Below are 71,756 nucleotides of genomic sequence, written 5' to 3'. Positions count from 1 at the left end.
AACTACTGCTTGTAATGCTTGTAGTATTATGGTCTGTTCCTTTCTGAACAATTTAGTAAGAAATTGAGGCTATTTCACAGTCTCGATGCATGGTAATTGAGTGAATGTTTTGGTACTAAGTTTTAAAAGCAGATTAAAATAAAATAGGAAAGGGGCACCTGGGTGGCTCAGTCGGTTAAGTGTCCGACTTTGGCTCAGGTCATGATCTCATGGTTTGTGAGTTCGAGCCCCGTGTCGGGCTCTGTGCAGGCCTGGAGCCTGCTTTGGATTCTGTCTGTCTGTCTCTCTGTCTCTCTCTCTCTCTGCCCCTCTTCTGCTCATGCTCTGTCTCTTGTCCCTCTTTGTCTCTCAAAAACAAATAAATGGTAAAAAAAAAAAAAAAAAAGAAAGGAAAAAAGAAAAAAAAATTAATAAAATAAACCAGGAAAGTTCCAGAAGCAGAATTCTCCTTCCTGGAAGCAGCAAGGCTTGCTGAGGGAATTACTTCTCATAGAGTTGAAGCATCATATTCTTCCCTTTTCCTGCCTTTCATATGCAGATAGAAAACACCAGGCATATTGCATAATTAAGAAGGAAGCTCTTCTCATGAGTCTTTGAAGTCCTAACCTCTGATGTGCCAGAGGAACTGTTTCTAGAAAAGCATCTGTGCAGATGATTTGGAAGCAAACCAGCATTTAGAACGTCAGCTCCAAGAGGGCAGAGTTTTGTTTGTTTTGTTTGCCGTGGTGTCCCCAGCGCGGAGAAGAACACGGGGCACACTGTGGGTACTCGTTACATCGAATGAGCTAACTTTGCCACCTGCTAGCTTTCTTTTTGGTACTTCATGGATATTTTCCTTTTCATAATTCTGTGAATTGGATCCTATTTCTCCCCTTTGGCCGAAAGGAAGTACGTAAGTACAGGCAGATGCTGTTCTCAAACCCATATCTGTCTGTCTCCAAAATTGCTTTCTCCAGTACCACAAATTCCATCAACGTAAGGCAGTGATGGAAATTTAGACAGTTTTTTTCTGGAAATACCGGTGTTCTTTCTCCTCATTAATTGCACGCTGTAAGGACGTGGGTTGTGGGGCATCCTGTCCGGGAACTTGGAAGATGAAATTGAAAAACGTTTTCCTTACAAAAGTCACTCTTCATTCGGTTCTTCGAGTTCCCTGAGCAAGCAGTCAGAAACAGATTTGAACATACTGTCTTTGTCCTCTCCCCTCAATCCTTCAGTTTCCCCCAAATGACTGCACCAAACGGATATGATACTTAAGCCAATGAACTCTTCAGTTATTGAAAAAAGAAGAAATGGTAGGGCTGACCAGGGGATCTTAAAAGAGCTTTTCCGACACTCTGAATCACTTCACAATGTGACAATATGGGGCGCCTGAGTGGCTCGACCAGTTAAGTGTCCAACTCTTGATTTCGGCCGAGGTCATGATCTCATGGTTCCTGAAATGGAGCCTGCACTTGGGATTCTCTCTCTGCCCCTCCCCAGCTCGCATGCATGGGCGTACTCTCTCTTTCTCTCTGTCTTAAAAATTGATAAACTTGGGGCACCTGGGTGGCTCAGTTGGCTGAACATCCAACTTTGGATCAGGTCATTATCTCGCAGTTTGTGAGTCTGAGCCCTGCATTGGGCTCTGTGCTGACGGCTCACAGTCCGCTTTGGATCCTCTGTCCCCCTCCCTCTCTCTGCTCCTTCCCTGCTCATTCATTCTCTCTCTCTCTCTCTCTCTCTCTCCCTCCCCCCCTCCCTCTCTCTCTCTCAAAGATAACCATTTAAATAAATAAATAATCTAACTTAAAAAACTGTGAAAACAGATTATTTTTTTCCAACATTTGCCATTCTCCCCTTCCTTAAATTACAATTTTTTAAGAGATGTTGGGGCACCTGGGTGGCTCAGTGGATTGAGCATCTGACTTTGGCTCAGTTCATGATCTCGCAGTTAGTGAGTTTGAGCCCCACATCAGGCTCTTAGCTGTCAGCACAGAGCCTGCTTCAGATCCTCTCTGTCCCTCTGATCTGTGCCCCTACTTCGTTCATGAGCGTGTGTGCACACTCACACACACACACACACACACACACACACACAGGCTTTCTCTCAAAAATAAACATTAAAAAAAATTTTATGAGATGTCCAGTTGATGCAAAAGAATTCTATGAAATATGTGCAGGGCTTAAGAGAACAACACCCATGTACCCACCGTCTCGTACGAGAAACAACGTGGTCTTGGAAGCCCAGAGGTGTCCCTCCCACATTCTGCTCCTAGATTCCTGTGCAGGAGCAGCTCCTGCCCTGAGTCCCATGTTTATTCTCATGTATTTTGCTTTTGTTATTATTATTATTATTATTATTATTATTAATCTTAGAGCAAGAGAGGGAGAGAGAATCTTAAGCAGGCTTCATGCTCAGTGCAGAGCCCGACTCGGGGCTAAATCCCATAACCCTGGGATCATGATCAAAATCAAGAGTCACATGTCCAACTGACTGAGCCACCCAGGCACCCCCTCATGTATTTTAAAATCTTTTTATCACAAAGACTTGTAGCTTTAAGCAGTTAGTTGGGTTTTTTCATTTTTTGCTTCACCGAATCATACCTCTTCTCTTTTTCTTGCTGTCTTGTGCACATTTAACACTCCTGAGTGTTATTCCTGGTGTATGTAGTTGTACTTAATTCATTTTCATCGCTGTACGATTGTCCACTCTGTCGCTGACTTACCCTGACTGCTGCTAGTGGGCATTCGGGTTCCTGCAGAGAACTTCCTCAGCCCGGGCTTCTGGTCCATACGTGTAAGAGGTCAGTGCTGCCTTGGCGTTTCTAGATGGTGCTCGTAGCTTCTGAGGGTGCTTGTACGCCACGGTTCATAATGACCTGCCACATTTAAATTTTTTCTGTAATATATTTTTCCATTTATTTTGTATGTATTTTTTACTATAAAAAAATGATATGCTCATTATAGAAGTTGTTAGAAAATGAAAAAAGGAGAGAAGAAACATCGTCCCGGGTCCCACCACCCAAGACAGCTTTTGTTAATATATTTATGTTTTCTTGCAGGGTTTTTTTCTATCATTGGTTGGTGGTTTACTGTTTTATTGTTCATGTTTTCAACTAGTGGTTGTCATACATTTCACTTGTATTTGGAATGTGTTTTTATTTACTTAACATTACCGAATTCTTTTTTTCCCACATTATCTCATCATAGAACACATAATTTTTAATGCCTTGGATGATCTACCAGAAATATAACATAATTAATTTACCTTTTGCCCACTCGTGAATTTGCGGGGAGTAGGGGGGTCAAATTTTTCCATAGTTAGTTGTCTGTGTTCCAGGAATATTTCTTTGGCTCTATTCCAAAGTCAAATTGTAATTATTTAATTCTTTGTCCTCAGTTGCTCTCCTCACTTACAACCAAGACTTTTTGTTTGTGTTTCTCTGTTCATGTGTCAAACTGTTTAAGGAGTCTTTCTCCTTTTTTCTTTTTTCTTTTTTGGTCCTTCAAATTAAATCATTAAACAGTAAGAAAGTGATTTTTACAGATTTTTATTTGTATGCTTTTTCAGTTTGCTTGTATTTGATCATTTAAGATTCCCAGTCCTTACTTTTTGTACATTGTTGGGAGGAATACAATATGGCAGAAGCTTATGGAGGAGCATTTGGTCATACCTAGCAAAATTACATGTACATTTATTTTGACTCCACGGTCCTGCCTCTGTGACCTATGGAATGACGTGTGTGCAAGGCTATTATTCATTGAAGCCCGTTTGCAATTTCAAATGGAGGAAACAACTCAAATGTCCATCAGTAGGTTACTGAGTGATGTAGTCTGTGTGCTTACCATGGAATACTGTACAGCCACTAAAAGGACTGAAAGGTCTTTATTCTTGGAAGCTACCTCTTTTTTTGACTTGTCTGATAGAGGAGCGCCTGGGTGGCTCAGTCAGTTGGGCGTCCAGCTTCGGCTCAGGTCATGATCTCACGGTTCGTGGGTTTGAGCCCCGCATCGGGCTCTGTGCTGACAGCTCGGAGCCTGGAGCCTCCTTCGGATTCTGTGTGTGTGTGTGTGTCTCTCTCTCTGTCCCTCCCCCACTCACGCTCTGTGTCTCTCTCAAAGATAAACAAACATTAAAAACATTGAAAAAAAATTGCCTAATATATATCAAGTTAAGGAGTCACAAAACCGCGTGGGGAAGAATTATTTCAAATCACTCTGAGCCTGGTATTTTCAATGTACAGCCTCAGGACAAAAACCCACAAAGATGTGTCATTGTATTCAGTGGGTTTGTGTTGATGAAAATATTGGTATGGTATGATAAAATAAGTAAGTATAGTTGGGAACAAATTTTAAGAATAAAAAGAAATAAGTCCAAAGAAGCAGAGTTATAAACTGTAATCTTGGGGCACCTGGTGGCTCAGTCAGTTAAGCGTTCAACTTGATTTGGCTCAGGTCATGATCTCACAGTTTGTGAGTTTGAGCCCCGTGTCAGGCTCTGTGCTGACAGCGCAGATCCTGCTTGGGATTCTCTCTCCCTCTTTCTCGGCCCCTCCCCCACTAGTTCGTGTTTTCTCTCTCTCTCTCTCTCTCAAAATAAATAAACATTAAAAATAAACTATAATCTTTACTTTGGAATTAACAGTATGAACTCAGGATGTTGTTTTTTTTCCCCTAAAAATACTTATTTCCAAGCCAATTGAAAAGGCCTAGGAGCAGTGATAACCCAATAGTAATGAACTCCTAGTGCCCAGATTGTGATCTGAAAATTAACATTTCCCATGAAAAAGTGCCAGGACTCCTTGGGGAAATGACTGATTTCAACTCTGGGAAAGGAAATGCAGAAGATAAGCTCGGGACCTCCTGTGCCTGAAAGTAATGGAGCCCTCAACAGCTAATGGGGTCCTGTCACTGCACCAGAACTGGAAGAGCTGACCCCACCAGTCAGACTGGAAAGGGGGCAGTTTGAATATCAAAAGGAAGAGTGACGGAAGTCAGCTGAAGCATATCAAGCGTCTAAAAACCAAGGAAATCATAATGAGAGTTGAAACTTCTTGTCCACCTTTGGAAGTTGCTAGAGCACCAACCATGCATTATGAAAATAAAGGATTCAGTCACACATTTTACCTTTCTTATACGGGTGGTATTTGGGGAAATCCAAATAAATTGTTTTTTAAATTCTTTAGAAGAGTCACTTCTAATAAATGCTGGAAGAATGAATCACACATTTGCCATTTTTGCTGCCGCCCTTGATTTAACGAACCTCAGCAAACATCAGTGGCTGCTAAAAACCATTAGGTGAAAGGTTCGTGGGGAGGTGATAAACGCCCCCCACCCCCCCATCAGAGAAACTGAACTTGAATCTCATCATGCCTTGGACCTGGCTACCGATATGGTAGAACCTGTCATCATCAGGGAAGACGGCCAAATCCAGAATGCAGGAACTTCCACAGAAAAAGTGACTCTGTCTCCACAACAAACAAATGGCAAGGGGGAGAAAAAGAGGAAACTCTTAAATATTAAGAGGTTTAGGAGAAATCTGTTAACGTGCAATATTGTGTTGGAATGATAATGGTATTGTAGTTAAATTTTTTAAAACCTTTTATTTATGTTTTTAAAAAATTGTTAACATTTATTTTTTTGGGAGGGAGAGAGGGAGCATGAGTAGGCGAAGGGCAGAGCAAGGCCTGAGAGGATCCCAAGCAGGCTCCACGCTATCAGCACAGAGCCCAGTGCAGGGCTTAATCCCACAAACTGAGATTGTGACTTGAGCAGAAATCGGGAGTCAGAAATGTGTAACCTACTGAGCCAGCCAGGGAACCCCCTTTTTTTTTAATCTTTTAGAATTACATACTGAAATGTTTACAGGTGAGGTAATATGACTGGGGTTTGCTTTAAAGTTACCCACCCCACCCATATCCCCCAACGAGTAGGCAGGAATAGGTAAGACCCCAGCAGAAAGGTGGTAGTGGTTGAAGCTGGGTTTTGTTGGCTGCACAGGAAGGAGTTCATCGTGATTCATTGAAATTCCCATAGTAAAATTCGCAACAGTAATTCCCTATGCAGGGACAAAATGGTGATCAGTAAAAATGGAACCCTGATTACTGACTGGGGTTCACTGTGTCCTCTGAGCTCATCCAAGATGGCACTGGGAAGAGCTGCTAAACTGCACGTCTTTGCTTATGTTAAATGTCATTGGCTGCCTGCTGCCCTGCCCTGCCCAGGCGTGTTAATAGAATGGATGTCTAGTTGCTTAACCACCGTGATGGACTAGAAACTCTCTCCACCTCTGTTGTTGCGAATGCGCTTAGGTAAAAGAGATCTTTGTCTAAAAAGAAAATGTACCAAAAAACACATTCACTCCAGAGTACTCCTGTAAACATGGAGTGTATTTCATGTCATGAGAAGCATTTAACTTTTAAAAATTAGACCTTCAGTTACTCCCCCCCAAATGAACTACTTCAGTATGAATCTAACAAAGGACGTGCACGCTGTGTATGAGGAAAACTATAAAACTGATGACAGAAGTCAAAGAAGATACAAAGAAATGGAGAAGTGTTCCAGGTACAGAGATAGAAAGACTCTATCATCAAGGTGTCAGGCCTTCCCAACTTGATGTGTGAATGGAACTCAGCGCAATGCAGTCCCATTCGTAATCCTAGCCAGTTATTTTGTGGATATTGACAAACCGATTCTGAGTTTGGATGGAAGAGCAGAAGACCCCTGGGACAGCCGACACATTGCTGAAGGGGAGCATTTGGAGGACTGACACCACCCAGCTTCAAGACGGTGTAGTTACAGTGGTCACCGCAGTGTGATGCCGGTAATGGTGGACGAGGACATCAGTGGGACAGAAGGCAGAGGCCAGAAATGGGCCCAAACGTATATCGTTTGATCTTTGACAAAGGAGAAGGGACAATTCAGTGGAGAAAGGATCATCTTTTCAACAGAACGTACTGGAACGGCTGGACATTTACAGGCAGGAAGTGAACCTAGACACAGATCTTTTTATAAAAGTCAACTCAGTCAGTTGAGCATCCAACTCTTGATTCCGGCTCAGGTCATGATCTCACGGTTTGTGGGATCGAGCCCCTCATGAGGTTTTGTGTTGACAGCGTGGAGCCTGCTTGGGATTCTCTCTCCTCTGCTCTTCCTCTGCTCATGCTCCCTCTCCCTCTCAAAATAAATAAACATTTTTAGAATATAAAATGAGCTATCCAGCCATAAAAGGCATGGTGGAAACTCAAAAGCATATTTCTGAGTGAGAAGACCATCTGAAAAGACCAGATACTCTTACGATTCCAAATCTAGCATTCTGGAAAAGGCAAAACTGTGGAGACGGTAAAAAGAGCAGTGGTTGTCAGGAGCTGGGGGGAGGGGTGGGATGAACAGGTGGAGCACAGGATTTTTAGGGCAGTGAAACTACTCTGTGTGATACTGATGATGGATACATGTCAGACATGGGTGAACACATCCACTACAACATCAAGAGTGAGCCCCAAGGTGAATGAACTTCAGTTCATAATAATGTGTCAGTAACAGCTCATCACGTGTATCAAATGTATCACCAATGCCAGATGTTAATAAGAGAAGGGGGGCAGGGAGTATATAGGAAACTCCAGTACTTTCTGCTCACTTTTCTCCAAACCTATAAGTACTTTGAAACTTTTTTTTTTTTAATTCAAAAATTAACCTTAGTTTAGGCAACGCACTTACAGTGAGAATGCCTTGAATTTAGGTCCATCTTAAGTCTTGTTGACTTGAGGATGGTGTAGGCTGTTTTGCCTTTTGTTGAGCTAGCCATTCTTTGTTTGTTCACTGGAGAATTACTGCGGACTGAAGCTGCTGATAGTTCTAAATGGTTCAAGTAGGATAAGAAATCACCTCTCAGGGGCCCCCGGGGGCTCAGTCGGTTAAGTGTCCGACTTTGGCTCAGGTCATGATCTCCCAGTCTGTGAGGTCGAGCCCTATGTCAGGCTCTGTGCTGACTGCTCAGAGCCTGGAGCCTGCTACGGATTCTCCATCTCCCTCCCTTTCAAAAATAAACAAGCATTTTTTTAAAAAATGGGTGTTTTTGACAGATTACTTTTTCATTATCCCAGTATGTCATTGCCCTGACGAATTAGGAATTTTGAGATCAAAGTTTGTTTAAAATTTTGAGATGAGGTGGGTTTTTTTCTCCTCAGTCTTCATTTATTTCACCAGGTAATAAATGGGTCCTCTGTCCTCTCTTAGCTGCAGGTCTCATGCACACGTTCAATGCCCACGCTGCCACTGACATCACGGGCTTTGGAATTTTGGGCCACGCGCAGAACCTGGCCAAGCAGCAGAGGAATGAGGTGTCCTTTGTGATTCACAACCTTCCCGTCCTGGCCAAGATGGCTGCCGTGAGCAAGGCCTGTGGAAACATGTTCGGCCTCATGCATGGGACCTGCCCGGAGACATCAGGTACAAGGATCCTGGGCCCAGATCTGAGGACTAAGCTAGTGAGGCTAATGGAAATTTCTCTGACAAGGAAGCAGCCAGGTACTTGAGCATGACCCCAAACTGTGTGAGGTCAGTGCTGGTAGATAACCTTGGCCTTCTTAGCACGAATGTTCTCAGGCCCCACGGGTGCCCTGCCATTCTGTGTGTGATAGAGAGCAGTGTTAAATTTCAGTGTTTCTGTTTGGTGACAGGATGGAAGGAAGGGAGAATATGGGGAAAAGGAGTCATTACTCAGCTTTCATTGGAAACTTAGCATTTGAATTAACTGTGATACCTATAGGTTACAGTGAACAGGTTATGTTTTTTCCTTGAAGAAAAAGTCTAAAATTGCAATTTCGGGAATGAGATAGTATATTGTGTGTCCATAGTGCCCCTTAACTTGACTCTTGGTTTCATCCCCATATAGCCTCTGTCTTTTTTCGGCTTTTGTTATTTCTGTTTTCTTGCTAACTCAGGAGTTACTCTGACAACAGGGTCAGATCATCTGGGGATTTTAAAATACCCATGTGTACGGGTCCCGGGGGTGTTCAGTTAAGCATCTGACTCAGTTTTGGCTCAGGTCGTGATCATACAATTCATGGGTTTGAGCCCCACATCAGCCTCTGCACTGACAGTGTGGAGCCTGCTTGAGATTCTCTCTCTCTCTCTCTCTCTCTCTCTCTCTCTCTCTCTCCCTCTCCCTCTCCCTCTCCCTCTCCCTCTCTCTCTCTCCCTCTCTCTCTCCCTCTCTCTCTCCCTCTCTCTCTCCCTCTCCCCCTCTCCCCCCACCCCTTTCCCTCTGTTTGCTCCTCTCTCTCTTTCTCAAAATAAATAAACAAAAACTTAAAAAACAAAAAAATACCAGTGGTTAGACCTGACCCCCAGGAAGCCTGATTAGCCCAGAGGATTCTGGGGTGCGGCCAGAGGCAAGGACCCCAAAGCCCTGCCCCAAGTCCGCTCTGTAAGAGGGCTTGCAATTCGCTGGTAGGCCTCCCACAGCCTCTGTAGAGGACCCTTCAATTTCCTGTCCTTAAAAAAACAACAAAAAACTTAAATCCGCTTTCTAGAAAAAAATTCCAAGAGGACAACTAAACTGTTGGTTCAATGTCTGCCCAGAATGGTGCCTGCCACCCAGTGGGCCACTGATGCCACCTGGTGGGCCTGGAGTAAGTGTTGAGTGAATTAATGAATATTACCGGCAAATTCCGTTTGTTTCCTTCATTCAAAATTGAGAAGTTTTTACTTTTTTGCAAAAGTATAGATACATATTTTTTCCTGGTTGTGTTAGTTCCACTTACAAATACATAAAATTTTCTATCTGAGCTACTGACCTATATTTGATGAAGCTTTTTGTAACATATTTTATGTTTTTTCTGTTTTGAAGAGGACAGAGCCAGATACTCTGAGGCCTACACCTCTTCCTGATCTTAAGTTTTAAGTTAAAAAGAAAAGTATATAAAAAAACCCTTTTTATAAAATGAGGAATCCACGTAGATAAGTCAAAAAGGAAAAGTCTTTCGGTTTTAAGTATTTCTTTCAGCGAAGCAAGAAAAAAGTAGCTCCCACGTATGTTATTGAGGCCTTAGACACCTTACTCCTGTTAAATGAGTCACACCTAGCTCATTTTCACTGTTTAAATAAAGTTCGTTGTGTGCTTTTTTTTTTTTAACGTTTTTATTTATTTTTGAGACAGAGACAGAGCATGAATGGGGGAGGGGCAGAGAGAGAGGGAGACACAGAATCGGAAGCAGGCTCCAGGCTTTGAGCCATCAGCCCAGAGCCCAACGAGGGGCTCGAACTCACAGACTGTGAGATCGTGACCTGAGCCGAAGTCGGACGCTTAACCGACTGAGCCATCCAGGCACCCCGGTTGTGTGTTTTTTAACATAGTAGCTTACCAAGAAGTCACTAATTGCTCTGCAGTTTAATCTGTGGGATTCTCAATTGACTGGAAAGGGCAGCTCTTGTAGAAACAGAAAAGAGTTGTTGGCCGAACCGCCCTCTGGGCGGAAGCGAGGTGGAAAGACTGTAGCAGAGAAACTGCTCACCAGGAATCCCAGCTGATGATAATTTTCTTTTTTTCCCTTTGCCAGGAGGCCTCCTAATCTGTTTACCGAGAGAGCAAGCTGCTCGATTCTGTGCGGAAATAAAGTCTCCCAAATACGGGGAAGGTCACCAAGCATGGATTATTGGGATCGTAGAGAAGGGCAACCGCACAGCCAGAATCATAGACAAGCCCCGGATCATCGAAGTCGCACCACAGGTGGCCACTCAGAACGTGAACCCCACCCCGGGGGCCACCTCTTAATCTAGACCCAACTAGCTATTTGGTTTTGTTTTTAAATAGATCTATTTCCTTTTTCATCATTTCAATTAAAGACTATAAACAACAACAAAAATCTCATTGTGTCTACACATCTGGTGACCTTAGGTCGATTTGTGAGTGGATGCAATTAATAAAATAAAATCCATTGCCTTTTTTTCCTGTTACATTAACTGAAGATGCACCTAATCTTGAGGCAGCTTCTGAGTTGAGAATTATATTGTTATCCAATACTGTTGATTCATTTTGAATCTTTAGACACTTATCTCTTGCCGCATAGGCTCTTTTTAAAGGTGCTTTCACGTAGCACAGACATTACCAGTCGTGGGGTCAGATAGCAGTTGGTGTCTTTTCATTTTGTGTGTATTTATCGTTCCCGGTCTGGTCTTTTTTTAAAGTGTCTTGAATGGGATTCTGGAAAGATGGAATTGGTAAGTGACACAATGGTAGCCCGGTAGTGAGAGGGTCGCGTGATTCCTTCCAGTCTTTCCTTTGTAAAGCCCGGTGTCCTCATTCGAGAACATCTCTTTGACCCAGGACATTTTCCCAATAGCGCATTCAGTTAAACGAGGCAAGTGCTGAACTCTGCATGGAAAGCACTTTGAAGACAAGAAAGAAATCTAATTTCTTTTTTTGTAGCCTTCCTAATATTTGCAGTAATACCATTAACTGTTTTCTTTTATCGACAGCAAAAAAAGATACTTTTTGCGATGTAACTAGATGTTCTATAGTGCAACAAGGAATTGCCCTCCGAAAGGGGGTTCGTGTATAATACTCATTTACAATTCAATATATAAGTAACTACACAAATAATTTTTAAATATAATCCATAATAAAGACTGTTCTGTGGATGGTAGTGTTTAATACATTTTATATTTTGTATAGTGATTCAGGCCTCTTGTTTTCTTAAAATCAGCAGTTATTTAGCCTAATTCTCAGCATTATTTTGTCCTTGGTGCCAGTCCATTTTTGTGCACGCTTTTTGTGATCTGTGTTAAAAATCTGCATTGCCAACATCGCAGCTCGAACTTAAAACTTGTTATTCAAATAAATATTTAATTTTTTTTTTAATGCTCTTGTATAATCAGATGCCCCCTTTAGTATTATTTTAGAAGCGTTGGGAGGGTTTTGGCTAAAAGTACAATTTATCGGGGAAAACTAGATTTTAGTTTTATAAAACTTTTAAGTCTTTCACGGGACCTATATTTTCTTGAATTAAATTTTGTAGTTCTAGAACAAATAGGCGATCCAAAAAGGTGTTTCTCTGTGTTACTTAAAAACAGAGGCTTCCTTCTGTCTTAACCCACCAAACAGTAAGGAGGGGATCGCTGTCATTAAGCACACGAGTGCTCCGGTGGCTCAAGTGTCTGCCTAAGAGAATAAAGCACCCCCGTCCCTGCGAGTTTCTGAATGCCTCCTGCTTGCAGGCACCAAAGCCGTGAGAACAGACCCTCCTCTTGCCAAAGGAAACCGACCCTCGGGAGAGGACGCCCCGGGAAGAGGCCTCACCGCGGATGCGCCCTCCACCAGGAGCCAGAGGGCCGCTGCTGCGCGGGCGTGACTGGAACTCAAGCCATACGTGCGGGTGTGCGGGACCCCAGGGGCCGCTCCGGAACTGACATTGATGGGACGTTTTGTAGGCATTTATACAGATGTTGGTCCCCAAAAGCTACAAACCAGTGGTCTGCAAAATAAAATGTGTTGGAAACCTCTGAGTAAGGTGAACATGCTGTTGAGCTTTTTTTTTTTTTTTTTTTTTTTGACAACACCAGTGATGACTAAATCTGAATTCTTTTTAATGTTGATCATGCCTTGAATGCTGATGATTTCCTTGGTGGCGGGCCTACTGAGAGGAAGTGAGCTAAGCGGATTATGCACCTGAGGAGATCTTCGTGAAGATTCATGTTTAGAAAAAGTGCTGGGGACAAGGAGGTCCGTGTAATTCACGTGATCTCGAGGAGGAAGGACTGGTAAAAGGTGGGGTTTCCCAGAGAACATTCCAGATGACCTGCTTTAAGATCACTTGGGGATGCTTGTCACACGCCCTGCCCCTGACCGGCAGAATCCGGATTCTGGTGGACTAGGGAATCTGTAACAGGCACCCCAAGCGGCCGAATGCAGGGAGGTTAGATGTAAAGGGGTGTCGCAGAGGGCTGGGAGAGGACAAGGAAGGAAGGAAGGAGCTGCTTTCACAATATGCTTTTAAAGGAATTTTTCTCCCAAATTATGCTCACTCTGATTATTGCCATCTGGGGCCAGCAAAACCCAAACCAACCCAAGTGTTTTGAAATTTCCTTGAAGGATCAAGTGATTGAATATTTGGCTTAGTAAAATCTGTGTAAATACCTTCAAATTTGGTGAATAGTTAACACGCAGACAATAATTTGGCTTCCTGGTGGCACTTTAACACTTCACACTGATCTTGGTGCAGTGATTTATTTTCTTTAAATCCTACGGCGCAGTTGCATCCAAAAATACAGCTTGTGAAAATACACAGAATTTTTTCATACAGCCTGGAGAGGCTGGGCCCTGGTGAGGTCAGTTACTCCTCGAGGCGACAGGCGTCACTTGCCAAGGAATATCAAAGCCTCGCTTGTTGTTTGCACAGGCTGTGTTGAAACGTTTACTGTAATTCTGTCCAGGAGGAGAAACTGAAATATTGTGTAAGCAATATGTACTTTTTGGCTAAATGTTTTTTAAATCACTTAGTATATTGTAGTCTCCAAGTTCTGCATGCCTTATGATGAATAAACGCGAGTGTTTTAAGTTGTTCTGATTTTAGATGTATGAGACTGCAGTTTCCGTCTGAATTTAGTGTTGCCTTTAAAAGAGTTCTATCGGAATTCTAAGTTTTACAGTCTTTCTCTGTAAAGAGAGACCAGAGTAGCTATATGATACTATACTTTTTTTTTTTTTTCAGAAGTAATAAAGCAAGCATAGATAATGATGCTTCAGATACTTAAATGTCTTGTGTGTGCGTGTGTGTGTGTGTAGACAGAGAGAGATTGATCTACCGCCTTGAGTTTTTCATTTCCCACACTCAGCACCCTTTTTCTCTAGATGAAGTCGTGGTTACATAGACAATATAACTTAGTTTCAACAGTAATTTGTAGCTTTTCTCATTAAATGCCTGCATATGAGTGATGCGATTTGAAAAAATTTTTTAGTGTTTGTTTTTGAGAGAGAGAGAGTGAGCAGGGAAGGGGCAGAGAGAGACGGAGACAGAATCCGAAGCAGGCTCCAGCCTCTGAGCTGTCAGCACACAGCCTGACGTGGGGCTTGAACTCCCAAGCCGTGGGGATCATGATTTGGGCCAATATCAGACGCTCAACTGAGAGAGCCACCCACGTGCCCCATAAGCAATGCAATTTTTAAACATCCCGGGGTCCACATGGAAAACCAACAGATTGAAAAAACTCTCAAAAATGGAGCATGGGAATATCACTTTGCCTCTGGTTGGTTCAGTCTCCTTGTCTTAAACCTAAACATGGTTCAACGAAGTGAACTGTGGTTTCGCTTGGCCTTCATCGAGTGAAACCATCGTAGGACAGGGTGCTCGTGGGTGTCTAGATGTGCTCAAGAGTTGCTAGAATCCAAGCTGGCCAGTGGCTTTCAGCAGGTCAGTAAACATTGGGTGCGTAGATCTTGGACCTTTTCTCTGCAGGGTTTCCTGTATTTCCTCTATTTAAGTTCTTAAATATTTGATCTCCAACTCTGGATTCACAGTTTATGTTTTCGGTGGTTTCGGATGGTCCTGCCCAGCACTGTTTGTTGCCTGTGGAGGGGGCTTCGTGCGTGGGAGGACTGCATCTAATCGAGCCCATCGCAACTTTGTGGAAGGAACTAGAAAATTCACTCCACCAGTGATCTGGTTGCTGAAGAGTTTCAGGAATGCAAGCACATGCACATAGAAGTTGATGGAGAGCTAGGAAACCGTAAGTGAATTATCAAGTCTTATATTTGGCCTAGTTCTTAAAGGAGAATTGTATAAAACTGATGTCTAGAACATGGCCCTGCTTTGGTCCATTTTGACAAGTAAGACAATTCTAGTAGTCGAACCCCACTGTACTGCTCACGCTACACTCACCACATCTGTCACCACACAACACTTACAACACCACTGACTGTATTCCATGTGCTGTACGTTTCACCCCTGTGTCCAACCCTTTCCGTAACTGGAAGCTTGTACCTCCCAACCCTCTTCCCCCCACCCCTCTCTCGTCTGGCAACTGTCAGTTCTCTGTATTTATGGGTCTGCTGCTGTTCTTTGTTTTAGATTCCACATAGAAATGAAATCATATGGTATGTCTTTCTCTGACTTCACTTAGCATAATACCCTCCAGGTCCATCCATGTGCCCTCCTGTTTTTACTTTTTAAACAAAAGGCTAGAGGGGCACCTGGGTGGCTCAGTCAGTTGAGCATCCGACTTTGGCTCAGGTCATGATCTCTCGGTTCATGGGTTAGAGCTGTCAGCTCAGAGCCTGGAGTCTGCTTCAGATTCTGTGTCTCCCTCTCTCTCAGTCGTGAGTTCAAGCCCTGCATCGAGCTCCACACTGGTAGTGCAGAGCCTGCTTGGGATTCTCTGTCTCCCTCTCTCTTTGCCCCTCCTCTGCTTGTGCCCTTCCCCCCAAAATAAAGAAACATTAAGGGGCACCTGGGTGGCTTAGTCAGTTAAGTGTCCATCTTCAGATCAGGTCACGATCTCTTGTTTCGTGGGTTCAATCCCTGCATCAGGCTCTGTGCTGACAGCTCAGAGCCTGGAGCCTGCTTCAGATTCTGTGTCTCCCTCTCTCTCTGCCCCTTCCCCACTCACACTCTTTCTCTCTCTCTCAAAAATAAATAAACATTAAAAAATAATAATAATACAAAGGACTCAGATATACATCTATAAAGGACTTCTCAAAGAATAGAATAAGACCACTAACCTTAGAATAAAATTAAGTAGAATAAAACCGTTCAGATTAGAACAAAATTAAGTAGCCACCATCCACCTTCGCCAGTCAAATCCATCTGGTAAATCCACTTACATTAAGTCATGGGGTGCTTAAAATCCAGGTGACATTTGTTTCTGTTCCCTAACTTTTTATTTTGGAACCTTTTAAACAGAAAAGTTAAAGAACTAGTACAATGGATACTTCTAGAAATATTAAGTTGTTGATATTGAGTTGCTTTCTCTCCATTTATGACCTATGCACACATCCATACGTGTGTATATCACATATACACGAATATGCATTTGTTGTTTTGGTGGAACTGCTCAGAAATAAATAGCAGCCATTGTGACACTATCAAGTGGCAGGTGGGGACATCCACAGATGATCACAGTGATCAGAGTGCTTTGCATGTAGCCATGCATTCTCATGGCAGGTTTTTTGTTTTTTTTTTTTAAATGTTTATTTATTTATTTTGAAAGAGAGGGAGAGCATGAGCAGGGGAGGGGCAGAGAGAGAGGAAGAGAGAGAGAGAATCCCAAGCACGCTCCACCATGTCAGTGCAGAGCCCGATGCGGGGCTCGATCTCCTGAACCGTGAGACCATGACCTGAGCCAAACTCAAGAGTCCAATGCCTAACCAACTGAGCCACCCATGGCAGTTTTTATAGTGTGAAAGAACTTCCAGAGTATACAAATAACAGAGGTGAGCAAAACTAAAGAGAAATGCCAAATGAGAGGTGGAGCTTTTAAAAAATATATTTATTTATATTTGTTTTTAATAATAAATATAATTTATTGTTAAAAACAAATATGTATATATACACACACACTTATGCAATGTGTTTTTTCTTAATATGTCTTGGACAAAATTTCCTATCATATATCACAGAAATATCCCATTCATCTTAACTCTGATATAGTTTTCCATTGTACGGCTGTCACTGAACTATAGATAAATATCAGAGATAATTCTTTTTTTTTTTTTTTAACATTTATTTATTTTTGAGAGAGAGAGAGAGACTGAACACAAGCGGGGGAAGGGCAGAGAGGGAGACACAGAATCCGAAGCAGGCTTCAGGCTCTGAGCTATCAGCACAGAGCCCAATGAGGGGCTCAAACCCATGAACTGGGAAATCGTGACCTGAGCCAAAGTCAGACACTTAACCGACTGAACCACCCAGGTGCCCCGAAGGTATTTCTAATTGTCTCCAGTCCCTTCACCTTGAGTTTTGTTGAATGCTAATCTTTGGAATGTTGAAAACCTAGATGTTGTACATCCATACTCTAGCTAAGATTTGAAGATTTTTTTTAAGTATTTTGTTAATGTTTATTTATTTTTGACAGAGAGAGACAGAGTGCAAGCAGGGCACCGGAAGAGGGAGACACAGAATCAGAAGCACACTCCCGGCTCTGAGCTGTCAGCACAGAGCCAAATGCAGGGCTTGAACTCACGAACCTCAGGATCATGACCTAGCCGAAGTCGGACACTTAACCATCCGAGCCACCCAGGCACCCTTCAGACACAGTACTTTTCAAATCTATTAACAAGAACTGCTGGGGTGCCTGGGTGGCTCAGTCTGGGAAGCGTCCGACTCTTGGTTTTGGCTCAGGTCATGGTCCCACGGTTCGTGAAGTTAGAGCCCCGCATCGGGCTTTGTGCTGACAGTGCAGAGGCGGCTTGGGATTCTCTCTCTCTTCCCTTTCCCCGCTCTCTCTTGGTCTCAAAATAAATAAGTAAAAACTTAAAAAAAAAAAAAAATTGCTACGTGGGTCTGCCAAGTGGGGCCAGCAGGGAGGAAGATGTACAGTCACCGGTTGCCAAGCCCTGTATCCCGGGCCTCCAGGACGACTGTGGCATAATTTGCTTGCCAGTAGTACAAGGAAAGCTAGCAGATTTCAGGCAGTAATTTTAGAGAAACATCCAATCCCCACGTATCTGAATCGTAAAACAGCAGGGAAATTCTGGACATGACCCAACCCTCAGGGATCCTTCCTTCCCTGGGGTTATGGTAGTTCCCTTTGGCCCACAAGCTTCCAGAGTCACTGTTTTACCCTTCAACTTGACTCCTGGTTCTCAGAGTGGAATTGGCACCAGTCTCTCCAATTGTCTGGGGCCACCGTCATGGTCACTTGCCTCTCACTGGTGCCTCAAGGGGGCAGGTTTTGGGTGGAAGCCACAGAGCAGATGTGGGGACCCCTGAGTGGCTGTGCAAACGAGAGTTGCTGACTCACATTAATGGTGACGTGATTGAGAAACAAACTCTATCTTGTTGCACCACTAAGATTTCGGGATTTACTTGTTCCTACAGTTTAGCTTAACCTACCCCAATACAGAAATCTATGGGCGAATCACAGAAATGTTAATACCAGTGTATATATAAAAACAATATGAAGACAATATGAAGTTAAGACAATATGAAGTTGGGTTTGTTTTTTTTTTAACTTACATAATTGGCAAGAATTTAAAAATGGGTAGAGTCCAGGGCTTTCTTATCAGTGCTCATGATTACTGCTAAATGGTTGAAAAACACAATAAAAATTTTGAGAATTATCAGTAATAACTCCAGAGAGTAGAATGGTGGTTGCCAGGGGCTAGAAGTAAGGGAAATTGGCGGATATTGGTCAAAGGGTACCAACTTTTTTTTTTTTTAATTTTTTTCTTAGCTTTTATTTATTTATTTTTTTAATTTTTTTTTTAACGTTTATTTATTTTTGAGACAGAGAGAGACAGAGCATGAACAGGGGAGGGGCAGAGAGAGAGGGAGACACAGAATCTGAAACAGGCTCCAGGCTCCGAGCCGTCAGCACAGAGCCCGACGCGGGGCTCGAACTCACGGACCGTGAGATCGTGACCTGAGCCGAAGTCGGACGCTTAACTGACCGAGCCACCCTGGCGCCCCTTAGCTTTTATTTTTGAGAGACAGACAAGACAGAGAGCACAAGCCGGGGAGGGGCAGAGACAGAGGGAGACACAGAATCCAGGCTCTGAGCTGACAGCACAGAGCCCGACGTGGGGCTCGAACTCACAAACCGTGACATCATGACCTGAGCCACCCAGGTCAATCGTCTGAGCCACCCGGGTGCCCCAAAGGGTACCGACTTCTGTTTGGAAGATAAATAGGTTCCGGGTATTTAACACATAGCATAGTGACTATATTAATAAAAATGTATACTTGAAATTTGTTGAGAGAGTCGACGTGTCACCACACACACATACATACAAAGATAACCACGTGAGGGTGCCCGGCTGGCTCAGTTGGTAGAGCAGACGACTCTTGATCTTGGGGTCATGAGTTTGAGCCTCACGATAGATGTAGAGATTAATTAAAAATGAAATCTTGGGGCACCTGGGTGGCTCAGTTGGTTGAGTGTCCGACTTTGACTCAGGTCATGATCTCCTGGTTCGTGAATTCGAGCCCTACGTTGGGTTCTGTGCTGACAGCTCAGAGCCGGGAGCCTGCTTTGGATTCTTTGTCTCCCTCTCTCTCTGCCCCTCCCTCCCTGAAACTTTTTCTCTCTATTCTCAAAATGAACATTAGGAAAAAAAATGTTTTTATGAAATCTCTAAAAAGAAAGATAACTATGTGAGGTGATGCTATGTTAACTCGAGCGTGGCCATCATTTCACAACGTATATGTATATCAAATCATCCCATTGTACACTTTACATATATATAATTTTATTTGTCAATTATACCTCAATAAAATGGGGAGAAAAAATAATCTGTAACTCTACATCCCAGGAAATCATGTTTTTGGAGAATATTTATCGATGGCAAAATGCTTACACTATCATAGAAGATGAAAAAGATACTGATTTTGTGGAATATATACATATGCATATATGCCAACTATATGTGAATGGAGAAAAATACATGGAATTTTAACACAAGTTTTCTCCTGGAAAGCAGGAGTAGGGACCAATTTTATTTATTTGATTATTAATTATTTTTTAAAGTTTATTAATTAATTTATTATTTTTTGAAGTTTATTTCTTTATTCTGAGAGAGAGACAGAGAATCCCAAGTAGGCTTCCTGCTGTCAGAGTAGAGTCTGATGTGGGGCTCAATCTCACAAACCAGGAGTCAGACGCTCAACGGACTGAGCACCCAGGTGCCCCATGTGAGAGAGAGAATTTTAGTTTCTAAAAATGCCTTCTCTATTTTCAATTTTTCTACAATACATATGGACTCTGTTCGATCACAAAACATTAGACCATGTCTGCATATAGGTACTTATTGATTATATATACTTACCTAAATATGTATATGAACATGATTAAATGCCAAGATGGTACATACACAAAGCACCATCGACGGCCAAGATTTTCCAGTAGGCCTGACAGGCCCCTTTCTTTCTTCATTCCGGGGCAATTTGGCATCACAAGAGAAACTCTGTTTCCCCCCTGCGGGGTCTGCTTCCTGCCTCTCTCCTCCTCCAGCTGCGGCTGCACACATTCCCCGTGGAGAAATCCCTGTGCAGATTGGTGAGCCCTTGCTAGGTACTTCCTGTCTTCCTCTCCACTGGACTGTGAACCCTTTGCTAACAGGAAACGTTGCTGTACGCTCTCTATTTTCCTCTGTACTTTGTAGACAGCCCTGCACAGACGAGGTGCTCAAGAAGTGTGCAAAGCTTTGTTGGCTGATTTATCCTTATTTCCTGCTAGATAATTTACCCCCACCCCCTGCCGTCCTCTTGACATTCCTCAATCCACACAATCCCGTAAGTGATAATTTTGTTCTTTCCTCTTCTGCTGGATTTATTTATGCGTACATATCTTGGAGATTCTAGTTCGTGCTGAAAGATCACAAATCTCTGACCGCACACTGTGGCTGATCTTCAGACTTGTTTTTAATTATGGCTGACATCAGAAACGGGCTTGGAGAAAATGTGCTTCTCTCCGTGTGCAAGTGATTTATAGAAAGTTTGACTTACAACTACAGCAACAGTTTATTTATATTTGTGCTCTTAGAAATACCTTTATCTTAAAAAATATTTTTATCCTGTTTTTCTTCAATTATTTTCATAAGAGAAGACCGAGATCTTTATGGGACAGATTCTGAAATTGCAATTCAGGTCTAAAGGAATGGAAATGAGTAAGGGGTGTGTGTGTGTGTGTGTGTGTGTGTGTGTGTAATTTGTTTCTTGTTTCCTTCCTCTCTAGCCTGCCTTCACCACAAAATACCAGAGATTAGTGCTTCTCAACAGGATAGAAGCAGGGGTACTGAGATGCTCAGTCACCTGGAAAGATCTTTCCCTGGGTTTAGGGCTCACTCAAATAATCCAAGATGAATTCATCCCGAGTTCCTTAATCATATCTGGAAAGACCCTTTTTCCAAACAAGATCACAGGTACCCTTTCCAGGGATTAGGATATAGACATATATTTTTTATTTTGGTGGGGGGGGCATGATTTGGGAGGGGTGGTAGGTCAGGAATTCTGTCTTGAAATGTCTGTTAGAAATTCTGGTGATGGGGCGCCTGAGTGGCTTGGTGGGTTAAGCTACCAACTCTTGATTTCAGCTCAGGTCATGATGTCACAATTTGTGAGTTTGAGCCTCGTGTCGGGGTCTGCACTGACAGCGCAGAACCTTTTGGGATTCTCTCTCTCTCTCTGCCTCTCCTCCACTCACATGTTCTCTCTCTCAAAAGGAATAAATAAACATGGAAGGAAGGAAGGAAGGAAGGAAGGAAGGAAGGAAGGAAGAAATCGTGGTGATGATGTGAAAGCAGGCAGTTGGATACAAAGTCTGGAATTTGCTAAAGGGTCCAGGCCAGAGATATAAATCTGTGGATTGTCAGTTTACAGAAGGAGCTTACAGTCAGGAGACTGGAGATTACTGAGGAAACCCATGTGTATAGAAGAGAGATGCCAAAAGGAGCCTGGGTATGAGAGTGAGCCAGCAAAGGAGGCTGAGAAGGAGCAGGGAGTGAAGTCGTGTCAGTGTCTCACTGGGTCCAATGATGCTTGGGGGTCTAAGAAGCTTCCAGATAAGGATCAACTGGTGGATGCCCCACATGGCGATCACTGGCCAACTTGAGAAGAGCAGTTTCAGTGGAATGAGGAGGGTAAAAGATGGATGGGCTTCCAAAGAAAATGAGAGCAGAAAAACCAGAGACAGTGAATTTATACAATTTTTTCAAGTTTTGCTGCAAAAAGAATGGAGAAATGGATGGGTGGGAATTGGAAGAAGTTGGACTTACAAGGGAGCTTTGTAATCTAGGGAGACAGCGGCATAGGCATCTGCTGATGGGAGGGGGGGACGGCGGGAGACCCAACAAGGTGGAGAGGGAGAGGAGAATCGCTGGAACAAGGTTCTGGAATTGTCAAGACAGGAGATGGAAGTAGGGCACAAGGGGAGAGCTGGCTTTTGCTGGAGTGCTGGACTGCCCTACTGTAGCCGGGAAAACTGAGTATGGGCGGATTTGCAGGCGGATGGCCAATGAGCTGGCTTCTGTTTGGTGCACGAATGCATCTGATGAACTTTAAAACTTGCTACTAAACCACTGGCCACGATCATCTATTCTCAGAAGGAACGGCATTTTGAATCTGGGATTGATTGCAATTTCTCATTCATATAATGGAATTGTTGTAAGTGTGCACAACCCTTGAACAATTTAATTCAAGGTTCTCAGGTCAGACTATTTTTTCTTAGCTGTTCCACTGTGGCTATTATTAAAAATCATTTTAACTTCTTATACATTTGGAGGAAACTATTCCTTAGGTGGTTTTGAAAATCGTTGTGTCTCAACATTTGTCTTTAAGTTTACTTTCAATGTTTGAGTAAACCAAGCACATTGTTTGAAGGGGAGGGAAAAAGTTAATTTTGAAATAATCTTCAAAATTCTAACTTTAACAAGAAATGAATAAATGCCAAACGCTGAAGGAGAAAGAAATTATTCTTGTGATAATGTTTGTGCTCCATTAATGTTCCATTTCAATCATTCCAAGATATTTTTATTTTAATAACACAACTGTTAAAGATGCCTACTTAGGGAATTTCCAAATAATCCAAATTGCTGTTTTTTAAAGTTTACTTATTTATTTTGAGGGGAGGGGGGAGGAAGGTCAGAGAGAGAGAGAGAGAGAAAAAGAATCCCAAGCAGGCTCTGTGCTGCCAGTGTAGAACCCAATGCAGGGCTCAAGCCCACAAACAGTGAGATCACGACCTGAGCCAAAATCAAGAGTTGGAGACTTAACCAACTGAGCCACCCAGGTACCCCCGAACTGCTATTTCTAAAAACTAGTAACATTCATCAAATTACCTCTTTACTTAAGGAGAAATTATTGTTTAATTCTCCATGGGATCTTAAATGAAAAATTTTAAACCCAGCATCCTCTAATTTTAAAAAAGGCAGATAACAAGTGGAAACATTCAAGGATTTCCTTCATCTCTTTTAACAACCATAAACTTTATTTTTTTTAATGTTTACTTATTTTTGAGAGAGAGAGAGAGAGAGACGAAGTACGAGTAGGGGAGGGGCAGAGAGAGAGGGAGACACAGAATCCGAAGCAGGCTCCAGTCTCCGAACTGTCAGCACAGAGCCCAACACGGGGCTCGAACTCATGGACCGTGAGATCATGACCTGATCCCAAGTCGGATGCTTAACCCACTGAGACCCTCAGGCGCCCCAACAACCATAAACTTTAAACGCATCTGTTGTGAATGCCTTTATAAAAAATGTTTTTAATGTTTATATCTGAAGGAGAGAGATACTAGGCATGAATGGGGAGGGGCAGAGAAAGAGGGAGTCACAGAATCCGAAGCAGGCTCCAGGCTCTAAGCTGTTAGCACAGAGCCCGATGCAGGGGCTCAAACTCACAAACCACGAGATCATGACCTGAGCCAAAGGCCTATGCCCAACCAACTGAGCCACCCCTATTGTGAATGCCTTAGGGTAGGGCAGGGAATTTCACACACTTTTAAAACGAAGGTATTTTGGGAGACCATTAAAACTACAGGTGTAGATACAGTCACCTCACTGTATTTCCCAATGGTCAGGAAAGCCAGTAACTTTCAGGGCCTGTGAAGGTAAAGGTCTTGACCTGTAAATAATCTGTGTTGGGGTGAACTTAATTTCCATGTTCCTCCTCCTAGCAGTGCCCACTGTCCTCCAGGCGAGGGCAGTAAGGAGACACCTATTCACCCATGCGCATTCTGATAGTTTTTCTCTGAAGCAGAGAGAGATTCTCTTTCCCATACCTGCCAAAGGCCAGATACTTAATTTTAAACTATGATAAACATAAGTGCCTCTCCTGAAAACTCTTGGCAATCTAATCGACGATTTCAGGGTCAGGTTCCAGCCATGTGATGATCAATTTGTGGGGGATGAGGTTAAGAGCTAATGAGGGAAAGCCAAAGACATTTCTGTTAGCCTAAAAAATTTGGGAGTCTTGGTAAGAAGGAATCATGGAAAAAGAATAGAGAACCCAAAGATAAAGGCCAACGGGCAAGCCTTGCTCTGGATGCTTTCTCCTCCCTACCTGAGAGGAAACAGGCCACAGCTGATAATTCTGAGTCCTGACCTGCTTTTCTCCCAGAGTATGGCAGATTCACCACATTATATAAAGACATCACTTAAGAAATGATAACATGTTGGTGTACCTGGGTGGCTCAGTCAGTTGAACGTCTGGCTCTTGGTTTTGACTCAGGTCATGATCTCGCAGTTCGTGAGTTTGAGCCTGGTGTTGGGCTCCATGCTGATGGTGCAGGGCCTGCTTGGGTTTCTCTCTCTCTCCCTCCTTCTCGCTCAGTCTCTCTCTCTCTCACTCTAAATAAATAAATAAATAAATAAAATGACATGTTTATAAGGTGAGATGTTCTGGAAGTAACTATTTAAGACAAAGAAACAATGAGAAAAATGAGGGAGAAGAAAAACAATGAGATGCTATGTCAACCATCTGCAGAGTGTGGATGGAAAAGATCTTACAGAATTTCTAGTTCTTATGGCCATTATGGAAAACAGCATGGAATTTCCTCAAAAACAATTGAAAATAGAAGTAGCATACAATCCAGCAATCCTCTGGGTATAGATCCAAAGGAACTGAAATGAGATCTGGAAGAGACATCTGCACTTTAATGTTCAATGCAGGGCTCTTCCCCATAGCCAAGATAGGGAAACAACCTACGTGTCTGTCAACAAATGAATGGGTGAAGAAAATGTGGTCTATATGTACAATGGAACAGGATCCAGCCTTAATAAGGAAGGGCATCCTGCCATTGTAACAACATGGGTGCAGCTTAAGGGAATTATGCTAAGTGAACTAAGCCAGTCGCAGAAGGACTAATACTACATGATACCACTTCTAGGAGGAGTTTAAGAGTCAGACTCATAGAAGCAGAGAGAATGGTGGTTACCAGCAGTTACGGAAGGGGTACGGAGAGGTGATGGTTTAAGGTACAAAGTTTCGGTGATGCTACCTAAATAGTTCTGGAGACCTACAATACAGCACAGTGTCTATAGCTAACAATGCTGAGTTACATACTTCGGATTTGCTTAGATCTCATGTTGTGTTCTTAGGACAAACACCCAACATACTGAGGTAAAGAGTGTGGGAGGGAACTTTGAGAGGTAATGGATGTTTATGACCTTGATGATGGTGGCGGTATCATGGGGACTTATCCCCAAAGTAATTGAATAAGAAAGGAAGAAAGAAAGAAAGAAAAGAAAGAAAGAAAGAAAGAAAGAGAAAAGTGAAAGAACAGAAGGAAGGAAGGGAGGGAGAAGGGAAGAAAAGAGAATTTCTAGTTTTTCAGGAAATTTAAAATAATACTAAACTGTGCGGATCAAACATTTCATGGAGACATTTATTTCATTTACTTTTGTTCGTTTTTAACGAACAGCCAATATGTTTCTAGTATTTCAGATGGGATTCCCAATAAATTAAACACCTCTTTTGAACAGCACATATTACTTCTAGGGCTGAACATTTGAATTACTCCAGCAGCATAGTGAAAGGCATGGTCACGTGGAATGAGATAAAAACTCTGCAGTTGGGAATGTGGGTCATATTCTGGCTGATTTCTCATTGGGTGACCTTAACCCTCTGAGTTCTTCAAAACTAGCTTTCCGGCTGTGTGAGGCAGGGATGCTCTTTGTAATCGCTTAGAGGCAGGGTGTCCGGGCAGCGAGTCCGCACCCTACCGCAGCCCAGTGCGCGGAGCCGGGCGGTTAGGTGCTTCTCCGCGGAGGCGGTGCAGGGGAGGAGGCGCTTCTCGGGAGTCGTACCCGGTGATCGACGGGCCCGCCTCCTTGGGACGGGACCGAGGCCCGGCTCACTAGTCCGCTCGCCGGAGCCATGGAACAGACCCGCGCAGCCTTACGCTTGCGCACCGTGCTGGGACACCTCGGCCGAACCTCCGCCAGGGCCTACGTATCCTTTGGGCTGCGTGGGGCTCGGGCTGCAAGAGTGGTCACAGCTCTTCGGGGCGCCGGGGAGGGGCGGGGAAGGGCGAGATGATAGGGGAGCTGGGAGCTCCCGGCGGGGACCTGCTCGCTCGGCGGGAGCGTGACAGTGCCGACCTCTGTGGCTGATGTGGCGCCGCTCCGGCATTCTGGGCCCTCCCGGGGCCTCTTGTTTCCCTGCTTTGAGGGAGGGGAGGATGGAAGTCGTTACTGAAGGGCCTGCTTTCAACTACTTTGGCATTTTCTGCACTTGGCCGCTCGTGACCCGGCCGCCCAGAGCCCGAGAAATGCGAAGCACGGTCGCACGGTAAACGGAAGCGCAAAGCTTTCCGGAGCAGCCGAGACGGGCCGGCCGGGCAGGCAGGCAGGCAGCAGGGCCCTCTGGCGAGACACGCGGCCTCCGCAGGTGGAGGCCGGAGCTGCAGGCGCCCTTCGGCTTTCCCTCCCACCGGCGCGCAGGGAGTGTCCCCGGGCCCCGCAGGAGTCCACGCTGCCTCTCCAGATTTGACCTTCAGAAGTTCATCTCGGGGGCAAGGTGTGCGGCCGCCGGGGTCGGCTCCAGTAAGATGTCACTCTATGACACGTAAATCCGATTGCTTTATTAAAAGAAAAAAAAATTTTTAATGTCTATGCATGTTTGAGAGGCAGAGACAGAGCGCGAGTGGAGGAGGGGCAGAGAGAGGGAGACAAAATCCGAAGCAGGCTCCAGGCTCTGAGCTGTCAGCACAGAACCCGACACGGGGCTGGAACCCACGAAGTGCAAGATCACGACCTGAGTGGAAGTTGGGGGTTCAACCGACTGAGCCTCCCAGGGGCCCCCTCCAGGAGCTTTAGAGAATTGTTTTTCCTACTCCGATTCGGTGTTCTCATTCAGGGGGTAACTTTTGGAAGCGTGGAAAGACACTGCCTGGGATTTTTCTTTAAGGGACGTGATTGGACTTTGCTGTGTGCAGGATCCTGAAACCTTTCACACAAACGATTGTACTGGTTGTTTCATTTATTTTTACTACTGCTCTCCCGGCTGAGTTCCACCCAGTGATGTAGCAGAACCACCATAACCTTAAAATCCCGTCCATACACTAATAAAGGTGATTATCTCATTTCACAGGTGAGAAAACAAAGCTTGAGGCTAGGAGAAATTAAAACCCTTGAGGGGCGCCTGGGGGAGGGCTCAGTCCGTTAAGCCTCCGACTTGGGCTCAGGTCATGATCTCACTGTTCCTGAGTTTGAGCCCCACTTAGGGCTCTGTGCTGATGGCTGAGTCTGGAGCCTGCCTGGGAGTCTGTCTCCCTCTCTTTCTGCTCCTCCCCTGCTCATTCGCACTCTCTCTCTCTCTCTCTCAAAAATAAATAAACGTTAAAAAAATTAATTTTATTTGCCTTAATTCACATCCTAGACAGCTCACCCCACAACATGGGCTGTTTCTTCTACCAGTTTCCATCCTCCACAATTCCAGTAAGTAGAGCTAATTTTCATTTTTAACCATAAAATGTATTTAAAGCTTTTTCTAGTGGTAACTGAGATATAAAATACAATATATCATGTTGCCTGGTGAAAATTCATTATACAAATCCTCTGTTGCCGGGACCTGTTCTAATTAGAACTGTGGAAAATTGTGAAGACCTAATTCGGAAAAGAGAAAAAAAATGTCAGAAGTGTGTAATCTGTTTTGTTTTGTTTTCAAATTCAGGCATAGTGTACCTCATTTAAGTTAGCCTGTAGTCTGGTCATACTGCTATATTAGCTAGTATTTCTGGTTTAACTTAAATTACCTTTGTAGGGGGAAGTCATTGATCTCCATGGAATATTCTCATGGAGCCACTGTTCCGATCTAGAAAAATGGACTGGGTGATTTGAGTTTGTGCATATGCCATACATTTATTTGGATTTTTTGTCACTTTGATTTCCTCTGAGAATGTATGATCTAGACAATCTAAAATATAAAATCTATTGCATTCGTTTTCTACCTGAAAAACCATATATATTCATTACAGAACAAATTTTAAAATCAAAGAAACAAAAGGAATTTTAAAAAATCATCCACAATTCTGTTACATAAAGGCAACCACTTTTTTGTATTTCTTTGCATTTTTTTACAAGTAATAAAAGATTTGGTTTTATAGAAATCTAACCATATTTTATTATAATAAGCATTTCTATTATATGCCCTTCATTAAAAAAAAAATTAATGTTTATTTGTATTTGAGACAGAGAGACAGAGACAGAGACAGAATCTGAAGCAGGCTCCAGGTGCTGAGCTGTCAGCACAGAGCCCGATGTGGGGCTCGACCTGAAGAACCGTGAGATCATGACCTAAACCGAAGTCAGACACTCAACTGACTGAGCCACTCAGGCACCCCCCCTCTTCATTTTTAATGATTTAATGAATCATATCTCATTGAGTGGATATAATTAATTATTCTTCTATTTTTTTGGTGACAGTAGTTAATGCTTTGGATTTAAACCTTAAAAAAAAATTTTTTTTTAATGTTTATTTTTGAGACAGAGAGAAGGCAGAGCATGAGCGGGGGAGAGGCAGAGGGAGAGGGAGACACAGAATCTGAAACAGGCTCCAGGCTCTGAGCAGTCAGCACAGAGCCCGACGTGGGGCTCGAACTCGTCAACCACGAGCTCATGACCTGGGCTGAAGTCGGATGTTCAACTGACTGAGCCACCAAGGCACGCCTGGATTTAAACCTTTTTAAAAAATGTTCAGATTAGAGGCGCCTGGCTGGCTCAGCTGAAGAGCATATGACTCTTGATCTCAGGGTCATGAGTTTGAGCCCCACATTAGGTACAGAGATTACCAAGAAGATAAATATGCTTAATAAAAAACCCAAAGACTTGTTTTAAAAAAATGTTTAGATTATTTTCTTAGAGTAAATAAAAAAGAGAAATGCCAGGTGGAAGAGTATGAACATTTTTCAGGTTCTTGACACATCTTGTTGGGTTGGGATTTTAAATTGGACTTATTTGAGATTTTTTTTTTTCCCCCTTTAGGTATACTCTGGATAACGACGTTCTAAGCCTAGAACAGAGAAAATTTTATGAAGAAAATGGGTTTCTTGTCATTAAAAATTTGGTATCTGATGATGATATTACACGCTTTAGGTACAGTAAGTCTGTTATTTTACAGAAATATGTTATATGTATGCAACAGGAACCTGAGTAAGATTAGCGTGTCCGTGTTCAGATATTTTTTGGTGATTGGTTCGCTAGGAAGTGGTTAGGAGCGTGAGCTCTGGAGCCGGACTGGCTGGTTTAGTGAGGAGGCAAAGGCTTCTGGGTTGGCCATTTTCTCCTCCCTGTCCTCAGAACTACTCAGCCTGGGCCGGAGGTCAACCTGGCGCACAGAAACCACCCGCTCGGTCTTTGAGAAGCTTTCCACAGAATGGGCCAGGCAGGTGCTTGAAGCCTGCAGTGATGACGCCATCTGCCAATTTAATTTTCTAGGAACCAGTTTCAAAGGATCTGCAAAGAGGAAGTGAAACACCAAGGCATGATGATCATGAGAGACGTAAGCACTGAAAAATCGAAGTTCATTCCAAGTGAAGAGCTGATTACAAAGGTCCAGAATTTTCACCAGGATGAGGAGCTCTTCAGATACTGCACTCTCCCTGAGGTTCGAGACCCTCCTGCATTGTCTTTCTCTTTCAGTTAATAGCCCACCCGCATGCTTGCCTCTGCAGTTGCTGCTGTTTAATTTTTTTATAGAATGTATTTTGAATTATTTATGTATGTATGCATTTATTTATTTATTTATTTAGAGCAAGGAGGAGACAGAGTCCGAAGTAGACTCTAGACTCTGAGCTGTCGGGGCGCCTGGGTGGCTCAGTCGGTTAAGCCTCCGACTTCGGCTCAGGTCACAATCTCACGGTCTGTGAGTTTGAGCCTCGCGTCGGGCTCTGTGCTGACAGCTCAGAGCCTGGAGTCTGCTTCGGATTCTGTGTCTCCCTCTCTCTGACCCTCCCCTGTTCATGATCTGTCTGTCTCAAAAAAATAAACACTAATTAAAAAAAAAAAAAATTTAGATTCCACGCTGTCAGCACAGAGCCTGACGCAAAGTTCAAACCCACGAGCCCTGAGGCGAGCCCTGAGGTCATGACCCGAGCCGAAGTCGGACATTTAACCGACTGAGCCACCTAGGCGCCCCTGGAATTGCCGCTTGTACTTTATCTGGCCCCCTTCTCTGGTGGCTGCAGAGGAGTGGTTCTCCACCTGAGGCAGACATTTGTACCCGCAGCCAAGGTGGGTAGTGTGTCCCACCCACGGGTAGAGGCCAGGGAGCCTATAAAATAGCCCCCTCCCCCACAATAATGATATACCCAGCCCCAAGTGTCAGTACTGCCCCGAATAGAGAAACCCTGCTTTGGAGTCTGGTAATTATCCTTGGTTGAGAAGGGCAGGACCTCTGTGTTAGAGAGAGACCCTCTCACCCTTGATATGGGCATATCAACTGGAGTGACACCATGGAGGCTTTTCACTGTACATCCATTTATTTTGTTCTTTTTGTTTTGTGAGTCTGGTCCGTAGAGGTTTATGTTTAGATTTAAACTTGTCTTTTAAGAAAAATTGTTACTCGGGGCACCTGGGTGGCTCAGTCAGTTGAACATCAGACTTCAGCTCAGGTCATGATCTCAAGGTTTGTGAGTTCGAGCCCCCGTTGGGCTTCTTGGTCTCTCTCTCCTTCTCTCTCTCCACTCCTTCACTTGTGCTCTCTCTCTCTCTCTCTCAAAAATAAATAAACGTTAAAAAAATAATATTATTAATCAGGATAAGACACGAGTTAATTTAGGAGAATTATTGGCTAACTATATTGGACAGCTCTGTAAAGTACGACAGAAATGGTGACATGGCTCTTGAGTCACTGAGGTTTAGAAAACACTGGTCTGGGGCACCTGGCTGGCTCAGTCAGTACAGCATGTGACTCTTGATCTTGGGGTCATGGGTCCCAACCCCACATTGGGAGTAGAGATGACTTAAAAAAGAAAAAAGAAAATACAGGTCTAAAGGGGCAACTGGGTGGCTCAGTCGGTTGGGCGTCCAACTTCGGCTCAGGTCACGATCTCACAGCTCATGAGTTCGAGCCCCGCGTCGGGCTCTGTGCTGACAGCTCAGAGACTGGAGCCTGTTTGGGATTCTGTGTCTCCCTCTCTCTCTGCCCCTCCCCTGTTCACGCTCTGTCTCTCTCTTTCTCTCTCCTTCAAAAATAAATAAAAAAAAAAATTAAGGGAATACCAAAAAGTGACATGCTTTATAAAAAAAACAGGTATGAGGCCTGACTCCTAGGATTTGAGTGTTTCGTGCTCAAACTGCCAATATTCCTTATATGGGAGATGAAATGGTGAGAAAGTGCTGGAGTATGCTTCATTTTTTGGAGTCTGGCCGAGTTGGAGATTGAGCACTGTCACTTTCATTTAACTGGCACTGACACCTTGGCCGGTTTCTTAGCCTCAGGCTCACGCGTGTGGGGCTTTCACTTTAAAGGATGATTCATTCATGGGGCATTGCTTTCCAGGCCTTGTTGTGTGGTCCAAATGGGAGGCATAAAGTCCCTGGCGGGTAGGAGGCAAGCAGGGCTCTTCGTGCTGTTTGCCCCTCCCCAGGTGGGTTAGATGCAGGAGGCAGCGACTCAGCCTCCAGACCCCGGGCCTAATTCCGCCAGCCGTATCACGTGTTCTCCTCAGATGCATCCCAGGCACACGTGCCCGTGTCACTGTTTGTTTAACTTCGACCACCAGGATATAGACGAGGGCAGGGACCTGCTCATCTTGTTCCCCTCTGTGCCCCCATCTCCTGTCACTCTGTCTGGTTGTTAGCCCTCAGTAAGGAGCTGTGGGTTAGGAGGTGCTCTGATTGTGATGTGTCCCCCAGTTCCTGTCCTCCCCTTCCTTCCTCTGGGCTGTGCACGCGGCTGCACATGTGTTGGGACCTCTCATGGTCCCTCTGGTTTTTGTTTTTTTTTTTTAAGTAGACTCTCTGCCTAGTGTGGGGCTTGAACTCATGACCCTGAGATCAAGAGTCGCGTGTGCGACCGCCTGAGCCGGCAAGGTGCCCCTCATGGTCCCTGCTTATGAATAGTCTCGGTGAGGGGAAGAGGAAGCTCCCTTCTCACCAGACAACTCTGGACAGCTTCAGCTGAAAGGAGGGAACTCCTGTCCTTCTTCCCAATTGACACCTCAGAGAAACTCCTATCTTTTCTTGCAGAAAAAGTGGTTAAGTTTCCAATTGGCTTGAAAAAGCCTGTTTAATTCAGGCTTTTTCCCAACTGGCTCGAAAAAGCCTTTTTAAATTAATTGCAGATTTCCAGTTGTTGACCTTCTCATGTTTTGTTTGCAGTGTTGTGAAATCCCAAATGTTTTTTTTGAACTATTTGGCATCTTGGTTCTTCTCCAGATCATTATACTTTGTGCTGCTTGCCTGTGTATTCGATTTCTCGTGAAACTTTGTTCTCCTTTTTCTCTTAGATTCTGAAGTATGTGGAGTGCTTCACTGGACCCAATATTATGGTCGTGCACACCATGATGATAAACAAACCTCCAGATTCTGGTAAAGGGCTCTTGTTGAGAAAAAAAAAAGTTTCAAGCATTCTAACTATAGCTGTGCATATAACTGCTAAACTTTGATAAATGAATGAATAAGTACTTTTATTTTAAGTCTTAAAGTAGTTTATATTGTAATAATATTGACGTAGAATAGTGATTTCAGAGGTTAACTGTAGGGTTACTGGCTGGCTTCTCAAAAGTGTGGTTTAATAAACATGATGGCTCATAGACCATAGGCTCCTATTATTATAATCATGATCTCTGAGCTTTGTTACCCATTCTCACCTATGAGAGTGTAAATTCTGCTTTCCTGATGTGAAGACATAATTATTACTAACAAAACTAAAACTATTCTCATAAATCATATACTACAGTTGTTCTTAAAATTTCTTGCTAAAATGTAGCTTTTTATTTTATTAAAAAAATTTTTTTTTTAACATTTACTTATTTTTGAGAGACAGAGTGAGGCAGAGCATAAGCAGGGGAGGGGCAGAGAGACAGGGGAGACACAGAATCAGAAGCAGGCTCCAGGCTCTGAGCCATCAGCACAGAGCCTGACATGGGGCTCGAACTCACTGACTGCGAGATCATGACCTGAGCTGAAGTTGGGTGTTCAACCGACTGAGGCACTCAGGCGCCCCATAAAATGTAGCTTTTTAAAAAAGTTTTAATTTTAGGGGCGCCTGGCTGGCTCATTTGGTTAAGTGTCTGACTTCGGCTCAGATCATGATCTCCCAGTTTGTGAGTTTGAGCCCCACGAGGGGCTCTCTGCTGTCAGTGCATCCCCTACTTTAGATCTTCTGGCTCCCTCTCTCTCCCACCCCATCAAAAATAAACACTAATTTTTTTTTTTTTTTTTAGTTTATTTTAGAAAGAGAGCAAGCTGGGAAGAGGGGCAGAGGGGGGAGAGAGAGAGACAATCTCAAGCAGACTCTGTGCCTGCTTGACCCTGGGATCCCATGACCCTGGGATCATGATCTGAGCCAACATCAAGAGTCAGACGCTCAAATGCCTGAGCCACCCAGGTGTCCCTAAAATGTGGCTCCTAAGATCTCACTCCCAGAGAAACTGATTTGGAAAGTAGAACCCAGGAATCTGCATCTTTTTACGCCATCCCCAGAGTCTAATGCAGATGGCTCTTGGGCCATGCTGAGAAATTCTGCTATACCAGCAGTAATAAATTGGCCCTTCAAGATTCTTTATCCTTTTCTACTTTTTCTAAGGAAAAAGAGGCCAGGAGAAGTTTATGTGACAGGCCCGTAGCTTAACATCACCAAATCTCTCTCACCCTGAATGTCTTGCTTTAGAGAGATGGGGGTTGGGGGCGGGGGAACACCAGGTTCAAATTGCAAAGCAGGGAAAAATGTAAATGTGGTTCTTTGAGCTCTGGTTCTACCCAGAGACTGTATACCGACTGCTTCCAGTTCACTGAGGAACTTCTTGGAGGCCTCTTATTAATTTAGTTAATTGATATTTTTTACATTAGCCACTTCGAAGGCTTAATAGGGGACTTCAGATTTGGCCACTGTGTTCAATTAATCAAAAATCTTTTGGGGGTAGGCTCTGTGCCCAAACCAGAGTTACAAAGGAACAAAGCACAGTAGAATTGTGACATATGTAGGAATTGCTAGAAAGTGGTGTAAGTAATGGGGCGCTTGGGTGGCTCGGTTGGTTGGGCATCCACCTTCGGCTCAGGTCATGATCTCACTGTTCCTGGGTTCGAGCCCCGTGTCGGTCTCTGCGCGGACAGCTCAGAGCCTGGAACCTGCTTCAGATTCTGTATTTTCCTTTCTCTCTGTCCCTCCCCTGCTCATGCTCACACAAAAGTAAACATTAAAAAAATAAAATAAACAACATTTCAGACTTAAAAAAAAAAAAAGGAAAAATGGTGTAAGTAAGCACTCAGCTACCAGAAAATAGTACAGGATGTGGAGTCACCCTGTTGATTTGATAGTTCACTTTGGGGCTTATCTCTCCAGGCTGATTTTCTATAGTGTCGTTTCACTTGTTTGGTTTTTGCAGGGATAGGTCATTGTTCAGGCAAAGAAGAAGAATTCTGAGATTCAAGTATCTTTTAACAGTAGGTTCTGTTTCAGGCAAAAAGACAACCCGCCATCCTTTCCACCAAGATCTACACTATTTCCCCTTCAGACCTAGTAATAGGATTGTTGCTGCTTGGACGGCCATGGAGCAGGTCAACCGGAACAATGGCTGCCTGTCTGTGCTCCCAGGCACACACAAAGGCTGCCTGAAGCCACACAGTTATCCCCAGTGGGAGGTATGTCTGCTTAGAGGATGTATCTTAATTGGAAAATTTATTGTTTTGATTTCACGTCGGTATACATAAAGAGCTTTAACAATGAGATGGCATGTCCTTTCTTGGCAAAACTTTGTTTTAAGATTTGGAATTAGGATCAGGGAAAATTCAGAGGTGTCAGACAGAATAGTAATTTTTCTTTCAACAAGGGTTGGAAAGTTGATCAGCGTGGAGAACTTTGGTAGGCGCTGTATAGGATCTGAGATTATAAAGCCTAATTGAGAGGGAACACTTAAACACTTGCAACACCAGGTGCACATGTCTAGCACCAAGTAAGTCTTACACGCTGATTGATGGCTCTTACGGTAAAGAAGGGAGGGATCATCTCTTTCCCGTTGGAGAGACCAATGAAGACTCTGGGAAAGGCTGACTAGTATTCCATTGCATGGCCATTCCATGGTTCATTGACTCAGCTATTGATGATAGAGGACTACTAAAGTTTTTGAGCCCATGAATAGTGAAATCAAGTCAAATGGTGAAATCAAATTCAAGAATCATAATCCTGGGGCACCCGGGTGGCTTAGTCAGTTAAACATCTGACTCTTGATCTCAGCTTGATCTTGGGGTCATGAGTTAAAGTCCCGTGTTGGGATCCGTGCTGGACATGAAACCTGCTTTTAAAAAAAGTCATAATTTTGAGGTCTAGAGCAAGATACACTGGAGGTGAGGAGTCCAAAGGCAGAGAAACCGAAGAGACTATTGGTGTTTTAGGTATCAGGCAATAAGGTCTCGAACACCCATAATGATGGTCAGAATGAGAAGAGCATATGTTGTCAAGGCAGGAAGAGTGAATGTAGTTCTGTAGGAAGTCAAGAATGTGGCTTTAAGGCTTCTGTCTCAATTAGAATTCTTGCACTGAGCGTTAGTGCCAAGTGAAAACATTTGAGTCTGGATCCTGATACAAAATCTGAAATTGTGAGATTTATCAATTGAGTTGAGGTTTAGGGAAAGTTTGATGCAGACAATAGAAGTGGGCTGTGGCTGACTTAAGCCAGAGGGGGTGTTTTGGAGGGTTGCAGGCACATGCTGAGTCCGTGGAAAGGCTGGCTGGCTCTGGTGAGCAGGAGGGAAAGTGGGCGTCATTGCTCATTGGGAACAGTGAGGGCGGGGCACCTGGTGTGGGCAGTTGAACCTTGACTATCTCTGGTCCCTTCAATTCTCTGCTCAGAGTCAAAATGACTACAGTGCTTAGCTACTTAGCTTAGCTCACATATCTACCCTGGCCAGGAAAGAGGTCCCAACACAGTCCAGCAGGAAAGCTGTCCTTCCTCCAAAGAATGTGGAATAATCTTAGGAAGGGGGATAGGATGCTGTCCTCTCCCCATAACCAGTACTCAAAGCAATAACCAGCTTTGGAAATCGTTATAAAAAAAACCCCACAATGTGTTAATATACATTATTCTTTCTTTTCTCTGGATGTGTCCTGAGTGCTTTGTGAGCTGAGACAAATTGAACATTTTCTCCCTGCTGGTTTGGGAGAACAGTTAGTTTCTCAGAGTTACTCCTGAGTTTTAGAAGAATGATTTATGCAAAGTTCCAGGTTAGGAAACTGTCATGTTGGGAAAGAATGATTACAGATTCAGGCTGGAAAGGTGATCTCCTGTGTTAACTCTACAAAATGCAAAGTTGATGTAGATCTTCATGTACAATTTAGTAATGAAGGTAAGTGGAAATTTCACATTCTTTATTTGGTCCCCCAAATCCATGATATTAATATCAAAATGTGACTTTGAAAACCAGACATCTGAGAAGCTTTTGTATATTTATAATTTTTTAATAACCTATTTACCTCTTTCTCTTGGAAGAAGTTAGGAAACCTTTGCTTTTCCTGATGAGTCATTGATAGAGTTTTTAATTATTGGGTTCCACAAATACAGACTTGGGTTCTCTTCTGCATTCTAGGGGGGAGTTAACATAATGTACTATGGGATTCAGGGCTATGATGAAAATAGCCCCCGAGTTCACCTTGAGATGGAGAAGGGAGACACTGTTTTCTTTCATCCTTTGCTCATCCATGGATCTGGTTGGAACAAAAGTCAAGGCTACCGGAAGGTATGCGATAACATCCCTGTACTTTCCAAAGACGAATTGGTTAGAAACAAAAATGTCAAGATGTGTTAAAATTTATGAGGCTTGTGGCCTTTAACTAAACTGGACTTTAGTCTGGTTTATTTACCAGGAAATCTGTTTGCTACCTCATGCTTTTTTGCTCATATCAGTAAGAAGCCAAGTGACTTCAGGTCCCAATCCTACTGATACTGAATTATGAACATTCATAGAATCACTTCAGAAGAAGAGCTTACTTAGGAGCCCACAGCCTGTGCTTTTGGAGGCAAAAACAATGGCTGACATACTGAAATAATAAAATTTGGAATATAAATAGTTCATAGTAACCACGCAAGAGGAAAGTTCATAATAGCATTGTTATTGGGAAAAACATTATTGATTCTAAACAAAGGTTCTGAATTGGCTTCCCAGAAATCAGATTTAACAGCCATATTTTTCACCCCTTAGCCCCAGAATGTTTTAAACCTAATGATTTCATTGCTTACATTAAAATCTGACAACATTTCTCATGTTCCCAGATTTCTTGCTTCTTGAAAATTCAGCAGATCTGACAGTACTGTGGATTCACATTTCTCCCAGGATAACACGGGTCTCGATACTACATGTTGGGGCTTCTTTGGGGCTGAGGTCGTCTTCTGGTTTGTCACACCAACCCCTATTGTCTCCCTGAAGTCATGGGTCATCTTCTATTCATTCCTGTTTCTACCAGGGCCAGGATGAGGGTGAGGCAAGAAGAGAGTCTCCTCTGGGGCAAAATTTAAGGATGAGCGGAAGGGGCTAAAGAAACCCCTCCACAATCCAGTTAAATGATATTTAATGCAGCATTTAAAAAATCAAAACTAATGCAAAAATGTCCATGATGAAGACGATGCCAAAATTTTAAATAAGCACTAGATCAGGGGCACCTGGCTGACTCCCTCGGTGGAGCATGTAACTCTTGTTCTCAGGGTTGTGAGTTTGAGCCTCATGTTGGGTGTAGAGAATAGAGATTACTTAAAAAAATAAAATCTTTATTGTATTTTATTTATTATTTTTGTTTTCTTAAAAAATTTTAAATGTTTATTTTTGAGAGAGAGAGAGAGACAGAGTGGTAGCGGGGGAGGGGCAGAGAGAGAGGGAGACACAGATTCTGAAGCAGGCTTCTTGCTGTGGGCGCACAGCCTGACATGGGGCTTGATCCCATGAACCCTGAGATCATGACCTGAGCCGAGATCAAGAGTTGCACACTTAACCGAATGAGCCACCCAGGTGCCCCTTGAGTTCCAAGTTTATATCTTCATAACTTTTTCAAGAATGGGGAGAACCAAGTAACCTTCATTTTACCTTCAGAAGGAAACAAGATGGGTATCGTATGTGAATGCTCTTGGATTTCACATGTCCTTTTGATTTGCAAGGGGGTGGGGGGTTGTGTGTGTATTATTTTCCTTTACACGGTATTTTTGTGGTTTTTCTTTCATGATCTACAGCCATCACAGACTCAGCTGAGCAACTTCTGTGACCAAGTAACCCTGGAACACATTCCTTTTTTAGGACTTGAGGACACCCATTCTTTAGAAAAATCACATGCTAATACATTAAAGTCCCCTTTCCACATCAATTGTGTTCCCTGCCCATTTTGAGAACAAGAGTCACAGGTAGCTAAAAACCTCTTGTAGGGGCACTTGGGTGGTTTAGTTGGTTAAGCCAAGTTCAGCTCAGGGCAGTCTCACGGTTTGTGAGTTTGAGCCCTGCATCGGGCTCTCTGCTGTCAGCACAGAGCCCCCTTCAGATCCTTTGTCCCTCCTCTCTCTGCCTCTCCCCAGCTCATTTTCTCTCTTTGCCTCTCAAAATAAACAAATAAACTTTTAAAAAGTTTAAAAAAATAAAAAACAAAGATAAAACATAAAAACCTCTTGTAATTTCTCAGCCTTTAACTGTACCTGGGGAAGAAGATACTGAACCCTGAGGAGTCTAATACAGGACACCATGGAATAGCTTTCAATCTAGAAATCAGCTGCCGAGTGAAATAAATGACTTTCCTTCAGAAGTCTCCTTGTTTGGTTGCTGGTGTTCGTGGAATGTTTTTTTTCCCCAATATTAATCATTTCGCTTGGCATAGGCAATTTCCTGCCATTTCGCCAGTGCCGATTGCCACTACATTGATGTGAAAGGCACCAGTCAAGAAAGCTTTGAGAAGGATATCCTAGAGACACTGCATAAAGTATACGGATTTCCAGAAGATGCCAGCCTAAAGGTATGTTTGTTTGAGATGACAGGTAAAGACCCTTTTTTTCCCCGCCTCTTCTTCAGATGCTTACTAATTCTCATACCTGATTTCCTTTGGAAATAGAAAGTGCTTTGTTTAGAGGGCTTTGCTGAGATCTGCTAACAGTGATAGTGGAATTTCAGTTTGTTCTTGCTTCCCCAGTGGGGGGACCTGAGCCCATGTGCTTCTTTATGTCTTTGGTGTGCAGGCTGTCCTGTTCCAGGACTGACAGGTAGGAAAGGCAACATGAAACAGATCTGGAGGAGAGGAAATGACGGACCAAGGCTACCTGCTGAATGCACATAGGGAAAAGTGAACGGTCTGGAGGGAGTATCTACACTTAATGTAAATCCAGTAAGACTCCCAGAAAGCAATTCCCAAGCAGGTTTTTGTTTGGGTCAGTTGGCATCTGGAGTGTCATGAGGAGACAGCTTGGGTGAACAGACATCAAAAATCGCTGATGCTTATCGAGTGGGGGCATGAGACCGTATTTCATGTGCTTTCCAGATGAGTATACATCACTTGCAAATTATTCATTTTTAACTAGTAGACATTCAGTGCTGATGATGATCACTGGACAAATTTAAGTAAACATGTTTGCTTTCTAGACAAAGTACATTTTAGCCTCTGAACCAAGAGGCTGATCCTACTTTTAAATGTGCAGTAATCGTAAATGCGTGCATTTCCTATGGGGGTGACACGGCCCCCAAACAGACTGAGTGTAATGATAACCCCGGGCCTTCCAGTCCTGCAAAGACACCAATGCTAAGCTACCAACTGTGTCTCTGGGAGTCCAGAATCTGAAACTCCTTCTCCGTGTAAGAATCTTACTTCTCCCTCGGCCCTTGAAAAGGCACTAACTTCACATTTGGACATTGTAAGAAGTCTTGTCCTTCTCCCCTTTGTCCAGTCCTTAAAATGCTTTACAAAAAGGCATCATATTTTGAGGCGGGGCTTCCATGCAACACTTTGAGTTTTATTTTATTTTTTTAAAGTTAGCAAGTAACAGAAAAAAAATGTTTATTTTTAAAAAATTTTAAATAATTTTTAGTGACTTTTTAAAAAAGATTATTTATTTATTTTGGGAGAGAGAGACAGAAACTACGAGTTAGGGAGGGGCAGAGAGAGAGGGAGACTCTGAAGCAGGCTCCACACTGTCAGTGCCCATGTGGGGCTGGAACTCACTGTGAGATCATGGCCGGAGCTGAAATCAAGAGCCGGAGGCTTAACTGACCGAGCCCCATTTAGTTATTTATTTATTTTTGAGAAAGAGAGAGAGAGAGAGAGAGAGAGAGAGAGAGAGAGAGAATCCCAAGCAGGCTCCTCACTGTCAGCACAGAGCACAAGGCAGGGCCTGAACTCATGAACTGTGAGATCATGACCTGAGCTGAAAGCAAGAGTTGGAGGCTTAACCGACTGAGCCACCCAGGCACCCCTGCAACACTCTGAATTTTAAAGTAGAAACAAAAGCCTGTGTTATGTTTGAGGTTTGTCAGGGTTGTAATCAATGAATTGCCTCCTGTATTTATTTTAGTTCTTCTCTCAGATATAGTTTATCAGCTTTACTTAGAATAATGATATTAACTTCTGCCATATAGTTCTTTATGAGGAATAAGACCAGTTTCATATCCCTTTTCTTATTTTCTTCACCCAAAACCAGTGGAGCAGTCATTATGGCTCCATGCTCTTTTTGTTTGTTTGTTTTAATGTTCATTTATTTTTGAGAGGAAAAGAGAGAGAAAGCAAGCAGGGAGGGGCAGAGGGAGGGGGACAGAGCATCCCTAGCAGGCTCTGGGCTGACAGCAATGAATCTGATGTGGGGCTTGAACCCACAAAGTGCTAAATCATGACCTAAGCCAAAGTCAGATGCTCAACCAAGTGAGCCATCCAGGCGCCCCTGATTCCATGCTGTTTTTAAAAAAATTTTAATAAATGTTTATCTTTGGGAGAGAGAGACAGAAAGCAAGCAGGGGAGGAGCAGAGAGATTGGGAGACACAGATCTGAAGCAGGTTCCAGGGCTCGAACTCATGAACCACAAGATCATCACTTGAATCCAAGTCAGTTGCTCAACCAACTGAACCACCCAGGTGCCCCTGGCTCCATGCTGTTAATGAGAAAGTTAAAAGTCCAAGAGTTTGGCCTAACTGACCTGAAACAGAGCTGGATTTTGGACTCAGCTGAAATTCCAAAATCATTCTTCCCATCATACCTTGCTGTTTGCTCAAAAATAAGCAATAAGACGGAATTGTTTTATTAAGAACAAAGAAAAAAAAAACAAATAAAACCTGTAACTCATGACATTATTTTCACTTGGGAGCAGATCACTCTAAACGGGGCAGCACAGTGGGGCACATTGGGCATTGTGACCAAACACCGTGCTTACCCAGCTCATGATCCCTATAGCCAACAGGAGCACGAAATAACACAGGCTAGCCGTTTGGAGACTCTGCTCAGTTTCTTCAACACTGTGTGAGATGTTGGCAAGTAAATTATTTGGAGTCTTAGAATATGGTTTGTTTATTTATTAACTGATAGGACTGCTGTTACGGTTTTTTCTATGTGGCCATTTGTAAACGCTAGAAATCTACTTTGTCTTGTGCTGAACAGATTCTCAAGGTTCCATCAACTCATTGTATGTGGCTTTATTCCCAGGATATATACAGATTAAACGTACAGCTGGTGAAAGGAGAGAGGATCAACCTTTGAAGTAGCCGTTTGCTGGAGCTCTTTGAGAGAAAAGCAAAATGAATCAAGGTGCCTAAGGAAAATGTTTTATTAATGAGCTATTGTAGTCTTTTCCATCACTTGTTAATGAAATTGCAAAGCACGCATCAGGTACTTAGAGGCATATGGTTAATTCTGCACGCAGTGGTGTTGCTTTGACGGAGGAATGAACAGTAATGGTGACGTACTACTGTTTTAAGGAAAATTAACTGAGGGCTGCAACTAATAAAGGTGATTGATGTCTAATTTAAATGTGTTAAATCAGTTTCTTTCATTCAGTTAGCTCTTTGACCAGGCAGAAAGGAATGCTTTGAAACTCAGGGTATGCTGGCTTTTGTACACCCCACTTCTGGAAAACCCACCACCCACCAATTTCATGTCATGAGAGACTTAGTGAATTGACAACAATGTCTAACACAGGCACATTTAATGAAGAGCATCTTGGAGTAAAAATAAGGATGGATGTTTGTGCTTGGACACAGGATTCCTTCCATGACTTCTCCAACCCAACAAACTTCCTTAAAAACAAAAACAAAAACAAAACAAAACAAAACTAGGCTGGGGGCACCTGGGGGGCTCAAGTCAGTTGAGCATTGGACTCTCAATGTTGGCCCAGGTCATGATCTCATGGTTCATGAGTTTGAACCCCACACCAGGCTCCTTGCTGATGGTATGGAGCCTGCTTGTGAGTCTCTCTCCCTCCCTCCCTCCCTCTCTGCCCTTTCAGCACGCTCTCTCTCTCAAAATAAATAAAAAAGAAAAAATGAGGCTGGATCTTTCTAAGTCCTTTTCTCTATTCCTAAAGAATGAAGACAGAGGTAACTTCATCTGCTGTTTTTTTGAGTAAGACAGCTGAAAACCTTCAGCATTTATGAATGAAACCTACACTCTTTCAAGGTCCAGGGATTTTTAGATACTTTTGGTTTAAAGGATTTCGATGGGCATGAACTGGGGGGATTTATTTTAATAGAGTGCTGTATTTGTACAGCAGCTGAGGGCAGCAAGGAGATATAGTCCTTATTTTTAAAAATACCAGTTAGGATTTTGATAAGAAAAAGAGTCCTTTTCTTGTCATCCTGCCAAACACAAATTTTCCTAAACCTAGTTTCACTGTTTTTGTCAGTTTCTTTGTGAAGACACAGAGTTTAAGTTCAGTTCCAGCTGGAAACTGGAGAAGGCAAGACCATCGCTGACAGGGTTTAACAAAACTGGATTATGGAATAATTGGACATAAAATGTACATAATAAATGCCTGTGTAAACAGCATGTATGGAGCACTGTTCCACAAAAAACTTTTCAAACTCCTTTCACATTTAAAATAAACTTCAGTAGAACAACTAGACAGCACAATTTATTTCTCTTATGCAGTTTTTTAAAGTTTATTTATTTTGAGAGACAGAGAAAGAACATGATTGGGGGAGGGGCAGAGAGAGAGACTCCCAAGCAGGCTCTGTGCTGTCAGCACACAGCCCAACTTGGGGCTTGAACTCATGAACCATGAGATCATGACCTGAGCCGAGTCAGATGCTGAACTGACTGAGCCACCTGGGTGCCCCTTCCCTTGTGCATTTTCAAGTGAATGCCAAGTAGTCAGGACGCAATTCATTTCCTATTTTGTGTCCCTTTTGTCCACTGATTCATTTAACAAATATCCAGGCATCCATTCTGTGTAACAGATGTGGAAGAAAGACCACACCAGGGTGAGTTAGGACAGTTCATTTAGTGTGTGCTCCCACCTGGGAAAAGTGGGAGCACAAGTCGGCTGGGAAATGAAGAGCTGGGATAGGAATATCACCAGATCTTGGCAGAATGAGGAATAGCCTGGTTTCACAGAGGGTGTAAGGGGATGTACCCTGGACTGATGTTCATTTCACCAGAGACTAAGCTCAAAGGGCAGAAGGTGTTCAAAGTGTAGATCAAAACACGGGGCACCTGGGTGGCTCAGTTGGTTAAGCATCTGACTCTTGATCCTGGCTCAGGTCATGGTCTCACAGTTGGTGAGTTCAAGCCCTGTGTCGGGCTCTGTGTGGATGAGCCTACTTGGGATTCTGTCTCTCCTCTCTCTGCCCCTCCCCAACTATGTGCATTCTGTCTCTCTCAAAATAAATAAACTTAAAAAATCAAAAAAAAAAAAAAAAGCTGCAGACCAAAACAAACAAAAAATCCCCTTCTATGATGTGGGACTAGCAGCCTAGGAAGAACGGACCTTTGCCTTTGGTATCTGCTTGGAGCTCCTCATTCAAAAAAAAAAAAATTTTTTTTTAACATTTATTTACTATTGAGAGACAGAGCAGGAGAGGGGCAGAGAGAGGGGGAGACACAGAATCCGAAGCAGGCTCCAGGCTCCGAGCTGTCAGCACAGAGCCCAACGTGGGGCTCGAACTCACATGCAGTGAGATCATTACCTGAGTGGGAGTCAGACGCTTAACCACCTAAGCCACACAGGTGCCCCAAGGATTGTTCTATCTTTTTAGAGGCTTTCTGTGACTAATCTAAATGCTGGTCTCTTCTTAGTCCTACACATACCTTCTTCTATAAAGGTTATAGAAAAGATTTCAAATAGCTGTACATGGCTTGAATGTCTTGAGAGATGAAGCTTAGTTTTCCTTCTCATTCCTTGCATGCCTGACCCTCATGTAATTCTCAGCCTCAGGGATTTTAACAGAAACAGAATGTGATATCAAGTCCTAAACCCATTGAGGGGTGCTGATATGTGTCCTAGAAGGTAGGGGAAAAAGAGGGTGGGGACAAAGGTTTGTGCAGGGGTGATGTTTGAAATATGCAACAAGGGCACCATTAATTAGGCATCGTGCAGACAGGAATGTGGCACCTCTTGACAGTTTGTGAAGTTCCTGAGCAGTGGGCACCTCATCAGGCTCACTGGAAGCACCCCAGGAAAGTGGCCAGACTCTAGAAGTCTCTCAGGGAAGGCTGGTCCCTGTGGCAGGTTGGGGCCTGGGTCATTCAGGCTGGCTCAGTCCATGTCTACTATTTCCAGGGCAACATACCTCCCTCCTCTCCATCCCTGGTACCTAACTCAGAGTAATGCCCAGGCACCTTTACACAAGGTAGGTGGGTACTGGATACACCATCCAGACAAAAACATCAATAAGGAAACAATGGCCATAACTGACACATCAGACCAGATGAACTTGATAGACACATACAAAACACTCTACCCCAAAGCAGCAGAGTATACATTTTTCTCACGTGCACATAGAACATCCTCTAAGATAGAGCACATGTTAGGACACAAAACAAGTCTCAGTAAATTCAAGAAAATTTAAATCATAGCAAGTATCTTTTCCAAACACATTGGTATGAAACTAAAAGTTAATTACAAAGAAACAGGGAAACCCACAAAAATGTGGAAATTAAACAACATGCTAGTGAACAACCAATGGGTCATCAAAGAAATTAAAGGAAAAATTAAAAAACACCTAAAGGCAAATGAAAACAGAAATACAACATATCAAATTTTGTTAGAGGCAGCAAGCCTCTAGAGCCTGTAAGAGGGAAGGTCATAACAATATAGGCCTACCTCAAAAAAGCAAGAAATATCTCAAATAAACAATATAACTTTACATTTAAAGGAACTATAAAAAGAAAAAGCCCAAAATTAGAAGTAAAGAAACAATAAAGATCAGAGCAGAAATAAAGGAAATACAGATTAAAATGACAATAGAAAATATCAGTGAAATTAAGAGCAGATCCTTTTTTTTAATAAATTTTTTTTAATGTTTTTAAATTTATTTTTGACAGAGAGAGAGAGAGAGAGAGAGAGACAGAGCATGAGTAGGGGAGGGGCAGAGAGAGAGGGAGACACAGAATCTGAAGCAGGCTCCAGGCTCTGAGCTGTCAGCACAGAGCCTGACGCGGGCTCGAACCCACGAGCTATGAAATCATGACCTGATCTCAGTTGGATGCTCAACCGACTGAGCCACCCAGGCGCCCCAAGAGCAGATCCTTTGAAAAGAGAAAGTCTAGCTAGACTAACCAAGAAAAAAAGAAAGCTTAAATAAACAAAATCAGAAATGAAAAAGGAAAAGTTACAACCAATACCACAGAAATACAAAGGATCATAAAAGACCACTACAAGCAATTATACACCAATAAGCTGGACAACCTGGAAGAAATGGATAGGTTCCTAGTAAAAATACACTCTTTCTAGATTGAATAATGAAGAAATTGAAAAGCTGAATAGAGCTATTACTAGTAAGGAGTTTGAAGCAGTAAACAAAAATCTCTCCACAAACAAAAGTCCAGAACCAGATGGCTTCACTGGCAAATTCTACTAAACATTCAAAGAAGATGTAATACCTATCCTTCTCAAAACCTTCCAAAAATTTGAAGAGGAGGGGTGCCTGAGTTGCTCAGTCAGTTTAGAGTCTGAATCTTGATTTCGGCTCAGGTCATGATCCCAGGGTTGTGGGATCGAGCCCCATGTTGGGCTCCATGTTGAACATGAAGCGTGCTTAAGATTCTTTCTCCCTCTGGTCATTTTGCCTACTTGCGTGTGCTCTCTCTCTCTCTCTCTCTCTCAAAAAAGAAAAAAGTTGAAGAGGAGGGAAATCTTCCAAACACATTTTACAGCATTACTCTGATCCAAAACCAGACAAAGACACCACAAAAAAAAAAAAAAAAAAAAAAAAAAAAAAAAAAAAAAAAAAAAAAAAGGAAAATACAGGCCAATATCCTTGATGAACACAGAGGCAAAAATCCTCAACAAAATATTAGCAGATATTCAACAATACATTAAAAGGCTCATATATCACAATCAAGTGGGATTTATTCCAGGGATGCAAGAATGGTTTAACATCTGCAAATCAATACATGTGATACATAACATTAACAAAATGAAAGATAAAAATCATATGCTCATCTCAATAGATGCAGAAAAATCATCTGACAAAATTCAACATCCATTTATGATAACTCTCAACAAAGTGTGTGTAAAGGGAACATATGTCAACACAATAAAGGCCATATATGACTTCATACTCAATGATGAAAAAGCTGAAAGCTTTTCTTTTAAGAACAGGAACAAGATAAGGATGTTCACTCTTGCCACTTTTATCCAACACAGTACTAGAAGTCTGAGCCATAGCAATTAGGCACGAAAAAGAAATAAAAGGCAGTTAAGTTGGAAACAAAGAAGTAAACTGCCAATATTTGCAACTGACATGATACCCAGATATAGAAAACCCTAAAGAATCCACCAAAAAACTGTTAGAACTAGTAAATAAATTCAGTAAAGTTGCAGGATATAAAATCAATATACATAAATCTGTGGTATTTCCATACACAAATAATGAAACATCCAAAAGAGAAATTAACAATCCCATTTGGCGCCTGGGTGGCTCAGTTGGTTAAGTGCCTGACTCTTGATTTTGGTTCAGGCCATGATCTCATGGTTCTTGAGTTCAAGCCCCACATCAGACTTTGTACTGACAGTGTGAAACCTACTTGGGTTTCTGTTTCCGTCTCTCTCCACGCCTCCCCTGCTTGTTCTCTATCTCTCAAAATAAATAAAAATAAACTTAAAAAAAGAGAAAGAAAACAATCCCATTTATAATCGCATCAAAAAGAATAAAAAGAATAAAGTATCTCTTTGAACCAAAGAGGTGAAAAGTGAACACTATAATCTATAAAAGACTGATGAAAGAAATTGAACAAATAAATGGAAAGATAGTTTATGCTCAAGTTTTGGAAGAATTAATATTATTAAAATGTCCACACTACTCAAAGCAATCTACCAGAATCAGTGCACTACTTATCAAAATTCCAATGGCATATTTCAAAGACTAGAAGAAATAATTATAAAATTTGTATGGAATCACAAAAGATGCCAAATAGCCAAAGCAATCTTAAGGATGAAGAACAAAGCTGGAGGTATCATGCTCCCTAATTTAAACTATATTACAAAACTATAGGAATCAAAACAGTATGGTATTGGTACAAACATAACACACAGATGAAAAGAAAATATTGGGATCCCAGAAAAAAAAACACATATGGATAATTAATCTATGCAAAGAAGCTAAGAACATACAATGGAGAAAAGGCAGTCTCTTCAACAAATGATGCTGGGAAAACTGGACAGTTACCTGCAAAAGAATGAAACTGGGCCACTGTCTTATATCATACACAAAAGTTAACTCAAAGTGGATTAAAGACTTAAACGTAAGACCTGAAACCATACAATTCCCAGCACAAAACAAAGGTGGTAAACTCCTTGACATGAGCCTTAGTGAGTTCTTTGTGGGTCTGACTCCAAAGGCAAGGGAAACAGAGCAAAAATAAACAAGTAGGACTATATCAAACTAAAAATCTTCTGCTTGGGGCGCCTGGGTGGCTCAGTCGGTTAAGCATCCGACTTTGGCTCGGGTCATGATCTTGCAGTTTGTGAGTTTGAGCCTTGTTTCGGGCTCTGTGCTGACAGCCTGGAGCCTCCTTTGGATTCCGTGTCTCCCACTCTCTCTGCCCCTCCCCCACTCATGCTCTGTCTCCCTCTCTCTCTCTCAAAAATAAACATTTAAAAAAATAAAATAAAAACATAAAAATCTTCTGCTTAGCAAAGGAAACCATCATCAAAATGAAAAGGCAACTTGGGAGAAGATATTTACGAACCATGTATCTGATAAGGGGTTAATATACAACATATATAAGGAATTCAGATATCTCAACAACAAAAAGACACTGATTGAAAAATGCATAGAGGATCTGAATAGCCATTTCTCCAAAGAAGAGAGATGGCCAAAAGGCACTTGAAAAGATGTACAACATCAGTAATTATTAGGGAAATGCAAATCAGAACCACAATTGAGGTATCATCTAACACCTGTTAGAATGGCTATTATAGGGGCGCCTGGGTGGCTCAGTCAGTTAAGTGTCTGACTTCGGCTCAGGTCATGATCTCACGGTTCGTGAGTTCGAGCCCCACGTCAGGCTCTGTGCTGACAGCTCAGAGCCTGGAGCCTGCCTCAGATTCTGTGTCTCCCTCTCTCTCTGCCCCTCCCCCACTCATGCTCTGTCTCTCAAAAATAAATAAAAACATTATTTAGAATGGCTATTATAAAAAAGACGAGAAATAACAAGTGTTGGTGAGGATGTGAAGAAAAGGGAAACTTGCGCACTGCTGATGGGATTGTAAAGTGTGCAGCCACCATGGAAAACACTATGGTGGCTCCTCAAAAAACTTAAAAACAAAACTACCACATGACCCACCTATTCCACTTCTGGATATTCATCCAAAGAATATAAAAACATTAATTTAAAAAGGTATCTACCTTTATGTTCACAACAACATTATTTACAATAGCCAAGATATGGAAACAACCTAAGTGTTCATCAATAGATGAACAGATAAAGAAGACGTGATATATTTATATAATGGAATATTACTCACTCCTGAAAAGGAACGAAATCTTACCACTTGTGACAACATAGATGGAACTTGAGAGTATGATGTTAAGTAAAATAAGTCAGAGAAAGACAAATACCATATTTCAGTCATGTGGAATCTAAAAAAAAAAAAACAAAAAAACATTCAAAGATACAGAGAACAGACTAGTGGGTACCAGAGGAGAAGGGGGTGGCGAGTAGACAAAATGGTGTGAAGGAGGCCAACTGTATGGTGATGGATGGTAACTTGATCTGTAACGGTGATCACACTGTAGTGTATACAGATGTCGAATTATAGAGCTGTATACCTGGAACTTACATACATACATCTATGTACTGTGTGTGTGTGTGTGTGTGTGTGTGTGTATACGCAAATGAACAGAAAGAAATTGTGAGCGAACTGGAAACTGGACACTCAAGAATACAAACTTTCTCTTGGTTGGTTTGGGGATTTCTGCCCTAGGTTGGGGGCCAGTGATCCTTTTCTTCCAAGAGCCAGATAGTGAATATTTTCTGCTTCTCAGGCTATACTGTCTCTGTTGCAACTACTCAGCCCTGCTGTTACATCAGGAAGGCAGCCAGAGAAAACACATAAATGGACAGGGGGGCTATGATCTAATGAAACTCTATTTACGAAAATAGGCAGTCTGCCAGATTTGACCATGGAGCTCTTGTCTGCCTGCCCTGCGTTGGATGAAGATGTACATTTACTAAAGCAAACAAGTGCTTTGTACCTTGTACCTTGGCAGAAAGCACCTGACACAGTGAGGTGATACTTCAGCACACCTCGCTGTTTCTTCAAGACAAACAAGAAGGTGCTAGGAGCCCAGCCCTGCCCAGTGTAAGGCAGTTTTTTTTCCTTGGTGTGGCCAGTTGCTAATCTAGATTAACTCTGCAACACCGTGTGAAGACTTTGGTGTGTAACTTTTAGCCCAGACAGCAGTTGCTGTGACATGCGTGGGAGATACTGATCTACGGTACTCAAGGACTCCGCTTAAATATCCATGTTATATATCCATCCGAAATCTTGGTTGCCAACAGCAGGAACTGAGCCCCAACCATGGGAAATTGCGTGAGCAGGCTCTCCAGGGCTTACGGAAATGCCGTGTGGCTGGGGGGCCGGGTGTGCAGCGGAAAAGAGCACAGTACAAAGGGACAGGCTGCGCCAGTGGTTATGGTGATGGATGGGCCCCCTGCGCCGTCTCTGGGGCCCCTGCTCTGCAATCAAAGCCCTGGGGACAGAGGTGGAAACAGACAGAACATGGGTCTATCTGGTTCTGTGCTTTGGGATATTACCACTTACACTAAGACCACACACACATCAAAGGGGGGTGGGACAGCCTCAAAGCAAGATCAGGTTGCAAAAAGAAAGCAGACAGACCGGGGCGCCTGGGTGGCTCGGCTGGTTGGGCATCCGACTTCGGTTCAGGTCATGATCTCACAGTCTGTGGGTTCAAGCCCCACGTCAGGCTCTGTGCTGACAGCTCGGAGCCTGGAGCCTGCTTTGGATTCTCTGTCTCCCTCTCTCTCTACCCTCCCCGCTTGCACTCTGTCTCTCTCTTTCTCTCAAAAATAAGTAAACATAAAAAAAAAGGAAGCAGACAGACCAAATGTCATCGTCTGCTACAACACCCGTCCAGCTTGCCCCCACACATCTGGATTTCATAGTTTGCCTGCATGGGAAAGGTAAAACCCATTCTGAACTCCATGAAGGGAAGGGCTGTGTCCTGACTGACTCTCTCGGGCCTGTCTCAGCCCTCATGTGACACAGGCTCATCACCCGTCACCCAGGAAGCACGCTGTGGCCCTCAGCAGCTCTGGCCTGGTGCGGCGCTCCTCGGGCTGCAGTGGTGACCCATTCCAGGGTCACTGTCAGTACTTCTGTAGGTCACACCCTCAATTTCTAAATAAAAGAATAAAAAAGAACAGAATGAAAAAACAGAGAAGACAAAATCAGAGACCACCGCATAAGGTAAGAGAAAGCAGTGTTTCCGTTTTAAACGTGCGTGTGTAGGGGGTGCCTGGGTGGCTCAGTCGGTGAAGCGTCGACTTTGGCTCAGGTCATGATCTCACTGTTCATGAGTTCAAGTCCTGCATCGGGCTCTCTGCTGCAGCACTAAGCCTGCTTCGGGTTCTCTGTCCCTCTCTCTCTCCCCTTCCCCCACTCATGTGCTCACGCTCTCCTTCTATCCCTCTCTAAAAGACAAACATTAAAAAAACCCACATGTGTGTGTGTAACTTGGGTCATGATGCAAAATGGATTTCTTGCTCTTGACTGTGGTCACCGAGTATGGAGCCCGGTAGCCTTGTTGATGACACACACTGTGTTGTTATGCTCTGGCCGCCCTCACAAGTACCCCAAAGGAGCAGCCTAATTACACAGCCTCCTAGTTCTGGAGCCTAGAAGGCTGAGATCAAGGTTCAGGGAGGGCTGTTTCTTCTGAGGCCTCTCTCCTTGGCTTGTAGCTGGCCGTCTTCTCCCTGTGTCTTCATGTGTCTTCACGAGCTCCTTCCTTCTGTGTGTCTGTGTCCTGATGTCTTCTTACAAGGACACCAGTCACACTGGATTATGGCCCATCCCAACGATTTTATTTAACCCTAATTGCCTCGTTAGTGACCCTATCTCCAAATACAGTCACATTCGGAGCTACCGGGGGTTAGGAATTTGGGGAAACACATCAGCCCGTAATATACACCTTGAAACTTTCAGGGAGACAATGAAGCTTCAGCCTTGTTTCTGTTCTCTTTGGTAGCCTACTTCCAAACATGGTTATAGTTTTAATACATGTCTTTATTTTTCCAGCATCCAGATTCTTCTATTTCTTGGCAGAATTGGTATTTCTTGATATCATTTATGCCTCTTTCAGCTTAGAGAGCCAATCTTTGTTAGTGGCCTGAGACAATTTGAAAACATTATGGCAAGGATGGTTTGGAGATACTTCTAGGAGAAAGGAGGAGTTGGGGCCAAGAGGATAGAAATAACTTTTGTCTTCCTACGTCCCTGATTTTTGTGTCTTATTTCCTGAGCAAAATGCCTCAAAGAACATGGCCTTTCTGAGAATAAATGTGGTTGGCAGGGTCTTCAACTCCCAGAGTACCTTTCACTATTCATTTATTCGTACATTATTATTATGGAGTTTGACATCTTTCCCCATGCATTTTGTTCCTCGGACAAGCAGAAGAGTACCGTGGAAAGTTGATGAGCTTGGAGGTCAGATAAACCTGCATTTAATTCCTGGCTCTGATACTAATGAGCTGTGTGACCTTGGGTCAATTACTTAACCTCTCTGGGTCTTACAGTGTTCATTTGAAAACTGGAAGTGATAAGACCCATCTTTTTTTTTTTTTTTTTAATTTTTTAAAGTTTTATTTGAGAGAGAAAGAGAGCAAGAGGGGGGGTGGGGGGGGGCAGAGAGAGGGAGACAGATTCCCAAGCAGGCTCCATGCTGTCAGCACAGGGCCCGATGTGGGGCTTGAACTCACGAACTGCAAGATCATGACCTGACCTGAAGTCAAGAGTCATCAAGAGGGGCGCCTGGGTGGCGCAGTCGGTTAAGCGTCCGACTTCAGCCAGGTCACGATCTCACGGTCCGTGAGTTCGAGCCCCGCATCGGGCTCTGGGCTGATGGCTCGGAGCCTGGAGCCTGTTTCCGATTCTGTGTCTCCCTCTCTCTCTGTCCCTCCCCCGTTCATGCTCTGTCTCTCTCTGTCCCAAAAATAAAATAAACGTTGAAAAAAAAAAAAATTTAAAAAAAAAAAGAGTCATCAAGAGTCACACACTTAACCAACTGAGCTCCCCAGGTGCCCCCCTGGGGAGGGAAAGATGCGAGACCCATCTTTCAAAATAAAGCTATCCGGCTTGTCGATGCAATACCAAGTGCCCAGTAAGTGCTAGTTGTAATTAATGCGTATTGGCCCTCATAAACGTAAGCCAGGGAGGTCAAATGTATGTTGCTCCTTTTTCTGGTAATATGTTCTCTGAAAAGTAACTTCGTTGATTTGTGCAAGAGGTAAGCCAGGCCAGTGGAGTAGTTCTGATTCCCAGCCCAGGCATTTTCTATCACACCACACTCAGCATACTTGCTGATGCCCTTTCCTCACAGTTGCAAAGAAAATCAGGGATTGTGGTTTCATTTCCTCAGTGAAACTTGAAGATCTGCCACGGGGAAATGTCTCTCTTGGCCCTAATTCCTTAAACTTCAGGGCTGGAGGCAGAAGCGTATGGCCCAACTCTTTGCAGGAGAGTGAAATCCCAGGAGACAAGAGTGAGGGAAGGGGCGTGAGGCAGGAAAGGGGAGGGAGTGAATGCCAGGTGGCCGGTGTGACACTGTCACAACAAAAGAGCCTGTTGGTTGTCACAGGGCATTTACACAAAGGCTCCCTGGAGTCACTGCCATGGGAGGAAAGGTGAGCAATTAATTTAACTGCTGAGTCTTTCCCTTCTCCCAAGGTAGGGACACCCTGCCCTTCTGGGTTGAGTTTCTGGCCCTTCAGGCATTTGCTGGAGAAGCCAGCCTCTGAGACTGCAGTGTGCACCAGGTATGGGGGTGCCTGGGCAGTCGATTATGTTTGAATAATTTCCATTTCTCCTTTAACTAGGAACAGTAGTAGCGAACACTTGCATCATGCCTTACTATATGACCAGCACTGCTGTGTGCACTCAACTTGCATGGATGCTTTTAATTCTCGCAACGACTCTACAGGCAAAACACCATCGTCATCATCCCAGTTTTACCCATGAGATAACTCAGGCGCAGAGAGGTTAAGTGACTTGCCTAAGATCACACAGCTAGCAAGTGGTGAGCCAGGATTTGAACCCCAGTAGTTGGCCTGCCGAGTCTTTGCCTCATCATTGGAATAATGCATTAAAAGATCATTTATACATTTTTAGTGAATGTTTTCACTACATTTTCCTAAAATTTCAGCCACACTACAATTCAACTTGTATTTCTTGAAATGTAACAGAGGTAGATGGTGAGTAATCTTTTATGTGGATGTTGATCATGTTATGGAAGTTGCTGTTGTAAAGGGATTCTACCACACACACAGAAACTGTCCAGCAATCTGCTGATGAGCAATTTTGGGCAAGTGAGCAGTTTATAGAATCAGAATACACAGAACATAAAAGAGGGTCTTATGGATCATGTAGTCCAATTGCCTGATTTCACTCATTCATTCAGTTATCAATACTCTGTGCACATTTTTTTAAAGTTTATTTATTTTGAGAGAGAGAGAGATTGGGAGAGAGTGAGAAAGAGAGAACACGAGCAGGGGAGGGACAGAGAGGGAGAGAGAGAGGGAGAGAGGGGGAGAGAGAGAGAGAGAGAGAGAGAGAGAGAGAGACAGAGAGAGAATCCCAAGCAGGCTCCGTGCTGTCAGTACAGAGCCTGACGTGGGGCTCAAACCCATGACCTGAGCCAAAGCAAGAGCCAGACGCTTAACTGACTGAACCATCCAGGCCCCTCTAATCTGTGCACTTTTTGTGAGTCAGGTATATGCTGTGTGTAAAACACATAAAGATGATGAGGACATGCTTTCTGACTTCAAGGAACTCGAGTCCCTCTGGGCTATTAAGTCCTGAGCTCAAATGGGCCTCTGGGCTGATACATGTGTCTGCAATTTAAAAATTGCTAACCAAGAAATGAGAATTAAAAACCCCTAACAATACTTTATGACCTTGAAATTTCTATAATAGTTTAATTTCTATAAAGAGAATATATTCATGTATTACTGTAATTGAAAATTAATTTTTAGAAACGCTTGCAAATTACTCTTGGTAGTAAGACCACAATGTATTTCATCGGGCTAATAAGCAAAGAGGTCTGCAGGTGTTTTGGTCCTACTGAAAAGAGCAGATACTATTACAGAAACAAATCATTATACCCCAAATCTGCTTGAGTTGGGCATGCACACTTGGTTGAGTGAACTGGTTGCAGGAACCAGTGGGAGCACAGTGGGACCTTTACGATAAGGGTCTCGGGCCAGTCCGTGACCTCTAGAGAGTTGGCCAGGGGCCCAGTGCTTCAGGGAACCTAGGTCTCCTCCGGAAGCTGCTTCATCATCTCTCCCCACAGACCAGCTTCTCCTGAGTCCCAGTGATGCTGGAAATGGGCTTTCACCACCAGTTCTGAGTTTAGGTCTCCCCCCAAACAGAGCAGTCAGATGGTGAAAATCTCAGCTTAAGTCCCAGATTCCTTGCAACCCCCATGCAAATAGCAGCAGCGTTTCTCACAGAACTAGAACACACAATCATAAAACTTACATGGAACCACAGAAGACCCCAGGTAGCCAAAGCAATTTGGGAAAAGAAAAGCGAAACTGGAGGCATCACAATTTCAGACTTCAAGTTATATTACAAAGCTGTAGTAATCAAAACAGTGTGGTACTGACACAAAAACAGACACATAGATCAATGGCACAGAACAGAAAACCCAGGAATAAACCCACAATTATATGGTCAATTAATCTTTGATAAAGCAGGAAAGTATATGAATGAGAAAAAGACATTCTCTTCAATGAATGGTGTTGGGAAAACTGGACAGAAACATGGGAAAAAAATGAAATGGGACCACTTTCTTACACCATACACAAAAATAAACTCAAAATGAATGAAAGACCTAAATGTGAAACAAGAAACCATTAAAATCCCAGAAGGCAGCTTGGGCAGTAATGTCTCTGACCTTTGCCATAACAACATTTTTCTAGATATGTATCTTGAGGCAAGGGAAATAAAAGCAAACATAAACTATAGGGACTCCATCAAAATAAAAAGCTTCTGCACAGTGAAAGAAATAATCAACAAAACTAAAAGGCAACCTACAGAGACAATATTTGCAAATGACATCTCTGACAAAGGGCTAGTATCCAAAATATATGAAGAGAGGCGCCTGGGTGGCTCAGTTGGTTGAGTGTCCAATTTCAGCTCAGGTCATGATCTCACACTTTGTGGGTTCAAGCCCCGCATTGGGCTCTGTGCTGACAGCCAGAGCCTGGAGCCTGCTTTAGATTCTGTGTCTCCCTCTCTTTTTGCCCCTCCCCTGCTTCTGCTCTCTCTCTCTCAAAAATAAAAATTAAGCAAAAAAATAATATATATATGTGTATATATATATGTGTGTGTGTGTGTGTACACACACACACACACACACATATACACGAAGAACTTCTATAACTCAACACCCAAAGAATAATCCAATTTAAAAACAGGCAGAAGAAATGAACAGACATTTCTCCAAAGAAGACATCCAGCTGTCCAACAGACACATGATAAGATGCTCAACATCACTCATCAAGAAAATGCAAATTAAACTACAATGAGATAGCACCTCAGAATGGTGAAAATAAAAAAATACAAGAAACAGCAAGTGTTGGCGAGGATGTGGGGAAAAAGGAACCCCCTTGGGCCGTTGGTAGGAATGCAAACTGCTGTAGCCGCTATGGAAGACAGTATGGAGGTTCCTCAAAAAGTTAAAAATGGAATTGTCCTGGGGCACCTGGATGGCTCAGTCGGTTGAGCAACTGACTTCAGCTCAGGTCATGATCTCACTGTGAGTTCGAGTCCTGCATCGGGCTCTGTCCTGGCACCTCGGAGCCTGGAGCCTGCTTCAGATTCTGTCTCCCTCTGTCTCTGCCCTTCCTCCACTCATGCTCCGTCTCTGTCTCTCAAAAAGAAATAAACGTTAAAAAAAATTTTTTTTTAAATGGAACTGTCCTATGATCCAGTAACTGCAGTACAAGGTATTTACCTAAAAAGTACAAAAACACTAATTCAAAGGGATACATGCACCTCTATGTTTATTGTAGCATTATTTACAGTGGCCAAATTATGGAAGCACCCCAAGCGTTCATCGATTGATGAGTGGATAAAGAAGGTATACATATACCTATATATACATATACACACACATATATGTATATATATTTATACGTATGTGTGTATATACACACACAGAGACACATACACACACACAATGGAATGTTATTCAACCATAGAAAAGAATAAAATCTTGCCATTTGCAACAACATGGATGGAGCTAGAGAGTATAATGCTAGCTAAGCGAATTAGGTCGGAGAAAGACAAATACCATACGATTTCACTTGTATGTGGATTTTAAGAAACAAAACAAATGAGCAAAGGAAAAAAAGAGAGAGCGATAAACCAAGAAACAGACTCTCAACGACAGAGAACTGCCCTGATCTGATCATTTTTCAGCATTATCAGCTTCTCCCTTAAATAATGTTAGCCGTAGAAGCAGTCCCAATCAAGTGTGTCAGGGCGTGGGGGATGAAGGTTGGGGGACATAAGGTATGGATTATGTGAGACAAGGGCAGGGAAGAGCTGACCAAAGTAGCTGTAGCTAGGACAGTTTGTCTACTTGGAAACACATCTCTATTAAAAATGCTGACCCAAGGGCACCTGGCTGGCCCATTTGGAAGAGCATGCAACTCTTGATTTTAGGGTTGTGAGTTTGAGCCCCACGTTGGGTATAGAGATTACTAAAATAAAGAAACTTAAAAAAATAAACTTGCATTTAAAAAATGCACTGTGCACTAATCAGGGAAATACAAATCAAAACTATAATGAGGTATCACCTCACACCTTTCAGAATGGCTAACATTAACAACTCAGGCAACAACAGACATTGGTGAGGATGCAGAGAAAGAGGATCTCTTTTGCATTGTTGGTGGGAATGCAAGCTGGTGCAACCACTCTGGAAAACAGTATGGAGGTTCCTCAAAAAATTAAAAATAGAACTACCCTATGACCCAGCAACTGCACTACTAGGTATTTATCCAATGGATACAGGGATGCTGTTTCGAAGGGGCACACACACACCCATGTTTATAGCAGCACTATCAACAACAGCCCAAGTATGGAAAGAGCCCAAATGTCAATCAATGGATGAATAGATAAAGAAGATGTGGTATATATACATACACACACACACACACACACACAACGGAGTATTACTCGGCAATCAAAAAGAATGAAATCTTGCCATTTGCAACAACATGGATGGAACTAGAGGATATTATACTAAGTGACATTAGTCAGAGAAAGGCAAGTATCATATGACTTCACTCATATGTGCAATTTAGGATACAAAACAGATGAACACAAGGGAAGCAAAAATAGTATAAAAGCAGGAGGGAGACAAAACATAAGCAACTCTTAAATATAGGGAACAAAAGGAGGGTTGCTGCAGGGTTTGTGGGTGGGGGAATGGCCCAAACGGGCAAGGGGCATTAAGGAAGACACTTCTTGGGAGGAGCACTGGGTGTTATGTGTAGGGGATGAATCAGTGGATTCTACTCCTGAAATCATCATTGCATTATATGTTGACTAACTTGGATGTAAATTAAAAAAAACAATAGGGGTGCCTGGGTGGCTCAGTCGGTTAAGCGGCCGACTTCGGCTCAGGTCACGATCTCGCGGTCCGTGAGTTTGAGCCCCGCGTCGGGCTCTGTGCTGACAGCTCAGAGCGTGGAGCCTGTTTCAGATTCTGTGTCTCCCTCTCTCTGACCCTCCCTATGCATGCTCTGTCTCTCCCTGTCTCAAAAAAAAAAAAAAAAAAGTTTAAAAAAAACAATAAAAAAACAATAAAAAAATTTAAAAAATGGACCGCGGGTCCATTTCTAGGTTCTCCATTCTGTTCCACTGATCTATGTGTCTGTTTTTGTGCCAGTACCACACTGTCTTAGGAATACTACTCAGCGATCAAAAAGAATGAAATTTTGCCATTTGCAACAATGTGGATGGAACTACAGTGTATTATGCTAAACGAAATGAGCCAAATTATGCGATTTCACTGATAGGTGGAATTTAAGAAACACAACAGATGAACACAGCAGAAGGGAAAGAAAAAAAAAAGATAAAACAGAGAGGGAGGCAAACCATAAGAGACTCTTAAATACAGGGGCGCTTGGGTGGCTCAATCAGTTAAGCATCCAACTCTTGGTTTTGGCTCAGGTCACGATCTCACAGTTCATGAGTTCGAGCCCTGCATTGGGCTCTGGGCTGATGGCGCAAAGCCTGCTTAGGATTCTCTCTCCCTCTGCCCCTCCCCCTCTTTCTCTCTCTCTTTCTTAATAAGTAAATAAACTTTAAAAAAAAGAGAGAGAGAGACTCTTAAATACAGAGAATGAACTGAGAGTTGCTGGAGGGAGGTGGGGGATGAACTAAATGGGTGATGGGCATTAAGGAAGGCACTTGCTGGGATGAGCACTGGGTGTTGTATGTAAGTGATGAATCACTGGGTTCTACTCCTGAAACCAAGACTGCACTGTATGTTAATTAAGTTGAATTTAAATAAATAAATTTTTAAAAATGCACTAATCCAACCCAGCAGTTCCACATCTGGGTAGATACCTGAAAGAATTGAAAACAAAGTCTCCAAGAGATACCTACACACCTATGTTCACGGCAGCATTACTTACAGTAGCCAAAGGCAGAAGCAACTGTGTTCATCAAGAAATGAACGGATAAACAGAACGTTTACACATACAATGGAATATTATTCAGCCTTAAAAAGGAAGGAAATCCTGACTCATGCTAGAGCATAGATGCACCATGAGGACACTATGCCAGGGAAGATCCACCGGTCACAAAAGGACATATATTGTATGATTGCACCCATATGAGGGACACAGAGACAGAAAGCAGAATGGCGGTGGCCAGGGCCTGGAGGGAGGGAGGATGGGGAGTTAGTGTTTAATGGCGACACAGTTTCAGTTTGGGAAGGCGAAGAGAGGTCTGCGCATGGATGGTGGTGATGGGTGTAGATTTGGTTAAGCCTAATGGTTAAGACTTTCATGGTAACGTTTACGTAATGGTGAAGGTAACTTCTCCATTATGTGTATCTTACCAATATCTTAAAAAATAAAAACAAAAAAATTTTCACATGAAAAAAGAAAACACACCCAAATTTCCTGAAGTACTAGAAAGGAGTATACACCCAACCATAGTAATCTGACAGAAATCGCTTCTCTGCACTTGGAAAGACCTAGAAAGGGCCACCTGGATGAAGTCACACCCACCCTTGGCTGGGCCCCTGCATTAACGCCACAGCTGCTCCAGTCCGTCCTGCACACAGCTCAGCACTGACTCTGGGAGCTTTGTGATTCAGTCCTGGGGCTCTGGTCACTGGAGGCACAGCTCACCCTCTAAAGAAACAATCTCCTCTTGGTCTTAAACACGCATTTCCTGGTCTGTGAGCATTTCCCAGACCAACAACAGGACCAAAGAACCAAAACAAAAACAGAACAGCCCTCGGTTTTCCTCGGGGATTCCCTTAAGGACCCCCTCAGGCCAGAGGTGAAATCCTAGCTCCATTATTTACACACCATGAGGGTCAGTCAACATCTCTAGACCTCCGTTTCTTCATTTATGAGATGGGGCTCCATGGGGTGGTCTTGAAGATGAAATAAGAGTGTTGGGTATATTTTTTCCTGTTTGTATTGTTTGTTGAGAAACCTATTCAGACTTCACTTACCAAAGATCTTAAAGATGAGGCCTACGTTGCCACTAAAAACAAAGAAAATCACCCCAAAATCAATAACAACTATAACAAGGATATTGCTAGGGAAAAGGGGTGCCTCAGATCAGCTTCAGTTAGGGTGACCCCTGGACCCCTAATCTTGTGTTGGTTCCTCTTTGCTCTGATGGGACCAGAAACCTTGCTCCAAACAAAAACAACAAAAGCAAAAACACTCACGTATCTTCTGTCACCCAGAAGATACAAATTTCCTAAAGTACTAGAAAGGGAGACCCTTGGGAGACCCTCAGATTATTCCCATTTGCTCATTACATATTTTTATTTATTTTTTAAAGTTTGTTTGTTTATTGATTTATTTTTGAGAGAGAAAGACAGCACACGAGCAGGGGAGGGATGGAGAGAGAGGGAGAGGGAGAGAACCCAAGCAGTCTCTGCACTCCCAGCACAGAGCCCGACGTGGGGCTCCAACCCATGAACTGTGAGATCATGACCTGAGCCGAAGTCGAGAGCTGGACGTTTAACCTACTGAGCCACCCAGGCGCCCCTTATTACATATTTTTAAACAGCAGGGTTATATATATGATAGGTAATAAGGACATTTCGCCTCATTAAATTCAGATAATTTGGAAAGGATGTGGAAAATTTGGGCAAGGTGCATGGGAATGAGCTAATCAGACAACTGGGAACTAGGACTTACAAGATGGCAAAGACAGCTTTAGAAGAAGATCTTAGGCTGACCACACTCTTGAGTGATGTGCAAATTTTGCATATGTTCCTGCCACACTTGTGACTCAGCCCTCCAAGCTGCACTCCAAACAGCCTCACAGACGGCCCCAGTCGCATGAACAAACACTCCCTTTCACACATCCTGACACAGAAGACTGCACTCACACAGGCCCACATTCACCTGCCTGTTGACACTGGTACTGTCCACACAGACACCCTTTCATGAGTTCCCTCAACAGAGAAACCCGGATGGCGGCCAGCATGTGCGAGTGCCTGCACACTCGTGCCTCGCCCCGGCGTTCCAGACCTCCTTCCCTCACAGCTGTCTGGACATGGTTGCTGCTTCTTGGGCTGTCCTCCAAGTTTTCCACATAAATCCCCTGCGACAAATATTCATCGCGTGACTGTGCCGCTCTGGGCACTGCCATGACCCACCCCCCCCCCCCCCCCCCCCCCCCCCGGGAGCAGCAGAACTGAGGCAGAGGTGGTCTTTGCTCTGAAGGAACTCAGTCTACTGGAGAAGGCGGATGGGAAGCGGGGGAGGGGGGGGCGTGCAAAAATCTAAATGCCTGGGCTGAGGCTGGTCCTAAAACAGAGAGGTAGGGACAAGGGGGAGAGGGCAAAGGAAGAGAGAGGGAGAAGTGGGGCCACAGGAAGAGAAGGTTTCTCTTACCTGGAGAAGGGGTGAAAGACTGGCATTGAAGACAAGGGGGTGCTGGAGAATCACCTTGAAAAATGAGAAAGACTTTGCCAGGTGGGGAAGGAGGGGACATTGCTCACCGGAGAGACTGTGAAGAAAGGGAGAATCCGTAGGGATGGACAGGGTATGATACGCCAGAGCACGGAGGGGAAGACGAGGGGCGGGGGACAGTGTTGTGGGGGGTAAAACAGGATACACGATGAAAACACTTTTTCGCTGTATGAAGTCACTTAGAATTCATTCGCTATTCAGTGGCGAGGCACTCAGGATGCTTTTTGGGGCAAGTAACAGAAAAAGTTGATTCTGGAGGTTGAACCGATAACAAAATGGAGTAACTCCTCCAACTGGGAACCCAGATTAAGGGTACAATACGCTCAGCGTCATCCCAAGAGCCAGGATTTTCTCACCTGTTTCCTACTCCATCTCCATCATGTGTGTTGCTCATGAACACAAAACGGTTGCGGCGGCTGCCGGCACCGCATCCTCACACAGCATCCAGAGGCAGAAAAGAATTACCTCTCTCTTTTTTGTCCCCTTTTCAAAACTGAGAATCCTATTCCAGAATCTCCCCCATTCCAGCCAGTTTCCTTTCACCCCTCAAGTTCATACGCCATTTCCCAAATCAAGGATTAGCAAGAATATTTACTTGATTGGCCTGACCAATCAAGACCTGTCCCCTGGGGCTGGAAATGGAAGTCCAGGGGTCCTGGAGGCCCCCGGCTGACAGAGGACGGGATGAAATCTTGACTCTGCTGGCAAAGGGGGTGGCAGTCACCATCACAGTGCCCTGCATCCCTGGGGGGAGGTGGTGCAATGCAATCACATCCGCAATGCAGAACAGTTACTCCGACAATAGTCTGCAGGGTGAGAGAGAGAAATGAGACTAGAGGCAGAAAAACCAGCCTTGGAGGCATGAAATGACAGTCTCTATCAGGACAAAAGCACTCAGGGAAAAAGGGACAAAAATGGATGCTGTTGAGACATGGAAGAGATGGGGGGGCACCTGGGTGATTCAGTCCGTTAAGTGTCTGACTTTGGCTCAGGTCATGATCTCATGCTTCATGAGTTCAAGCCCCCCATCGGACTCCTGGCCCTGGGGCACTCACTTTCCTGTGCCAAATTCACCTGAGAGACCTCAGCAAAGCCACTCTGGGACACCCCAAAGGAAGGGCTTTCCAAACCCTGGGAGACGCCCCAAAGCAATGAGTAAAGTCTGTTGATCCAGTGGTTGACCAAATTAACAGAAGGCATGCTTGTGATGACATTTTTGTTAAAATATTTTATTAGCAAATGTTTAATAACGAGGCTTGATAAAATAAATCCTTCTTAGTCTATTTTCCAGAAGTGGAGAGAGCAAATGACTTTAATGATGGGTAACAAATCCTTTTCCAACTCTGGTGGTTTCCAATTTTTGGCTTTCATCAAAATTGAAAGAGGTCTCATGGACCTGTCAGCTGACGGGTCTTTACAAATAATATTTTTATTTTATTTTATTTTAGAGAAAGGAAGAGTGTGTGATGGGGAGAGGGGAAGAGGGAGAGAAAGAATCCCAAGCAGGCTCCACACTCAGCACAGAGCCCAACACGGGGCTTGGTCTCACAAACCGTGAGCTCATGACCTGAGCTGAAATCAAGAGTCGGACGCTCAACCACCTGAGCCACCCAGGCGCCTCTACAGATAGTATTTGATGATAGATCACTGTGTGATTTTTGACTCATAACTAAGAAAGCTTTAAAAGAATTGGGTGACAGTTACTATACTAAAACTTGTTGCCTCATCTATTTATTTAGAAGACAAAGTTTTGTCAGCTCTTCTAGCAATAAAAATGAAAAAACAAACCAACCAACCCCAGGAAGAATACTGTTGCTGATCTTGAACCAATGTAGCAATAACAGCCACACAGAAATAACCTGATCTGCAAACAATACACTCATTTCACAAGGAAATGACTAACATCTACAAATAATCATTTGTTGTTTCTAAATTAATAAATAGTAATTATGTTGTCTGATCAGTTATGCACTAATAGCAACTGTGACAACAACTCAATCCAGAAGAAAAAATTCTAACACAAGGAATTATGGCTTCAGAAAAAAAAGAACACCACACAACACTTGTAGAGAAGTATGACACGGTGATAAATGAGCGCCTTACAGCTTAAGGATCCATTGCATCAGGAGAACAGTTTGTGAACAAGTGGGATGGAAGGGCTCTAGGATCTTGGCACCTGCCATATCATCCCAATGCACTGAAAATAAGACTTCAAGGAGAAAGAGGAAAATATGTCACATTTTCAACTGTTAACGAAGTCCCTGTTCATTCATTTTTTAAAGAAATGGATGATGGTGGCTATAAAATCACTACTGTATTTGGATTCCCTTGGATAAATTCAAAAGGGCAATACAGGAACGTCACTTAAAAATGTGAATGCATATAATATGCCTACAGTCCCTTGCAATTATTTAAACTTCTAAGCAAACTGCAGCTACCACCTTAAAATGCGTGAAGAGATGCATAGTTTTTCCAAAAAAAAATTTTTTTAAGTGGCCTCTGTGCCCAACCTGGGCTTGAACTCATGACCCTGAGACCAAGGGTTGCATGCTCTACTGACTGGGCCGGCCAGGTGCTCCTCAAAGCATTTTTTTTAGACATTGATGTTGATAAAACATGACACCCAATAACTGCAGAAATCAAAGTGAACCCAAATTTTTATCAACACACACCAAATACTGGTCATAAACAAATCTCCATAAATATCAAAGGACTGAAATCATACTTAATAGATTCTCTGATCATAAAATTTATCAGGAAGAGTCCTCTGGAAAATCCCCAATTATCTGGGGTCAAACGAGGTCACAGGGGAGATTAGGAACTGTTTAGAAACTAATGACAAAAGCACAACACATCAAAATTTGTGATAATGCAACTAAAGCAGTGCTGACAGGGAAATCTAAGACTTTCAATGTTTACCTGAGAAAAGAAGAAAGCTCCTTAGACCAGTGATTTAAGCTCCCCTCTTAAGAAACTACAAAAAATAAGACAGACAAAAAAAGAGAAAAGAAATAATGAAGAGTTTAAGTCAATTAAGTAGAATATGGAGAAGCAATAGGGGGGAAAATCAATGAAAACAAAAGCTGGTTCTTCCAAAAGATGAATAAAATCAAGAAACACCTAGCAAAGTGATAACGAGAAAGAGAGGAAATGGGAGTCTCCAATTTTAGGAATGAAAGAGGGGACCTCAACACACAGCACAGAAAGCAAACAGGTTAAAGAACAGGAAATTGTGTACAGCTTTCTACCAATCAATTTGACAGCTTGGGTTAAACAGAAGATGTGAATTGCTGCATATATATGAGTGTGTATGTGTGTGTGTGTGTGTGTGTGCGTGTGTGTATGTATGTGTGCGTGTATGTATGTGTGCATGTGTATATGTATGTGTGTGTATATATACACACACACACATATATATAAGAAACTGAAACTGTAATTTATTTTTTTAAATATTTATTTTTGAGAGAGAGAGAGAGACAGAGACAGAGACAGAGTACAAGCAGGGGAGGGCCAGAGAGAGTGGGAGACACAGAATCTGAAGCACAGAATCCAAAGCAGGCTCCAGGCTCTGAGCTGTCAGCACAGAGCCCGACATGGGGCTTGAACCCATGAACTGTGAGATCATGACCTGTGCTGAAGTCAGATGCTTAACTGACTGAGCCACCCAGGCACCCCTGAAGCGGTAATTTAAAAATTCCCACAAAACTCCAGGCTCAGAGAAAACTCTAAGCTCCGATGGCTTCACTAGTGGATTTTATCAAATATTTAAAGAAGAAATAATATGAATCTCACACACAGTTGAGAAAGTAGAGGAGAAGACTCCCTAACTCATTCTAGGAGGCCAGCGTTACCATAACACCAAGACAATCTTTATTTTTTTATTTATTTATTTTTTAAAATTTTTATGTTTATTTATTTTTGAGACAGAGAGAGACAGACAATGAACAGGGGAGGGTCAGAGAGAGAGGGAGACACAGAATCTGAAACAGGCTCCGGGCAACGAGCTGTCAGCACAGAGCCCAACGCGGGGCTCGAACCCACGGACCGCAAGATGATGACCTGGGCTGAAGTCGGACGCTCAACCGACTGAGCCACCCAGGCGCCCCCAAGACAATCTTTAAAAGATATTACAAAGTAGGGGCACCTGGGTGGCTGAGTCGGCGAAGTCTCTGACTCTCGGTTTTGCCTCAGGTCTTAATCTCACGGTTTTGTGAGTTCAAGGCCTGCTTCAGGCTCTATGCTGACAGCGTAGAGCCTGTTTGGGATTCTCTCTCTTCCTCTCTCTCTCTCTCTCTCTCTCTCTCTCTCTCTCTGCCCCTCCCCTGCTCACACTGTCTCTGTCTCTCTCAAAATAAATAAATAAACTTAAAAAAAAATGATACTACAAAGTAACCACAGACCAGTAGCCTTAAACACAGAAGTAAGAACTCTAAGAAAATATGAGCAGTAGAATTCAGCAGTAAATAATAAGGATGATCCAATACAACTAAGTGGGGTTTACCCCAGGAACATAAGGGTTGCACATTTGAAAGTCAATTAATGTAATCCATCACATTAACAGAATAAAAAAAAAAAAAAAGAAAGAGAGAAGGAAAACAGTCTCATTCACAAACATGAAAATCCTCAAGGGTCTATAAAAGCCTACTATAGTAAGGGAATTTAGCAAGATTGCAGGATAAAACATCGATACACAAAAGTATATAGGATTTGTGTATATCAGCAGCAAACAATTAGAAAACAAAAAATTTAAATTCCATCTAAAAAAAATCTTAAATTACTTAAGAATAAATCTAACAAAAGCTGTGCAGGGCCTCTATACAGAACTGTATAAAACACTGCTGAGAGACATTAAAGATCGAAATAAATGGAAAGAGATACATTACGTCCATTGATTGGAAGACCCAATATTCTTAGGATTGCAGTTCTCCCCAAATTAATCTCCCTAGAGTGCTTCTAAAATGTATATGGAAGGAGCAAGAATGTAGAATGGCCAAAGAAGGAACACAGTTGAAGGTCTTATGCTTTGTGATTTTAAGACATAAAAAAAACATAGAAATCAAGACAATTGGTATTGACATAAAGGGAGACAAAAGGATCAATGGAACAGAATAATCCCCACAGATGTATAGTCAGCTGACCATCAAAAATCCCATGGGGAATGGAAAATTATTTTCATCAAATGGTGATGGAACAGTTGGATAGCCATAAGGAGAAGAAATAAATGTTGACTCCTGCTTCATACCACACACACAAATCAGTTCTAAGTGGATTATATATCTAAACATAAAACCTGTCTAAGAATATAGAGGAAATCTTTGAAACCTTGGAATAGGTGAAGAGCTCTTAGACAACAGAAAGCACAAACCATAAAAGAAAAATCCACTAAACATACTTTGTTAAAGTTAAAAACTGTTGGGGTCCCTGGTTGGCTCAGTTGGTTAAGAGTCCAACTTTGACTTAGATCACGTCTCCTAGTTCATGGGTTTGAGCCCCATGTTGGGCTCTGTGCTGACAGCTTGGAGCCTGGAGCCCACTTCGAATTCTGTGTCTTCCTCTCTCACTGCCCCTCCCCTGCTCGTGCTCTGTCTCTCTCACCCTCAAAAATAAATAAACGTTAAATACAAAAACAAAAAAATTCGCTCATCAAGACACAGCTATGAAAATGAGAGGGCAAGCCATAGGCCTCATATATTTACTGGCAAAATACTTAAAAGTGCATTAAAAAGTTAAATCTGACAAAATATTATATCAAGAACATAAACAATCTATAATAAAAAGACAAACCGGTAAAAAAAAAATGAGCAAAAGACTTGAACAGAAACTTTGCAAAAGAATACATACAAATGGCCAACAACATGAGGAAGTGCTCGACATCCTTCATCATCGGAAATGCAAACTGAAATCATAGCGTAATATGATTTTATTAACACTCATTCAGCTAAATTAAAAACAGTAATGTCATCAGATGTTGGTGAAGATTTAGAGAACTGGAATGCATATACATTGCTGGCTCATCACACTCTAGATTTTGAGTCGTAAAGGTTATCTCTGAAATGGGGATAACTGCCCCACCACAGGGTTGAGGGTTGTACTGAGAATCAAATGTACTAATTCTGGTTCTGGCACAACACACACCCATACCCAATCATACATTGGCTCCCTCTCATCTTATCCTTGAACAGCTATTTCTATGCTTGGAGAATTGTGTCCCTACCCTCTTTGTGCCACATGATAGCCAGTATCTGCTTCTCTCGGTTCCCAGCTAATTTTTTTTAAAGTAGATTTCATTTTTTAAAAAATTTAAAATATTTATTTTTGAGACAGAAAGACAGATCTTGAGTGGGGGAGAGGCAGAGAGAGAGGGAGATAGAATCCGAAGCAGGCTCCAGGCTCCAAGCTGTCAGCACAGAGCCAGACACGGGGCTCGAACTCAGGAACTACGAGATCATGACCTGAGCCGAAGTTGGATACTTAACTGATTGAGCCACCCAGGCGCTGCAGTCCTCAGCTATCTCTATAAGGATGAGAGCCTCAAGGATCAGGCTGCTTCTCTACCTGTCCATCACTAGCTGCTCTTCCTGGAATCAGCTGTGCCAAAAAAGTGCAAGTGGCAAAGATTTGGGGCAGGGGGACTTCTTTTCTTTTTTAATGTTAATAATTTCACCCACACTGACAATTCATGCTGTTATGACACTGTAAGATCTTAGAGAAGCTACTTGCCTTGTTCTAACCTCAGTGAAAACAAAAAACAAATCAAAACAAAATATGAGCTGAACTGAGCTAGGTAGAAGGATGTCAGCCTTCCTTGGGGACTGTCCAGCAGCAGCAGAGAGCTAGGGCAGGATCCTGCCCTGGCAACAATGGCCGCAGCTTGCTACTTGCCTTGAGTTCCCAGAGATGTCTGGAGAACTGATAACATGAAAATATAGTGTGCATGCAAAAATGGCTGCTGTTTCTAGGACAGATTCGTTATATGCCTGAGGCTTTGGTTATATACAAATGAACAATGATTTTTGAGTTTCCATGCCCTAAGGGGCTGTTTTTCAAAAGGATGTTAATCGGAGTCTGCCCAGGTCATAGGACCAGATGTCATTTTTCCCTGACATTCTCTCTGGTCAGAACAGATGACCCCAAATTCAGAATCTTTCCAATTTGGCCCAAAGTAGGACATAGGAAGGGCATGACTTTCCTTCTTTTGTGTGCCCATATGTATATTTGTCCTTCCTTTGTTGGATTTTTTTTGCTTTATCAAAAGGTAAGACCAATAACCCGTTTAGGATGCTTCTCCTGGTTTCTGTGTTCATCCTTCAGAAACTTGCAGCTTCCTCTACACTGGAGCTTTGTCGAAAGCTTTCCTGTCTATCCTGACCACTCTCTTTCATAAACCATTCTTTGTCTCTATCAATGACTTTGGTGCTCACAACTTATTATGCTGTCATTAAAACAATACAAAACAAAACAAAACTGTTTCCAGTTAATAATCTGCCAATTGGCTAATGTACTGTTTGAGGACAGTGGTCCAAATATGTAATACTTATGAAATTGAATTTTTAAAACAAAGATTTTATCTTTAAGTAATTTCTATACCCAGTGTAGGGCTTGAACTCACAACCTTGAGATCAAGAGTCACCTGCTCTACAGACTAAGCCAGCCAAGTGCCCCAAATTATGTTTTTTCTTGGAAATGGAATTGGATTATTGACAAATAACATTCTAACTATGGACTCTCTTGCCATAAAGTAACCAATTCAGATCTTCCCAAAATAGGACCTGGATGTTAACAGGTGCTCCATGAATAAAGATGATATGGTCGATTAAGTTTGGAGGGATGTTGCAGTTTTCCAGCTGTAGGACTTGTCAGAGCCTTTAATATGCTCCTGCATTGTGAATCTGGTAGAGAGGAGGGAGATAGTCTAGTAGTTCCCAAACTTATTTGACCCTGGGATCCTTGCATCTTGTAGTGCTAGTGTTTTCCAAACTTTAGGGAAGCTACATCCTAATACATTCCCCAGGGCTGGGGTGGAACTGGGACATCACATAGGACAATGCTTTCTTTTTCCAAGTAAGATACATTTTGACGTTTACTAGGAGGAAGAAGGCCAGGGTTCTTATCTGTCCTTTTCCAGTCCTTTTGGTTTCCCAGACCTGTCATATACGGCTTGGCCTAGCAGAGCACCCATAGAGGCTTGCTTCAAAGCCATCCCCACGAGGATGGCAAGACTGGGGCCTGTGTGCCTGTTTCCTTCTGGCACGGTTCGCCCCTGCGTGGGCTTCCTGAGGTGACTCAGTTCCTTTCCTCCCTGGGTCTGCCTTAAGCCATGCCGAGCCGCCCAGAATTGTGGAGAACTCAGAATATAAGCCATGCATTCACCAGATTCCTGGACAGACAGGGACCCTGAGCAGCTTGGCCCATGCTTCTTATCCCACAGACCTCACTTGTATGTTCTTCCATGGGCCTTGCCAATGTATCCTTTCCCTTCTGTTTTCCTAGATAGCCCATGCTGAGACCAGAAAGCTGCTCTGTGTTTCATATCCAGAGAGAGAGAGAGAGAGAGAGAGAGAGTCTTTGTTCAGAGAATTGAACAACTCCAGGCCCAGGTTATCAATAATACCCCTGTCCCTGCACAGATATGCCAGACCCTGCCCTCCAGGCACTTCTTGGCTGGAGAGCCACGATACCAGCATGGAACAAAGAGGAAGTGTCTGTAGTCTCTGTGAAGTGCTAGATGATGGGCTGGTCACAGGCTGGGAGGAATTCAGGGGAGCGACGACAGGCGGGTGTTGAAGCGGCTCATATAGACAGCTGAGCTGGGTCTAGAAAGATCAGTAAAGTTACTTAAAAAATAGCACTTCTGGCTTCTCTCCTTGTGATTATAAATTACTGCATGATCACTGTATAAAACTTGAAAAAGAAACCCCAAAAAACTAAAGGAAGAAAATTAAGATCACTCCAAGTTTTTTTCAATGCATATTTTTTTTTAATAAAAAATTGCAGGAGTCTGTGAATATGGGTACATATATACATGTGCATCTGTACGCATGCATAATGAGCATATATATCCTATACGAGCAGTTCTCAGCTGTTCGTTATAACCACCTGAAGTGTTTGTAAAAAATACTGGTGCTCGACCCCAAATAAACTGAACAAGAACCTTAGAGGCTGGGGTAATAGTTATGTTAATTAGTTTGATTATGATGATGATTTCACAATGTATACAGTTTACATATGTTGTACAGTTTATTTTATTTATTTATTTAAAATATTTTATCTTTATTTTTGAGAGAGAGACAGCGTGTGAGCAGGGGAGGAGCAGAGAGAGAGGGAGACACAGAATCGGAAGCAGGCTCCAGGCTCTGAGCTGTCAGCACAGAGCC

The 71,756-nt window shown here is 43.0% G+C and overlaps 2 protein-coding genes across 6 annotated transcripts in view; both read left to right on the top strand.

Annotated features, from left to right (window-relative positions):
• Positions 1 to 12,496, top strand: part of SEPHS1 (selenophosphate synthetase 1) — a 31,638-nt gene extending 19,142 nt beyond the window's left edge. For 3 of the 4 annotated variants that reach the window (XM_049624610.1, XM_049624611.1, XM_049624609.1), the window contains exons 8-9: positions 8,218 to 8,430; positions 10,542 to 11,291. In XM_049624610.1, coding sequence (XP_049480567.1) covers positions 8,218 to 8,430; positions 10,542 to 10,756 — 428 coding nt within the window. In that variant the 3' untranslated portion in view covers positions 10,757 to 11,291. Of the gene's footprint in view, positions 1 to 8,217; positions 8,431 to 10,541; positions 11,292 to 12,198 lie in introns of those variants that run through there. The other variant, XM_049624613.1, reaches the window with a different exon arrangement.
• Positions 12,497 to 25,787: 13,291 nt separating this feature from the next.
• On the top strand, positions 25,788 to 42,255 carry PHYH (phytanoyl-CoA 2-hydroxylase). 2 transcript variants are annotated; one of them, XM_049624607.1, is made up of 9 exons: positions 25,788 to 26,078; positions 27,507 to 27,565; positions 29,111 to 29,221; positions 29,564 to 29,732; positions 32,578 to 32,659; positions 34,752 to 34,933; positions 36,875 to 37,024; positions 39,138 to 39,272; positions 41,938 to 42,255. In XM_049624607.1, exons 1-9 carry the CDS (start codon positions 26,004 to 26,006, stop codon positions 41,989 to 41,991), a joined length of 1,017 nt encoding a protein of 338 aa, XP_049480564.1. In that variant the 5' UTR covers positions 25,788 to 26,003; the 3' UTR covers positions 41,992 to 42,255. The 2 variants fall into 2 exon arrangements, with proteins under 2 accessions (XP_049480564.1, XP_049480565.1); XM_049624608.1 differs by lacking the exon at positions 36,875 to 37,024 and having other exon boundaries at positions 25,790 to 26,078.
• The last annotated feature ends 29,501 nt before the right edge of the window (positions 42,256 to 71,756 follow it).

This window comes from Panthera uncia, chromosome B4 (genome assembly GCF_023721935.1).
Source record: "Panthera uncia isolate 11264 chromosome B4, Puncia_PCG_1.0, whole genome shotgun sequence".
NCBI lineage: Eukaryota > Metazoa > Chordata > Mammalia > Carnivora > Felidae > Panthera > Panthera uncia.
Note: the sequence above shows the minus strand (reverse complement) of the source record. Positions and strands in the feature narration are given on the sequence as shown.

Excerpts from the sequence above, each read along its gene's own strand:
- PHYH (XM_049624607.1), top strand. The coding sequence starts at position 26,004 with ATGGAACAGACCCGCGCAGCCTTACGCTTGCGCACCGTGCTGGGACAC. Across the intron at positions 34,934-36,874 it reads ACAGTTATCCCCAGTGGGAG|GGGGGAGTTAACATAATGTA; the intron begins GTATGTCTGCTT and ends TCTGCATTCTAG. Across the intron at positions 37,025-39,137 it reads AAAGTCAAGGCTACCGGAAG|GCAATTTCCTGCCATTTCGC; the intron begins GTATGCGATAAC and ends CGCTTGGCATAG.